Source organism: Sturnira hondurensis, unplaced genomic scaffold (assembly GCF_014824575.4).
Source record: "Sturnira hondurensis isolate 20B ecotype Veracruz unplaced genomic scaffold, ASM1482457v3 Scaffold0015508, whole genome shotgun sequence".
Classification (NCBI taxonomy): domain Eukaryota; kingdom Metazoa; phylum Chordata; class Mammalia; order Chiroptera; family Phyllostomidae; genus Sturnira; species Sturnira hondurensis.
In genome coordinates this window covers 965,860-1,020,963 of record NW_028088139.1, presented here as the reverse complement: position 1 = coordinate 1,020,963, position 55,104 = coordinate 965,860, and the positions used below count along the sequence as shown (strand labels likewise).

Below are 55,104 nucleotides of genomic sequence, written 5' to 3'. Positions count from 1 at the left end.
AAAAGGGAGAGGCCTGAAGAGGAATCAGGGCAGTGTGGTTCATCCTGGCCCCACCTGTCTCATCACCTTGAGCAAGCTCCAGGATCAAGGGCCTAGGACAGCCAACTTTAGCTCCCACAGAGGCTCAGGCTGTGCAGGGCAAGCACAGCCTACAGTGGGGGATGATCAGTAACTGCTCCTTAAAAAATAGAGCCATGCTTTAATTTTAGTTTCCCCACTGCAAGTTCATAGAAGTAGAGTCACCCTGTAGGTGGAAAAGTCAGGACTTAATGGGATCACAGGGCCACTGGATCTTTTCAGGTGTCCCATGGCTGAAGCACTTCTCAAGTAAGAGCTGCCAGGTTAAAAGGGGTATGTGACCTTAGGCCATATAAGTAGGGAATTTCTTCAAAAACAAGACAAGCCATAAAGAAACATTGAGCTATACTCAGCAGACTGATTCTTAGTAAATGTGTTAGTTTGGAATTAGTAAATCTACTGTTTCCCTAATAGAATGAGTAATTATACAACATATATTCTATTTATTACAGACTTACTTATCCTAAAATATGAATAAAACAATTATGTCGATTGTTTTCACCACTAAACACTAAGATTTTCCACTAAAAACTAAGATTTTCAGTATAAAAGACAGAAGTAAAAAAATAAAACTGAACAGGTCCGGGGATACCCTGACCTGTTCAAGCACCCAAGGGATGCTAAAGCTGTTGGTCCAAAGATGTGTGCAAGTGTCAAGACTCATGAGTTTGTAAGAGATAATGGTTTATAGACTTTTTTCATTTGGTGTTTTTGTCTGGTCTTAGTGTCAGAGTAATGCTGCCCTCAGAATGAGTCTGGAAGTGTATCTTCTTCTACTTCTCGGAAAAGTTTGTGAAGAATTAGTATTCTTTGAGTTGTCTTGGGCTACACACTAGATACGATACATTATGACACATAATCACAAAAAAATCTCAATGTTTTAAGTAAATGTATGATTTTGTGTTGAGCTGCAGGTTGGACACTCCTGCTTTGATATAATTTAGTGAAATCATCTGGGCCTGGGATTTTCTGTGGAGTTTTTTTATTAATTCAGTATATTCCTAACACATGAATATTCCTGCTATGATTTCTATTCCATGTAAGAGGGTAAAACCCTCAACAGCAATCTAAGTCAAGTTTCATCATTATAGCAGCGCAGGTGAGTTCAGGTTTTGCCCCCAATGACTCATTAAAAAGCCTACAAGGATTTCTACATTTTGCATCATGGCTAAGAGATCAGAACCCGTGTTTCCTACAGTGATCTTCCTTATCTAACTTGTAGGGCCAGCTTTCCTACTTGGCTGGGCCCTAGGAGAATCTTAAGGTACCGAAGTAGTTTTATGTTTGGATTTGTGGAGTTGTGAACTGGTCAGTCTAAGACCACCACATCACACACCCAACACACTGAGTCTGTTTCCGTTTCTGGAAAACACAGCTGCACTACAGGAAGTGCTTGGAATGGAGACTTCCTCCAGACAGGAGAAACGATAATAGGGCTTGGGGTAAGCCTACAGATGTTTTGACTAGATCTGAAGACTGGAGGGACAGGGCCTTCCTTCCTGACACTCCCTGAGGGTTTGAAAAGGAGTAGTATTAAGTCTACCACCTCGATCGCCCTGTCCACTCTCCTTGGCCACAACCCTAGCTGAGGCTCTGACCTCACTCTCCAGGACCATCATTTCTGCTACCTCCGTGGTCCCCCGGCCTTATTTGACCCCAGAAGGATCTTCCCAAGTCTCACCGGACCCTGTTCCTTGGGGCCAATTCCAGATCTGCCTGATATCTGGAGGCTCTTTGGGATCTGGCCCCTAAATCCTTCTCCATGCTCATCTGTACCACGCCCTTTCTCACTTACTCCATTCCCTGTACTGAATTACTTGTTTCCCTGAAGAGCAGAGGGAAGGCAGCTTTGCAGAGGTTTATGTTATGACCAAAAAAAGGTTGAAGATGCAGAGACAAGTGATCTTATAGGAACAAAGGATGTTTTCCAGGTGGGAAGGAGTGATAAGGCTGGGAATACTTGAATCCTGGTTGCCAAGGTGACTGCATTGTTCCTTTCAGTCCCCAAAACCAAGTATCACTGAGTTCCAATCTGTCTCCTTGGGAATCTTTTTATTGTTTCCCTTTTTACCCACCACCTCCCTCACTCCACGGTACCTGCTCCAGCTCAAAACTCCTCTCACTTAAACCAGAATCCTCCCAGGCCTCATGTCCTCATGTCTCCCCCATCAATTCTAATGTCACTCCTTTGCCAAAACACCCTCTGGCTGCTCTGTCTTCCAGCATGATGTTTAAATCCTCACCTTGCTCCAAAATGCTCTATGTACTCTGAAATCAGCCTCAACAGCTTGTGCTGTTGATCCCTGCCCACATGAGTAGCACAGCTAAGATGGAACTCGAAGTCTGTCACTGCACTACGTGCGGCACACTGTTACACTGGGCAGGCCTGCTGAGCCACGCCTGCAGGTTTGCATGTCTTGGCAGGGACCCTCCACAGCTCAGCTTGACCACGTGGCTGGTTTTGGCTTCTGGTGCAAAAGCACTTTTTAACTGGGATCTGTTCTCTTGGAAACTGCTTTGGAGACATATGCGATCAGGTAAAGAGGTCCAGCTACCCTGGACAGGCTACATGGGACACATGCTGTCCCAGGCCTCAGCTCAGGGGCCAGCCATGGGAGTAAGAAAGTCATCTCAAAACATTGCAGCCCCAGGAGACACCACAAGGAGCACTAGGACCTTCTGACTGAGCAGAGCCCAGACTATAGAATTATGAGGAAGAATATATCTTTATTGTTCGAAGTCACTAAGCTTTGGGGGTGGGTTGTTGTGCAGTAAAATATAACTGAAACACCACGGGTCATTCATTTGAATGTTCCTTCAATAATTATTGGTAGGCTGCCTGCCAAGCTAGAACATTCAACATCATGCTGAGAGTGATTATATTGCCCCTCCAACCCCCACTTCCCACTCTCATGAAGTCCTCACTCACTCAAGTCCTTCAAATATTTATATCCTAGGAAAGGTACGTCTGTGCTGGGCTAGGGGCATGGCCACAATGAGCTTAAACCCCAGGCCTCGCCCTTATGAAACTAACATAAAATAAGCTAATAATGGGAAAAACAGGGTTTCATTCACCCTCATTCTTCCAGGACCCAACTGGGCCTAAACTAGCAAACAGTAGGGACTCACTAACGTAAGGACTGAGCTGGTGAAATCACTTTGCCACCCAATATACCAATTTCCCCTCCGCCCCACTGAGCCAAATTTCACTGAAGTATCACACCCTCATGTCCACTGTGAAACCTTACATGCACCGCCATCCACTAAGTCTCTTGCTCCTCTGTCCAGGACTCACTGGCCCCTGCATCAGTTAGAATTCAGGTGACCTGCAAGTGATGAAACCCCAAACGAACAGTCACTAAACAGTTTAACTCGGCTAGGTAACTGATACTGATATGGGTCGCCACAGTGTCAGGACCAATGCTCTTCTGATCCTGTTCTGTTCACACTGATTGGCCTGAATTTAGTTACCTGCCACACCAAATTTCAAGAGACCTGGGAAACTGCCTTAAATCCAGGCAGTTATCTCTCTTGCTCCGTTACAGCCCTGATTATCCCAAGACCCTCTCAGGGGCAGGGCCCGACCCAAAGGAGGTTCTCTGGCAAGTCAGAGCTACCCTCACTGACTGCTTCTCTGTGCCAGGCACCACAACCCACCTGACAGGCATGAACTCATTTAGTCTTCACAACCAGCCCTACAGTCTAGATGCTACAGTTACTCCCATTTTACAGAGTACAAAATCAAGTTCAGAGAGACTTGGTAACCTGCTCATGGTTACACAGCTCTTAAAGAACTGGGATTTGGACCTAGGCAGTCTGGCTCCAAGGCACCTGCTCTTCACCACCACCAATGTCTGCAAAACTGAACTGAACACAGGACTCTGCTGGCCAGCGCCACCTCAGGGACCCTCGATTCTGTAGGCCAGCTGCACCCCCCACAGGAACCCCATGCCCAGTAATGAGGGCTTTCCCCAAAGACAGGGCAGAGACCATGGCCCTGATATGAAGCCCCCTCCTCCATGCTAGTGACAGACCAGAGGACCAGCTACTTCTAGACCTTTATTTCTCTGTGAAAAGACGGGGAGGGGAATAAAATAAAAACGACACAGTTGACACAAAAAAAAAACCACTGAGGGGGAGGAAGGGAGGTGGAAAAGTAGATTGGGGAGGGGTCCCCATTACAGCAGCAGGAACCAGTGACCTGGGATGTTCACCTCTCTCCCCCCTCAGGTGGGAGTGGCCACCCCTTTCTCCCAGGGTCACTGCCCTATTCCACCTTGTGCTCCCCCAGCCCCTTGGAAGGTAGACAGTGAGAAGTCAGATTCCCAGGCTGGGAAGAAGAGGAACCGTGCTGGGGTGGGGCCTGGGGTCAGACCATGCACAGGGAGTGAAAGCCAAAGGCCCCCCGCTGTCTCCCAAAGGAGGGAACTTGGGGCCTGGGGGTGGACACCAGAGGCCGGCGTTGGCTCCTCTTCCAGCATCAGGCGAGAGACAGAACTGGGGGAACAGGAACAGGCGGGAGTCAGAACCACAGCTAGCCCGCCCACAGCTGCTCCTGTATCTCCCCTGCCAGGAGCTGCTGCTCCCAGGCCTTGGCCCCTCCTTGCACACCACCCTCCCGCTGGGTCTCCAAGTTCTCCAAGCCTTACCAGTCAGGGCCTCCTGGGCAAAGTACTTGACGTCCACATCCTGGTCCTGGGTCAGCTTCTCTAGGATGGGCTTGACTTCACTCTGCAGTGTGCTGGAAGGAGAAGGGGGAAGGCGAAAGAAAGGGTGAGCTGGGCAGGGCTGGGGATACACGGTACAGACACAGGCTCACATGGGAATTAAGAGTCTCTGGGCCCAGAACAGGCACAGGGAGGTCCAACAAGCTGGGCAACGGGGGCAGAGAATCCCAGAACCCACAAGTCTCTGGGGTCAACAGATGGATGTCTTTCATTTGTTTAACCTGCTTACTGAAGCCTACTGGGGATGAGATGTGAACAAAAGTAAATCCAACACTCTTCATTCTCGTCCATGAGGAGCTTGGGCTAGGAGTGAGACAAAGCCAACTGATGGTAAGAAACAGAGGAAAGGCAAGTGCTAAAAGGGAAGTACTTGACCCTCAAGGAGCCCAGGGGAGGCACCTGCATCCTGGAAGGGCGCCAGGGAAATCTGTCTGCAGGGACAGTCCATTGTGTTTGGAAACGAAGGTAACACGTCAGAGAGGCACTAAAAGTGTGGGGTGATGTCCTGGGCCAGACGCAAAGAAAGTCATCAGAGAGGCAGGCATCGCAAGAAGGGGTTCCAGGTGACAGGCAGCTCCTCTCCTTCCCCATATATTCATTTTCACTTCTATCACCTAGATCTGTCCAATTTTTGAACTCGATATAATGGATATGGAGTTCAATAAATATAAATTTTCATTGAACTCGATAATAATGTTTCCTGGGTCTGGCTTCTCACCCAACAAAATGGTGTGAGTCGTGAAAGTTAGCTTCATGGTTGAGCACAGCAGGTTTTCACTGCTGAATAGTAGTCTTCCTTGTATGAATGCCACAGTTTACCCACTGCACTGCTGTTGGATGCTTGGGTTGTTTCCATTTCAGGGACAATGTGAGTAAAGCTACCACATTCTTCTGTTGAAAACAAACACTCATTTCTCTAGGATACATACCCAGGAGTGGATGTGCCAGCTCATGGGACGTACCTTCACTAGACTTCACCAGTTTTCAGAGACACTGTGCCCATTTACAGCCCTGCCTACAGCCTGCCAACACTAAATGACCGAGCTTTTTATAGTTTAGCCATTCTGGGGTGTGTTGTCACTTGCATTTTCCTGATGACTAGTGATGTTGAGCATCTGATCATATGCTCACTGGCTATGTGGGAATCTTTTGTAAGCACTTGATCGAGTCTTTTTTTTCCCCCTGCCCATCTCTTTTTTGGGTTTTCTTTGTGGTGGCAACTTGCAGGACAGTATTCTGAATAAGGTGTCCTGCCGGAAATGTGCACTGCAAATGCCTCCTCCTGGTTAATGGCTTGCTACTGTAGATTCTCACAGTATTCTCTCAATGAAGTTCTTCATTTTACGAAGGGACAACTTATTTTTTTCCTCTAGTGAGCTTTTTAAAATTCTGTGCCTACCGTAGGTCTTGAGGATATTTTCTGATGCTTTCTTCTAAGATCTTTTTTTCTCTTGATACTTCTGATTCTGTTATCTCCAATTTTATGCACTCAGGTGAACGGTTTTCCTCCCACGTGCCCATCAAATGGACCCAGCCATCTATGGAAAATACCACCTTCCTCCCTCAACCACAGGGGCACAAGCTGAATACACACAGGTCTGTCTCTATGCCCCTCCTCCTGTCCCACTGGCCATTCGAAAGCTGTAACAACACCTCACTTTTTAATGACGGCAGCATCACAGTGAGTCCTGGTATCTGGCAGTGCCAGTATCCAGAACCAACCTGTACTGCTGAGATTACACTGAACCTACTGACACTGACTGAGATTATGCTGAACCTTGACGTGAATTTGGGGAACCATCCCATCCAAAAATATTATGTGGGTCTTTTTTAAGTTCTCAGAGCAGTGGTTTTATAGTTTTCACTAGAGGTGTACACATCTTTCATTAACTTTATTCCTGGGCATTTCCTGGTTTTGGTGCCCTTATAAATTGCACACACACACAAATATATGTGTATTTGTTAGTTTCATTTTCTAATAATTTGTTGTTAGTATACAGACCTGCCACCCTCTTACCCCGTCCCACTAGGTGATGTAGGCCATGTGAATTCTCATTCTACACCTGAGGAAATTAACACCTTGGGAAGAAGAGACCCTCCACAATGGCACAGAAAGGGAAGAGCAGTGCAGGGTCTCAAACTCTAGGCCCTGTCTTCAAAGGTCCAAAATTAAGATGACCAAACTTGCCCTGCCAGCATGTTAGGGTCAGTACAGGCCTCACCTGTTGTCCAGGATGGGTCCTATCTTCTGCAGGGACTTGGCCACATTGAAGCGGACGTTGGCGACGGGGTCCCCAGCCATACGCAAGACTGTAGGCAGCATATGCTTTGTGGTGATGTCCTGCCCACAGACCTCAGACAGGACCTGGGATGAGCGGCAGAGGGGTGATTATCCAAAGTTCACGGCTAATTCTCACTTTCTTCTTCCTCTGACCAGGCCACCTCAGTGATTACCGGGCCTGAGGTTAAAGCTGAGCAATATGGGGACTCTGAGCCCAGAGTTACCCTCCCAAGAGACAATTTATCTTCCTGAAGTTCCCATCTCCCCTAACACCCTCCTAACACTACTATCTCCTGGCCCAGGTAACTTTCAGCCTAGGTGGTCCCAGACCCATCCCTAGACTTCCCTTCATCCTCTGGGGATGGGCTTGATTCCTAAACCCCAGACCCCTTCCTTAGTTCAGTGGTGTCCAAGGTGAGGCATGGGCATCAATTATCTGAACACTTAGTTCTAACTGTTTTTAAATGTTATCCTTTTGTCCTGGCTGATGTGACTCAGTAGACTGAGTGCCAGCCTGCGAACCAAGAGGTCATGGGTTTGATTCCCAGTCGGGCACATACCTGAGTTGTGGCCCAGGTCCCCAGTTGGGGGTTTGCAAGAGGCAACCAACTAAAGTTTCCCTCACACTTAGATGTTTCTCTCCCTCTTCTTCTCCCACTCCCTCTCTCTAAAATAAGTAAATAAAATCTATTTTAAAAATGTTACCTTTTATTTCTAGCCACATGTATGATTTATTTGTAAAGACCAGGAAGGAGCACTTGCTCTTATTTTTTAACTGTTCTAAGCCCTTTGCATGTACAACCAGGTTATTGTCACAACCTGATGAATAAAGTGCTGTGACTGCCAGCACAAATCCTTTCCAGATGAGAAAACTAAGCACTTAGAAGTGAGATCTGCTTCCCAAGGTCTGTAGCTAATAAGCTCAAGAGCTAGAATTAAAAACTAGGTCTGTGCCCTGGCTACTGTGGCTCAGTTGGTTGGAGCATCAACACATAAAATGAAAGGCTGCAGGTTTGATCTCCGATTGCGGCATGAACACGAGGCAACCAATCAACGTTTCTCTCCTTCTCTCTCTCTCCCATCCCCTCTCTCTAAAATCAATAAGCATGTCCTCGGGTAAAGATAAAAAAAATAAAAAATAAAAATTAGGTCTAGGTCCTGCTGGGTAGCTCAGTTGGTTAGAGTTTTCTCCCGACACGCCAAGGTTGCAGGTTCAATCCCCGGTCAGGGCACATGCAAGAATCAACCAATGAATGCATGAGTAAGTAGAACAACAAACTGATGTTTCTCCCTCTCACTCACTTCCTCTCTCTCTAAAATCAATTTAAAAAAATAGGTCTGACTCTAGAGCCTGTACACTTTCCCATTCTATCATAAATAAATACGCATGCCAACGTGTGGGAAAGGATAGGGTGCTCAGAAAGGTTTGGGTATCACTGCTTCAACAGGCCAAGTGCCCCTCCCTTGTCCTGGGTTTCCCACCAAGCAGGTACCCACCCCGTAGAGGCCCTGAGACTCTGACTGGGGGAGCCCCAACATCTGGCCTACAGTTTCCTAGGGTTACATCCCTGCCGCCCCAGGTCCTAAGCCACCTCTGTCCCGAGGACCCTCCACCCTCCCTCTCCCAGGCACTAGTTCCTAGGGACAGGCCGGTGGGTAGGTGGGGGTGCTCACATTGATGCAGAAGAGTGTGGTCATGCGGTGCAGGTAGTTGGGATCCCCAGACATGGCCAAGACCTTGGGGATGATAGTGGCATGGGCCCACTCCTTCCCAAACTTCTCCACCAGCTTCTTCAGGTTGCTGGTGGCCGCCTCGCGGATGGCATAGACTGCAGGAGAGCAAGGGGGGCACAGCAGGGATTCAGGAGGTGAAGGACTGATCTGTATGGGATCTAACAGCCACGCTCTCTGCTGGCTCCTTAGCAGCCCGCAGCCCCCAGGTCTCAGGCCGCAGGTGACTCAATAGCCCCTCACAAAGGGGCTCACTACTCAATGAATGTGAGCTTTTCTTCTCATGCAGTGTCCTCTCAACAGTCCCAAGACAAAAGCTCCATTACTGGTCTCATTTTACAGATGGGCCAAAGGACTTTAAGAAGTGTTACGCCCAACAAAGAATTTAGTGCTTAGTACTTGGAATGGTGCCTGATACAGACAAACGTTAACTTCTGTTTTTTCACCGGTCTTAGTGAAAACAGTGAGCGATGCTCACAATGGCCCTAAAATGCTGGGATGAGAAGTCCCAGGTTTCACGAAAGGAGTATGGTAGGTGACTTGCTTAGTAAGCTTCAAAAGCCAGGAGGTGGGATTCAAACCCAGGCCTGTCTGCTGGGTGGCCTTCGGACTCTCCACTACACTAGGCAGCCCCTGAGTGATCTATTATGTCCCCGCCTCTAACCCTACACCTCTCCAGGATTCTAAAAAGCAAGGGAATCGGTCCACATCTGATGAGCATCTGATGAGCAAGGAGAATGACTCCAACCTGCCCACTCCCCGCACTGGCCCCAGTCAACTTGCCACCCACCTTCCTGGAGCCCCATCTCCTCCTCCAGCCCACGGGAGGCACTCACCATGATCCACAAGCCAAGCCATGCACAAGGAGTTGAGTTTCTCATCAAAAAACTCCACCCCCTGCAGGAGAGAATGAGTTAAGGGATGGAGGGAGTCTGGGTGGTTTCTAGCAAATCCCCACAGACAGAGACACCTCTCAACTTCTCCAGAGGAGCTCCTTTCCCTTCTTTTCCTAAATGAATTCTATTCATCTTCCAGGGCCCTATTTCCTATGCCCTTCCTCCCACTTCCCAGACAGTCCTCACAGCCTACAGTGCTGGTCACAGCTCCCTCGTCTCACGGCACCATCGCTAGGCCCTGGTGGTTCCTCCCCTGGCAGTGTGCCTGGCTCCCAGCCTCCTCACTCACCAGCTGTCCAGCTAACAGGGGCATATACTCAATGATGGCCAGCCGCACTCGCCACTTGGCGTCCTCAGCCAGTTCCACGATGGCTGGGAGCAGGGACTGGGAGAGCTGCCGGATGCCAATCACCTCATTTACACAGTCCAGGTTGGAGATGATGTTCAGCCGCACCTCCGGGCACTGAGGAGAGGACAGGAGGGTTCTGAGAGCATGCACTGCACATGGTGACCCAGGACAAGGTGAAAAGAGCTCAACACCATCAACTGTGTGTAACAAACATCTCCTGAGGACCTACTACTGCCCAGCTCCCAGCCCTGGGGGCACATTAAAAGTACATGAGAAGCAAGCAACATGGATAATTAAGGAAAGCAGCTTTTCTAATCTCATAAACAGCACAAGAAATGTTCAGTTATTTTGAAGGACTTGCAGGACTCTTGAGTATAAAAACATGGAACCCTGGAAAATATAAACATGTAATAATCCCACTATGCTGTTTGCTAGCTGGGAACACTTCTGGATATCAAACTGTGACAAGGAAACATCCATCCAACCTCAAAGGGTGGGTAAGCCTATTCAAGTGCGCACCACAGAGTCTGGTCCACAAATCGCTTAACACCGTGGGAGCTTATGATTATCACTTCTATTACTTTATTCTCTCTGCTAGTCCTTGAGCTCAGCACGGAGCACATCTCACTCAGCCTTCTCTCTCTCTAGTACCCAGCATTGTCTATAGTCCACAGCAGGTGCTCAATACATGCTGCTGAAAGAATGAACAATGAAATAAAGAAGTATTTTTAAACTGCCTGTGACTACCAGTATTATAAGCACTGATTTACTATATATATATATATATATATATATATATATATATATATACCCAATCTACCTTCCATAAAGTATGTGAAGCAATTTATAAAACAAGGTACATAAACACAATTAATTCTTGTTCGTTGAAACAAGAGCCTTACCAGGTCCTTGTCCTACATCACATATTCTGGACAGTAGACCCACCGGCTAATCCTCTCTAACGTGCATCAACTAAGAAATGAATCAATGAAGCAAGCAAGCAAGTATGCAAGTATGCAATGCAGTAAAGGGTTACTCAGCAGGCTAGCACATTCCAAGGATGGTCTCTAAGCCCCTGGACTATTCTGCCTGGTTAGTCTTTGTTTACCTGGGTGCCTGGGGCTGAGCCAGATAGACTGTGCTAACAACCCAATTTATGCTGGGAGCCTGGGGCCATGAACTCTGAGGGGTGGGGACACAGTAACTAAGGTCAGCCAGGCTGGTGGCTCCATCCCAGGCTGAGGTGAACTTCCCTAGCAGCAGCACTTCGGACACCACATCATTAGTGGGAGATGTGAGTGCTGTCCGTGTGATTCCCACAGCAGAGGACAACTACAAGCTGGTGGCCCTGTACTTCCCCGGCTGTGGGACTTCGCTCTTTCTTCAACATTTCTTCAATACTCGGGATTCCTTCCTAACACCCGTATCTCTTCCAGCTCCTCCATTCACCAGATTTAAGTCCACACTCCTTCTCTGGCTGGGGTCCATGAGCCCCCAGCCATTGCCCAGCACTCTCTCTCACCTTCTGTACCCCAGGCCAACTAGGCTAGGGATGCTCACATGACAGCCTCTGGTTAATAGGGTACAGAGGTGTAAGTAGGCTGATGGGTGCCCGCTTTGGGGCACTGCTCTTACAGACCTAGGCCTGCTGCTGCCCAGTGCCTTCTCCTTTCATGCTGGCTGGGAGGTGCTAAGAATCAGAGCAGCGGACTCAGACCTGGAGGGCACTGAGGAAGGAGGAGCTAAATGTCCATGTAGGCCCACCCACCTCTGGACTATTGTGAGAGAAACGATTCCCCATCTTATTTAGGCCACTGTATTTTGGGGCCTTAGCTTGTACCATGATAAGCACAAGCCTGTACTGTCATGGAATCACGGGATCACCCACACGTCTCTCTCCACTGCCAATCTCTCTCTGAGGATCAAAACCTTCTTGTCTATTCTGGCACTTCCAATGCCCAGGAAAAGGGCTAGCACAGAGGAAGGGCATGCAAAACAACTGCCCAGTAAGCGAACAAGTGACTGCACAGTCCATCGAGCCCACATTCACTCATCAGAGATCTGGGTGTCTGCTGGGATTCTAGGAGATAACTGGCCAATCTGAGAAAACAGCTGACTCACCATCAGTTGCCTCTGCAAACTGAATTCAGAGCCTGCCCAGTGCCCTTACCTCATCCTTCAGCTGAGCCAGGAAGAGGGGCAGGAGGTGCTCAATGGTGTTGTCTTTACCCAGGATGGGAGAGAGGCCCATGATGACTGAGGCCAAAGCCGATTTGACATGTTGGTTGGCATCGGACACCAGCTCCTGGGAGGGAAAACAAAGGGGCAGCCACAGGGTCAGTGGCCAAGAACACTCCAGTGCCTACAAAGCCTGTGTTGTGGCCTGCTTTTGCTCCTGTCACTCATGGAGCAGGGACTGCTTAGGTTACAAGGGGAACTACAATTTCCTATATGTCCTACCTGCTTTGAGTTCATTGACTCCTGCTCTAGCAGTCCCCATCTGGTCCCAAAGCATTCTGGATGTGGGGACTCAGTGGCCTTTCCCATGAGGGGGAAGCCACTCCTATGTTGAAGCTTAGCACCTAGCCTCAGATTTTGCCTCCCCTCAGGGTCCCCAACTACTTCAAACCCAAGGTGGCCCAGTCCTGGAAAGCTGGGAACTCAAGTTTGTGTCCGGCTGTCCCTAAAGCCCAATCTCCACCCTTCTTTTTGGCAGACTCCAGTCTGCTCTATTTATTCCTCCCGCTAAATCCCCTTCACCTTGATGCAGGGCAAGATCTGGGTCATGATCACATTCTCCCGACAGTCAGCTGAGAGATTTTCACAGAATTCTGTGGACAGAGGAAGGGAGGAAGGTGCAGTGAGACCTGATGTCCTGGTTCTACCCCACCCACTTACACCTCCAACCCCCACCCACTTGCGGTGTTCTGGTCGCCAGCACCAACCTTTGACCTTGTGGGAGGCTGCGGCCCTCACCTCGGCCTCACAGTCTTTCATCAGGTTCTGGAAGGCAGGGACCAGGTCTGTCTTGGTGATCTCAGGCCCCACAGCTTTCTGGAGCTGCAGAAAGGGCAGGAGGTGAGGGAAAGTGAGAACGTTTGGCAAGCTCTCTGGGCAAATGAAACCAAAGTAAAAACTAAAGGTACCAGAATTAAGGGCAAAAGTATGACCCTAAGCATTGCCAAGATCTAATCCTGGCCCAGAGGGTGACCCCAGGCAAGTCTCTGGACGTCTGAACTGAGGTTTCCTCACTGTGTGAGGGAGTTGGGCAGGGCAGGGTAGAGGTTACAAGTATGGCTCTGCAGTCCAATTGCCTGGCTCAAATTTACTTCTCAACTATGTAAAGTTAAATGGGTCAGTTGACATCTCCGATCCTGTTTTCTCCAAAGCAAAATGCAGACCACAAGGGTATACCTACTGCATAGTGGTAGTGTCTACATGAAAAATAGTAAGAGACCTCCATATGGCTCAGGCTATTTGGGTTGGGTTTTCCATTACCTGATCCAAAAACATTCTGATACAGTGGCTCTTGTGGTTTGATTTATGTACTTCTGGGTTTTTTTCTTTTCATTTTTAAAGGTTGGTTACCAGAAGCACTTAGGTAATTAAGGGGCAAGAAGGCATGGTGGGCCCTGCCTGTCCTGACAAAGCTGGGTCTTGAAGACCTGGTAGGCAGCAGGGTAGTTCGAGGCTTAGAAAATAAACAAGTAATGACCCTGGAGGGCCTAATGCTATCCTGGACAAATGTCACCTTGTATTCATACAACAAATGCACTGTTTAACCACCTAAGACCCCTGCTCTCACAGACCTGAGCTCTTATCTAACCCCAGTGCGAACCAGGTCACACTGTCCAGGAGCCAAGGACAGGAAGAAGCCTCTATCATTGTGGTGCTGAAGCTCTGAGAAAAGCCTCGGCAGCACAGCCACGTTATGCTAACATTTTTGCAGAGGAAAACAGAGGGTCGTGGGAAATGTCATCCTGTGGCTCCAAGTCCTTCCAGCAGCCACCAGGAGAAATATTCATAGAGACAGGGAGCCACAGGATGGACTGGCTCCGAGGCCTCTCTGCTTAGGCCCTGCCTATCTGTCCACACCAACTTCCTCTCTGAAGGGCCCCTGGGGGCCAGCCCTGAATGTGCCTGCCTGTGCTTGCTCTCCCCTCTGCGGGTCCTTTGCACGTGCTACCCTTTTTCTACATCAGTTCCTGCTCCAGCTCTCACCCACTCATGTTCTAGACCCAGCTGTCACACCACCTCCTCTCCTTAACGCGCCCATGCCCACATATGTGTCAGCCCCAGCACCCGGGATACTTGACTACGACATTTACTCCCCTGGACATTCCCTTTGAGGCCATCTGTTCCATGACAGATGGGAATGCGCTGAATTCACAGCATTCCAGTGCCCACCAAAGACTGGTGCTCAATACACATGCGAGTGGGATCAAAGCACAGCTGAGTGCCGTGGAAAGAGCACTGTCCCAGGAATCAAGAAATGTGGAATTTGTCCCCATTCTATTTGCCTATGGTTTCACTGACTAGTCAAGCGTTTGGGCTGGCCTGTGATCCCCCCTCACCAAGATTCATTATGTTGACGTCTCAACCCCCCAGCATGTCAGAAGGTGACTATATTTGAAGACAGGGCCTCTAAAGCATTAAAGTGCACTGAGGTCATTAGGGCAGCCCTAAAGCAAAATGACTGCAGTCATTATAGGGGAGATTAGAACAAGCACAGGCACAGAGGGACGACCAGGTGAGGACACAGGGAGAAGACAGCCATCCGCAAGCCAAGGAAATAAATTTCAGCAAAACTACCCAGCTGACACCTCAACTTCAGACTTGTAGCCTCCAGAACTGTGAGGAAATGGAGTACACCAGTGTGTGGTATTTTGCAACAGCAGCCCCAGCAAACTCATACAGGCTACATTGTCCCTTTTGTCCAAGGACAGAAAGTTTGATCGGGTCAGGAAGGCACACGCATTACCCTTCTCTGCTCCTGGGAGCCCTCTCCTATCATAGAACTTGGCCCTCGAGCCGGTCTCAACACGGTGCTTCGAGTTGCCACTATCAAGCAACCAGGTTGGCATGTGAAGTAAGGTCCGACGGGACGATCAGAGATCGCACTGCTCACACAACCGGTGATGTCAGCACGGTGAACTAAAACCCAGGTGCTACTTGTGCCACCCCTTTGCATCTGAGGGCCTCACTTTGCCTATATGTGGGTCACTGTCAATAGTCCCTCACTCACCTCTGTGAACTTGTCGGCCACCATGTATCGGACGCGCCAGGACTTGTCCTCAGCAGCCTGGCGCAGAGTGGGCATCACCAGGGCCTCCAGATCCTCCTGGGGCAGGAGCTGGGCGATGTTCACGCACGCCTCCACCGCCAGCAGCCGCACCGAGTCCTGTGGGGAGAATGTGGGCAGAAAGAGGGCAGCAGAGGCCCCGTTACCACTGGGATTCCCTTTCGGAGGAAGGGCCCGCCAGAGGGAGGGCTGGAGGGCGAACCCACCTGCTCGTCAGAGGCCAGGTTGGAGAACATGGGGATGATCTCACTCTTGACATTGTCCAGCTCTAGCACCTTGGCGAACTCCCCCAGCTTGGAGGCTGCGGCCCGCCGCACCATGGGGGTATCATCTGAGCACAGGTTCCGGAAGAACCTGGGAGTCAGAGTGGGGCTTAGGAGGAGGAATCCTGGGACCTCAAGGCAGCGGGCAATATGGCAAAGAGGAACAAGCAGACTGTAGTCACAAAGGTCTTGACTTTGCTCTGTGCATCTTCCCTGCCCTATATAATGAGCCAACAGGGACAGTACCTATTCCACAGGGTCATCGTGAGGCCTAAGTGAATTCACGTGTGTGAGCACACAGCAGCCTGTCTGCACATGAGTCTGCAGAGAAGCACAGGTGCTGATTACATTGTAATGACCACATAAAATTGTGAGGCTGAGATGCTTGTCTGGGGCAACTCAAAGGTTTACTTTGCAGCAGTGACCTCTCCGTTGGAGAGGTTACAGGAGGCTGAAAGCAGATCTCTAAGCACGTGTGGGCAGCTGTCCACCTGTACTCTGGGTGAGGAAGGGCTCAGGGCCTAGGCTTGCTGCTCAAAAGTCTGTGGGCTTGGTGGGTGCACACAAGTCCAGAGGGAGGAGACAAAACACATTAATGGAAATTTCCATCCAATTAAAACCATTTTCATTCATTCTTCAGGAAGGCAAGTCTTGCATACAAGGAATTCCCTGAGGTATCAGGCCCAGGGGGAGGAGCGTGGAGGAGGCTGAACCAAGAGATGGTGCATCTACCAAGGGTCCTGCACCTGGGGCGAGACTAAGACAGCACCACACATCATCTGTTACATACTTTTGCGTGCCACATTCTGTTCTAAGCACTTCATCTGCAGTAATTCTTTTAAATCCTCACAAGAACCAATGGTTCAGAAGGAACTATCATTTCCATTTCATAAATGAGCAAGAAGCAGTGTGTGGATGGAAGACCAGGCCTTTGGTGACAGCTTCTCTGAAGAGTGGGAAGGGAGCTGGGGACTGAGAGAGCTCAGGAGTGTTTGGGACCCGGGGAAGCCTAAATAGGCTAGGGCTTGAGAGAAAAGGACCAGGCTGAGGGGCAGGATGAGCTTCTCAGGGGCCATGGCCAGGACTCACTGTCGAAGTTCTGCCTTCACGGCACTGGATACTCGGGGGTAGCAGACAGAGAAGAGGCCGCAGGCCGATGTGCGGGAGGTGAACCAGTCGCCGCCCGCCAGCCGCTTCACCAGTGGCACGAAGTGGGCCTCCAGGTCAGAGGGCGAATGCTCATGTGAGATGGCCCGCAAGGACTCCACTGCCTTGTCCCGCACCACTGTCTCCTCCACCGTGGCCAGCGACTCCAGGGGTGGCTATGGCACAGAGCATGAGGTCACAGGATAGCTCCCTCCCCACCACCCCTGGCCCTGGAGCCCTGACCCTCCATGGGTTCATTTTCTCCAGAAGCCTTCTGTGACCACCCCATCCAGCGTGTCTTCTCTGAAGAACCACAAGCCTTGTTTAGAGGTGCTTAAGGGAGCTTCAGTGTGGTGGATCTAGGAACCTCAAAATGGTAATGTCACTTTCTTTTTCTTAAAAGTATCTTTGGAATATCAAGGTAACTCCTCCCTGCTTTTTTAGATTTTGTTTATTCATTTTTAGAGAGAAGGGGGAAAGAGGGTTAAAGAGAGGGACAGAAACATCAATGTGCAAGAGATACAATGACGGGTTGCCTCCCAAAAACCCCCAACAGTGGACCTGGTCCGCAACCCAGCTACATGACCCAATAAGGAATTGAACCAGTGACCTCTTGATTCACAGGTCAGCACTCAATCCACTAAGCCACACCAGCCAGGGCAATTCATGTCACTTTCTGAGGAGAGGAGCACAACTGTCACTAGCTTCACACACCAGGCTCTAAACCAGGCCACCTGACTCCAGGGCCTCCAAGGGCTGAAAAGCACAGCTGTGGTTTCTGACAGGCGACTGCATCAGGAGCTCACATTAGCAGGGGACCCCAGGGCTTGGGACTGCTCAATGGTTTGTTGGTGTGAGGCCTGGAGGGACACTTGATTAGCTCACCTCTGTGTCCCCAGAGCCCAGCAGAGCTCCTACCACAGGGCAGGAACTCAGCACTGACCTAAGGAAGGGGGACTCTATCACTAAAGGTGTGGAGATCTGAAGTCCAGCGTGGCCTGACAGATACAAGTAAGAAGGCAGGAAGAAATCACAAAGGAAAATGCTGCCAGAGCCCAGGTAGGTAACAGAATGAAGCACTGCGCAAAGGTGACAGGTGGGGACAACAGAGAGAGGCAGAGACTGTGGCATGCAGCCTGGGGAGGAAAGCTGTGTCCCAGCTCATCAGCCATCACTGAGGGGACCGGGGGAACGGCACAGCTGGTAAAAGCCAACATGGTTTTCCAAGAATGGCCAAAGGGCCAGGTTTTAAGTATAAAAAACCTCTTTTAACCTGTGATACATCATGAATGGACCTTGAAGTCCTCATGATAAATGCAATCAGCCAGTCAGGATTCCCAGATGCAGAAGGTAGGACGCTGGTTTCAGAGGGTGGGGGCGTTACTGGCGAACCAGCACAGTTTCACTTTGGGAAGGTAAGACGCGGAGACGGATGGTGGGGATGGCTGCCCCGCCATGTGAATGTACATAGCACTGTACACTTAAAAATAAAACAGTAAAAATATATGTATACTTTACCACAACAAAACATTTTAAAACAAAGAAGTTTTTAAAAATCTCATTTACAAAAGGTTGGCAATGATTCAAGAGGAAAATGTAACACTGCACTAGCCCCAGGCCCCCCCAGGGTGAGGCCTTTTGTCATAGGTCCTGCTAACTCTCCCAGGGTTTGGGGTTTAGGAACAGTTCACAGGGGGGTGGGTGGGAGGGTGATGTCCCTGGGCTACTGCAGGGACTGGCAGTCAGCATTTACTGAGTGACTGGAATTGGAACTTACAGTAACTTATTATGGTTAGAGAGGCCTGGGGACCAAAGCTGAGCAGTAGTTAGTTATGAGTCCTTCACCAGAGGTTACCGCAGGGACAGGTTCTTGCAGTGCAGTGCCGGGATGGCCCACACCAGGGTCACCCAGGAGACGCCCTCAGCACACACCTGAAGAATCAGAGTCTAGGGTGCGGCCCAGGAAGGTGCACAGTCAGGAAACGTCAAGTGAAGACCCACTGTGATGGGGGCCCGTGTGTGAGTAACAGAGGGCAGGGTTCCCAAACTGAGACAGAGCCAGGAGGGACAGGGAGAGGTGAAAATCCTACAATCATCTGTTGTCTCAAGAAGAGAGTGTCCAGACTCTGAAAGGGATCCACCATTCCAAAAAGGTTAGGAGCTGTGGATACAGGAACAATCCTGGTGCTGCAACTACACAGGTACCTGGGAAATCAATTCCATTTTACTACCACCAAGACGGGGGGGGGGGGGGGGNTGGGTTGGGTAAGGCGCCTTTCCGGGTTCCCACAGCTCACAGTTCTTGCTCATGTATGTGGGATAAACAAACTGCCCAATAGCTGTTCTCCATTTCTCATAACTTGTCAAAATCCAGGTTAACAGCCTCCTCCTCCAGGAGGCCTTCCATGACGCTGCCCCCATCTCATCTAAACTGGGTTAGGTGCCTGCTCTGGGTTCTAAGTAAAGGCCCCAGTTTCCCTCTTTCCCAGCTCTGAGCAGCCTCTGGAGCATTCAGGAGCCCTCTGAGGATGACACAGAGGAGAGGTAATGATTAAGAGGCAGCAACCTGGTTCAAATCCTGACTGCCTCTTTCCAGCTCAGGTAATTCACTTAAACCAACAGTGCCTCAGCTTCCCATCTATGAACAGGGTCACTGTGGGATGTAATGGGTTACTGTGCCTCGAGCACTTGACACATACGCCACACCGAGCACTGAGTGAGTGTCAGCCACTCTGACCGGATTCCCGTCTAGGTTCCCAGCACTGCCGGGCCCAGAGAGCCTCAGGATGCCTGCACTGGCCCATACCAGAGGTCACGCATGACTACTCCCCAGAAAGAAGTATGGAAAGAATGGGGTTCACCTCGCTGAGAATGCTCCATGGGAAGACTCTGCCCTGACTGGGGAAGGACCCCTGGGTGCCGGTGCTGGCTCCCAGAGAGCCTGAGTCCTGCCCTACCTGTGAGCCCTGGAGTTCTTAGCAGCATTTTCTGCTCAAGTCCTCTGAGAAGCTACTGAAAGCTATGAATTCTCTCAGAAGAGATGACAAAGGCCAGTGGCTGCAGAGAGTTCCACAGAGTTCAAGGGACCCTTTCAGGCCAGTCCCTGGACCTCCTGTTCCTCTTGTTACACAGCCCTGTACTACAAGAAATGTAAACGAACTCATTCACACATAATTTCCTGTGTATGTACAAACATACTATACATGTACACACAGGTGAAAGCTCAGATACCACCAATGAATGGCAATTATCAAATTCTCTTAGACTTAATGCTGTTTGGGACAAAAGAAATCACCATATTTGCTGAAATCCAAGATGTTTTATATACTACTAAAAGGAACAATGACTGCTGACGGTAACTGCAGAACACCATCAAGTGCAGAGGCCAAAGTCTGAAATGTGTCTTTAGAAACCATGAAATACAGCCCTGGCTGGTGTAGCTCAGTGGACTGAGCGCGGGCCTACAAACCAGAGGATCATGGTTTGATTCCCAGCCAGGGCACATGCCTGGGTTGCAGGCCAGTTCCCAGCAGGGGATGCACAAGAGGCAATCACACAATGATATTTCTCTCCCTCTCTCCTTCCCTTCCCCTCTAAAGATAAATAAATAAAATCTTTTAAAAAAAAGAAAGAAAGAAAGAAACCATGAAAACACACTGGGGGGAACGCTCAAGGGTCTGAGAAACAGAAAGACACGGTCTGGGCCAGCTCTAAGGCACTTTCTTCCCAGATCACAGGACTGGAGTCCTCCCTCCTCCTCTCCCAGACAGCAGCTACTGTTAGCATCTGACCCATTTCTGTGTCCCTAGCCATCACAAGTACAGGGCCAGACAGACAGGCAGGCAGTGGGAGGGGGCCTGAAGAAGAGTCCAACGGACACACCCGGAATCCCAGCTCTGCCACTCACCAGCCCTGCAACCTTGGACAAAATGCTCAACCTCTGGTGCCCCGGTAGTTCATCTATAAAAAGGGAACCCTCCCTACCCCAACGGTGGACATGACCCTATAACACATGCATTCATGACCACAGCAGCTAACGCTTGTTAGGAGTTACTCTGTGCCTAAGGGCTTCTTCTTCTTTTTCTTTTTTTTTTAAGATTTTATTTATTAAGGGCTTCTTAAGTCAATTATAAAGACAGGTGTTAATGAGTTCCATTTAGAGATGAGCACAGGACACAACAGAGGGGCTAAGTAATGTTTGCAAGTCAGATAGTAAACCAGTGGGAGAAGCCAGCCTGACTCTCACACGAAGCCCTGACTTGTTGGATTAAGTGAATGTCCCATCTGTTCTGAGGAGATGACCCCCCCCAGGTCCCTCAGACACTGCCCCTCCTTGACTCCCAAGGGGAGGGCAAGGGTACTTCCCCACCTTCCAGACTCACCAGCAGGCAGTGCACGTACTCAGGGCCTCCCACCAGGGTGGTGAAGGTTCCCAGCTGCTCCGCCAGGGCCAAGAGGACCTCATCTTCATCATAAATGGTGTCTGTGGGACCAAGACAGACTCTGTTCCAGTTACACCTGAAGTCTAACCTCAGCCCTTCAGTGACCTAAGCTGCAACAAGCAGCCTCACTCTGCTTCCTCAAACTGTGAGCACTCACAACCCCCACACCGCCAGGACTGCCCAGACATCAAGGCACAGGCCTGGGTCGGTTGACAGAGCACCCAAGTACTGCTTCTGCCCCCGAAGAGGTACAGGACGCAGGGTGAGTAAGACCACCTCCGAGTCTGTTCTACACCTGTAAAATGGTACTCCTCGCCTCCACCTCTCGGCAAGGGTTAGGGAGGAGCAAATGGTCCATGTGAGTGAGAGCAGAGCCAGTGAATGGGAGCTTTTGGCTCAGTCCAGCTTTCATCCTCAGCACAGTCTCTCTGCAGGAACCTCTTTCCCTTTGGTCTCAGAATTTCTTCTCCATTCTTCGAGACTTGGTTCAGCTACAGCTTTTTGCCAAGAGTTCCTGACCAAATCAGACTGGTCCCTTCTCTGGGCTTCCCCCACTCATGCCACCTTCATCAGAGTCCCTTGTCATAGGAGTCCAGGCTGGCTCCTCTCTGTGTCCCAGTTCCTGCCAGAGATCAGCCCTGTGGGAGCCCAATCGGGTTTATTGAAATAACTACATGACTGAGGAAAGAATGCTCTGTCCTGATGCTGCAGACCTTTCCCTCCAGCTCCATCTGGTCTTCCCTGAGGTGGTGGAACTGCTAACCTCCACAGCAGAAGATGCTAACATCCCCTAGCATCAAAACTTCCCGAGTTGAAAGTCAGACCTATGGCAATCCAGCCAGACTACATTTCCCAGGCTCCCCTACAGCTAGCATGGCCACATGACTATGATCTGGCCAATGGGATGGGAGTGGAAGTGGCAGGTTTGAGCTCCAGGCTACCTCCTTACCACAGGCCTCTCATGATGTCATCACCATTGCCCCATCTTGTGGGGCTCCTCCCCTTTTCTGATGTTGAAATGTCAGGGTCTAAAGGCAGATATCAAGCTACTTCCCTCTGTCTCAGGGAACCTACACTCAAAGGTCTTTGCCACAAAACCACAAGGTGTGTTCAGGGCAAACCTGGGATTTCTGAGCATACTTTTCATTAATGTCTTGTACCTGAGTACAAGTCTTTAAACGGCAGGTTACTATGTAGCCTGATGACAGACACACAGGTGACGTGACTCACCTTGGAGCTCACCAATGTTTCACAAATTATGGCCAAAAATTACCACAGCACTGGTCTCCTTAACACAGTGAGGACTTTATGTGGTAATCTCCCCTCATAATGCCGATTCTGAACCTTCTGTAAGGAGGAAGCTCAAAGAAGGCTTTTAGCTTGTTCTGGCTGAAACAATATCGGCTTTTCTGAAAGACAGAATATATCTGCCATTTACTATTTTGAACACTTTGTGATTTCTTAAAGCCCAAAGTAAAGAAAATCTGGTATCACCTGGGATTACAGCAACCCAAAGAAAACTCTCTCCTACATGAGGGGCTCCTCTCCAAGCTTACAATTCCCATACTACTGTCCCCCAGTCCCTTCACTTGCATTATTAATATTGTATGAGACGCTACAATATAATAAAGATAACACATACATCACACTCCCCAAATCTTCACACTGGCCCTAATTTACATTACACGAGTATTTCCTGTTTACAGGTGAGGCAACGAAGCCTGATGAGGCTGACAGAACCTAGCAGTCTAGCCCTGAGGTCTCTGCTCTTAGCTGCTATCTCCCAAGGTGAGGTCTTTTTTTTTAAAGGTTTTATTTATTTATCTTTAGAGGGGAAGGGAAAGGGAGAAGGAGAGAAATATCAATGTATGGTTGACTCTCGTGAGTCCCCTGCTGGGAACTGGCCTGCAACCCAGGCATGTGCCCTGACTGGGAATCGAACCCCAATCGTCTGGTTTGCAGGCCCGCGCTCAATACACTGAGCTACACCAGCCAGGGCCCAAGGTGACGTCTTGAATCTGACCTTCTTCCTCCCATCCCACCCTCAATATAATTCTGCCTTGCCCATAGTTTCATTTTTCTACATCTCATGCTCCCAACCTCTACCATCTATCTACAATGGCTGCCCTGCCTTCATCTACTGAATTAAACCCAAACTGCCACCTGGTAACCCAAGGCCTACAAAATCCAACCCACTGTCAACCCCCTTGCCCCCTATTTTCCTGCCCAGGCTGCCACCCCACCACCTCACTACAGAATTTGCCACCAGCATGGCACTGAGTGTCTTCTCCAGACCAGGCTCTCCGTGAAGCACTTTATCCTTCTATCGACCCTTTAGGTTAGGTCTGACTCTTACAGATGAGGGAACTGAGGCAGACAGGTGGAGTGGCTCACCCAGGTGTGCCAAGCAGGTTGGAGGCACCACTGGGTGTCAATCCCAGGTTCCCCCAACTTTTTCTTTCTCTACAACTTTCTAACTATTTTTTCACACTTTGCGTCACACCCCTTGTCCCTTGCTGCCTCAGAAGTTATCCCTGTCTTAGCATTTGAAAGCTTTCAAGTCTCTGCAACAGTTCAGCAGTGGAAGCCACCTGTTTTGGGGCCATCTGCTCAGTGTTGCATGTGCAGATGCCAACTCCTCACATGGCATTCGGAAGCAGATACACCTCTGCTCCTGACTCATAGCTGTGTCACTGTGGGCAAGTCCCTGTACCTCTTCAGACCTCACTTTCTCATGTGTCAAATGGGGAAGGGGCAACAAGCTCTATCCCCTTCTTCCCCAGGACTGTCACTAGGTCTGAGAGAGGATCAGATGTGAGAAAGCTCATTAGCGACAAGGCTCTGTGTGACTCTGAGGCTTGTGTTGCAATTTTAACTCGTACAAAGTTGTAATGAGAATGGGAAGAGAGAATTTACTAGGAACTGGTGTCAGACATTGCCCTAAGTGCTGCACCTCAATCTTCACAGACAGGAGTGCTTAGAACAGGCTACCTGTTTACAGTTCAGTAGCACTTACCACATGCTGGACACCGTTATAGCACTTCACATGTTACCTTAGTCTTCCTGTCAAGTTATACAATTATGCCCACTTCACACATGAAGAACTGGAAGCAGGCAGATATGAAATACCTCGTCTGAAGTCACACAGCTAGGAAGTAGTAGGGCCTGGATTTGAACCCAGGTAGTAGGGACTTGAAGACATTAACCAAAGGTGTGAGTTTGGAGCCAGCATGACTAGATAATATCCTGAGTCGCTTCCGAACTGTATGACTTGAGGAAATAAATTACTTTGTGTTTTCTTGCCTCAGTTTCCTCATCCAAAAAATGGAGGCAGTCTTACCTACCTTAGGAACTGCTGTAGGATTAACCTGGAAAATGATGGTGACTTATTTACTGAGCACAAGCACCAGGTCTGAGCAACAGGCAATAGACTCGCTCCTCACAAGAAAGGATTTAGCACAGTGCCTGGCACACAGTAAAGTACTGGCGATTATTATTACACATGCTCACCCTCATTTTACACATAGAACTATACAGAGAGTGAAGTAAGTAGTCTAAGCCACCAGCTTCTAATGGCTGGAGTGCAATTCATACTTGCCTCCACCTGCCTCCGGGCTCCTGTCCCCAATCCCTGCTCCTAACTTCCCAGATCATTTCCACACAGGACGACACTTCTCTCCAGAGTCCCTGCCCACACACAATGCCCAGCACAGGACAGACACTTACAAATAATCTGTTAAATCCACAGTGAAGCTTCTTATCTAGCAGACACCACCCTGATAGTCCCCATTCCACCCAGGCCCCAGGACTGCATCTCACTACCTGTAAGGAAGGGCAGAAGCTCACTGCGGGTCCTTTCCACACCAAGGGCCAAGGCGATGGTGGACAGCTTCTTGATGCTGTTGAGGCGAAGCTAATGAGAACAAGAAAAGGAGGGGGAAATGTGAGCAAACCCAGACTCAAGGGAGTCTGACAACACCCAGAACTAAGTACGTGTGAAGATACCAAATACCTTGGTGAACACCAACCATGCCACTGTGACCTTGAGTCATTAAGTTACCATGGGGGCCACAGCTTCAGCAAAGCATCTTTTGGGTCTTACTGGGCCAACATCCATGCAGCGGCGCTCTCCAAGATCACTCTGTGGAAAACCACACCCACCTCTCCTCAACTCCCCACCCACACTCTCGCCCCCTCTTGCACCGTGGAACCCACTACACATCACACTCTAACAGCGGCGGCCACATCACAGAGTACTTCCTCTGTGCCAGGCCTGGCACTAGTGCTCCAATGTTCTGTGTGTTTGAAATCTTCTATAATAAAACTTCAGGGGAAGCAGTGACTTAGTTGCCTATCTCATTCCTCTTTGTCACCTTCAAGCCGGGTCTCTGGCTTCTTCTGACAGGTGTGCTATGGGGAAATGTACATCTGGGCCCGAGCCATAACAGGCAAGCGGCAGCCCCGAGGACAGTGAGAGAACATCATCTCAATGGTGGCAGGGACAATAGAAGCTAATGTTTAGTGGATGCTTACCATGTACTTGGCAACATTCAGGGCTCAACATGGATAATGAACATATTTAATACTTAAACTCTGCTCTGAGGTAGATATTGTCACTGGAATCCTCCCTTTATGGGTAAGGATACTGAGGCACATACAAGCTGTCACTTGCTAGAAAGCAGCCAAGCCAGGACCAGAAGCCAGGTGCCCTGACCCTTAACCTGAACACCATGCTGTCACTTAGGGAAGACGCCCAAGAGATGGACCCATGAGAATCAGGTCATCTTTGCCTTGGTGGTGAGCCTCTATCCTTCCACTGCATCCTTGGAGATTCTGGGTTGGGTATTGTTAAGAGTATTTGCTGGGCCCTGGCTAGTGTGGCTCAGTAGACTGAGCATGGGCCTGCAAACCAAAGGGTCACCAGTTCGATTCCCAGTCAGGGCACACGCCTGGGTTGCAGGCCAGGTCCCCAGTAGGGGGTATGCGAAATATTGATGTTTTTCTCCCTCTCTTTCTCCTTTCCCTCTCCTCTGCCTAAAAATAAATAAAATCTTTTTTAAAAAATGTATCTGCTGGTTTCTTTAATACACAGCACTATAAAGGCTTACGAAAAGCAGCACCGCCTGTGTTCAAGGCTAAGAAGCTGCTTTACATATTAGCTGTGGGATCTGAGGCCACATTTTACACCTTTCTGAGCCTCAGTTTTCTTATCTGTGAAATGGGATTATAATATCTACCCTCAGAAGGTTACTGGGAGAACCAAGTGACATAATACTGGCAATACCCTAGCATCAGAGAGGTAGATCAACAATGGCAGTACGACCACCTCACCCTGTTGACAGGGTACCTGTTGTTTGGGTACCAAAAAGGGCACGAGTTCCAGTTGGTTAGCTGTCCACCAAGGTCTCTTTCCCCCTCCCACAGTGAAAGAATAAAGAGAGCAAATATATCCATGGTACTTACTATGTGCCAGGCACTGTTCTTGGTATGTTCATGTTTTAACTTATTTGATCCCTACACCAATCTCCTAAGGTAAATACAGGATCACCTCACGCAGAGAAAGGAAAGGCCAAGGGAGGTGAAGAAACCTCATGCACATGTAGGTGGCAGAAGTGGGATCTGAACCCCAGCCAGCTGGCTCTTAATCGGTAACCACCACCAACCTGCATTTGTTTTATCGGGGGGCAGGGGGAAGGGGGGCCATGCACCTCTTTATCAGACCTAATAGTGACCACAATTTTGAAACAGAAATAAGCATACACAACACTAGAAGTATCTACAATGGCCAAAATGAGACAGGAACAGTCATGATTTCCATTGGTGACAGAGTCACAGGTTTTACTAAGGCTACTTACAATACGCTCTTGTGATACTAGAGTTCATAATAGAAGGGGAAGTTTAATTTGATTTAAAGGTTCGAGAAAATAAAGATGTTATTCTTCTCATCCAAATTCATGGACCTGCCCTAAAAACATAGATTGGACCTCAGATTAAGAGCTGCATTGGCTATACTATTGCTCCTTAACCCTTGGTTTTCAGCTGTGCACATGACCCCCACCCCACCAAGACAAGACATTTCCTAATGAGTTTTGCATCTGGATTTTACCACGAGTCTAATGTGTGGTCAATGAAATCCAAGTGGGAATGCTGTGTGTGACTTCTAGGGAGTATCCTTATGGGAAGAGCTGGTCAGGTCAGGTCAGAGCTTTTTCCTCTCCTGTCTGGAATGGGGCTAAGATGGCTGGGCTTTAGCGGCCATCATGGGACCCGGAGGTAACCTGGGAGATAAGGAGGGCGGATGGATGACAGGCAAGCCTGGGACCCTAACACCACACAGTGCCACATCAGCTTGTACTGCCACCAGATTTTCTGATCATGAGTCAGAAATAAACGTCAAGCACATTTATTTAGTTTTCCAATTACTTACAGCTAAACCTAATCCCAACTAACAGCACATGACCTAGTTCTGGACAGAGACACGAGAGCAAGTCAGCTGAAGAGCTCCCAGGGAAAATTTTCCTCCTTGGCAAAAGGACCAAACCTCTGTCCTAGAACAGCCCCTGCTTTTAGCAGACTTAATGAGAGCTGATGCGACAGCAAGCTTGTGACCGTAGGAAGCAGGTGAAAAGGGCACACTCTGACCCAAATTCTATAATACTCTAGTTAGTAATAAAGGGAAAACGAACCCTTTACTTGTTTAAACAACTACTCATTGAGTTCTCTATAGCATTTCTGATAGAACAGCTATTAATATCAGTAAGAAATCATCCCATTTAAAGAATGCTTACTATGCATAAAGCTCAGGACTTTACATACGTTCTCTCGTGATTCTTTTCTGAAAAAATACTTTATTTATTTATTTTTAGAGAGGGGGAAGGGAAAGAGAAAGAGGGAGAGATTCATTGATATGTGAAAGATACATCGATTGGTTGCCTCATACACACCCCCAACTGGGGATCCAGCCTGCAACCCAGGCATGTGACTTGACTGGGAATCGAACTGGTGACCCTTGGGTTCGCAGGCCAGCACTCAATCCACAGAGCCACAGCAGCCAGGGCTCTTGTAATTCTTGCAACAAACCCATGAGGCAGATACCACATCTGTGTTTATTTTACAGACAAGGAAACTAAGTCACTGAGAGGAAAATAGCAGGTCATCCAGTGAATTCATAACAGGGTCCGGAACTTGAACCCATGTTCCTCACCACCATCTGACCAACTTCTTTTTTGGTTTATACTCTCAAATGGCAACCTTATTTCTAAGTTCTGCTTCACCCAATCCCCAGGCACTGTATAAAAAGGGGTCAGAGCCTGTCATGTCCTATTTCTAAGATGTGGACACAGGCATGCTGCCATTAGGTCTTAGACAGTAAGACTAGGACAGTAAGACTAAGTCTTACTAAGACTTAGACAGTAAGACACTGGCTGAGTGTGCCTTCTACCTTTTCTTCCACTTCACAAGAAAATCAAGGCCCAGAAGGGTTCAGTAACTCGTAGCATGGCCAGACCCTGGTCTACCTTCTCCCATGGCACTGCCTCCTGTACACCACCTCCAGTCCTAGAATTGTCTTTGGGAATGAAGCAGGGGGGCCAAAAGCCAAGAAATACAGGCAGCCTCTGGAAGCTGGAAAAGGCAAGAAGACAGTTTCTCCCCTGGAGACTCCACGAGGGAAGCAGTCCTGCCAACACCTTGATTTTAGCCTGGTGAGATCCCTGGCAGATTTGTGACTCCCAATCTCATCACTGTGGATATTTCAGGCAGATAATTCATTGCTGTGGGCCTGTCCTGTGAATTGCAGGAAATTCTCCAGCTCTCCTGACCTTTATGCACTAGATACCAGTTAACACCTCAGTTGTGACAACCTACAATGTCACCAGACATTATCAAATAAAAATGTCCCCTTGTGGGCAAAACCGCCATTACCTGCCTGCTCTTTCTTCCTGGAAGGTGCTTCCACAGCTTCTTCCAGGGGCTAGGTCCTTCTGATCCCACTTTAAACCCTGCATCCTCAGAGGTCCCTTCCCTGACTGGCCCACCTCGTGCCTGTTGTGTGCTCTGCCCAAACAGCCTCCTGGCTCCTTTCCTTGCTGCCTCCTTTGTCCAACATCACTTTCTCAACAAGGCCTTCCTTGAACACTCTCGAAAACTGCACTCCCCACCCCCTGCATTTTTTTCTTAGCACTATCCTCATCTAACAGACAGCACATTTTATTGACTGTCTTGCTTATCGTGTTTTCCCTCACTACAAGTTAAGCTCATCGGGGGTTTCTGTCTGGTTCTCTGCTGTGTATCTGTGCCCCCCACAGAGTGCAGGCCCCCACAAATACTTACTGGGTTACCATTACAACATCCTGCTGTTCCCTTCCCACAACTCACAAGTTACTCAGGTATTCAGCTCTGTTTCACATTTGTCTCTTATATAACAACCTATGTCACCACTGTATCAACACCATACCTGACAAGTGGCAGGTATTCAGTGAACAAATGAGTTCATACATCAGCCCTATGAACTAGATAATTACCTCCACTGGAGAGAAGAGGAAAGCTCCCTGAGCCACTCAAGGCTCAGGGAGCTGAACTAACCTGCCCGTGTAAATCAGCAAGTTGAAGAGCCGGCCATACAGCCACAGCCTGTGTCACTCAGAACCAGCAATGTACCCAGCAGGAACCTCAGTGGCTGGGCTCAGGGCGACCGGCTGTCTTTTATAAACAGGGAAATGGAGGCCCAAAGGGCGGATGGGACCTCTTCAGCTACCACTCCCGATAATTAGAGCTAACATTCATTGGGCTCTTACAAAAGGCCACACACCGTTCTATGGACACTTGCATTATTAACTCGTTCAGTCCCTCACCACTCCCCAAAGAGGCCGCGACTATTACTATTAGCCTACATTTAGTGGAAAGCAGGGGTCCAGAGCATTTAAGTCCAAGATACGCAGCGGGTGGCAGGTGAACCTAGCTGGACAAACCGTAGAGTGCTAACTCTTCTCAATCCCACGCCAGCCAGGCTCTGGGACCTGATCCTTGCCTATCCCACTCACCAGAAAGTGTCAGCCCGTTTAGTCAAGCGCCCGCAACCGGGACAATGGGAGGGTCCCAGAAGCTGGGCGGGGCTCCACCTCCCAACCCTTTCCTAAATTTAGCAAGATCTCCCTACAAGGTGGAGCGTCTTTGACCCCCAACCCCAAACCGAAACGGAAGGGAGGGTAGGTATTGGGAAGGCAGCTTTCACCTCTCAGTCCCCATTTGGGGGATTGACCCCGCGGCACTGAGGCCCAGTATCCGAAACCCAGAAAAAGAGAAAAACCCGGGTTCGACCAATCAGGCGGCCCCTCCCCCACTCGGATCCAACCCAAGGGCCCATTCAGAGGCCGCTGCCAATCGCCGAGCCCTCCCCTCTTTCGAACCCGGGCGGCCGACTCTCCATCCCGCCGAGGCCTTCCAGGCCCCGAACCTCCGCGCGCACTTAGTAGGCCGGGGACCCTCAAAGTTCGCCCTCGCTCCCGCCCTCCGCTGGGCCGACACCCAATCCTGGGCGCCGTCTCCTCGAGTCCAGGTAGCCGGAGAGAAGAGAGCTGGACGCTGATTGGCCGCCACCCCCTTCCGCCACTCCCAGCGAACACCGAGCCTTTGCCGCGAGGGCCGTCAGCGCTCCTTGGTCCCCTTTCCCTCCTTCCCAAAGACCCCCGTGGCCTCCGGACCTGAACATCCTCGTTGCGGAGCTCGTCTATGAGCACCGCGATGGGGTAGAGGGAGTCGTCGCCGTCGGCCGCTGCCATCTTGGCTCCGTCCCCGTTCCTGTCAGACTGAAGCCCGCGCCGTACTGACTTCGGGCTGGGGAGGGGCACGGCCCGGAGGAGGAGGAAAGGCGATCGTGGGGGCACCCGAGCCACTTTACAGGGGCTGCCCCTCGGTTATTGGCCGCTCTAAGTGGGACGAGCCCGCATTTCTTTGGTCCGGACTAATGAAGTCCCGCCCACTAGCCCATTTACTATTGGTAGGAGAAAAGCAGTAAGGCCTGCCGCGGCCAAGAGGGGGTGGGTAGGAAATGGAAGTACGTTGTATCTCAGCGACCAACATTGTACCCGCCTACGTCGCTACTAGCAACGGCCGAGATGAGCAGTTGTTTCCAGCCAATGAAAGCAGGGTTGGTAGGAGTCGAAGCCTACCCTTCTGCGGCTCCTGTAAAAAGCTTCTGCGCATGCGCCTTAGGAATGCTTGACAGCGTCGGGGGCAGCCCAAACCTGCCAGTTCTGGATTGTGAGACCACGGCTCGATTGGTTGGGGGGCGGATTCCCCGCGCCTTTGTGCCAAAGAAGAAGAATGAGTTTTTAATCTAGTACGCCGTATTACGTTGAGGCCCAGAGGAGGGTGCTGATTTGCTTTAATTTTGTATTAAAAATCAAATCAAGCCCCTTGTGGGCCTCGGCTGGTGTGGCCCAGTTGCTGGACCGTTTTCTGGTAACGTAAACGTTGCGTATTCGATCCCCGACCCAGCGTGATTCTCTCTCCCTTCCTTTGCCTCTCTCTAAAAAACAATGAAAAAATGTCCTTGGGTGAGAATTAATTAAAAGAAAAGGACAAGCCCCCTCGGGCTGGTCTAAAACATCCTTGTGCCTCTGATTTCTGAATCCTCTCTAGGCATACTCCTTACCTCCCACTTGAGCGCTCCGGAAAATTACGGCCCTCTGAGCAGCAAGCGAATCGCTTTTTCATGCCCAAACCCGTACCTCCTACTTGGAGAGCTTTTCCAATTAAATTTTCAGATCTTTACATTCGGTAAGTGTCTACCCTCTCCCTCCCTCACTTCAGGCTTGGCCCTCAAGCCCCCAGAGCCAAATAATCCCTCTTCCTTCTCTCTGTCTTTGTCTCAAAATTCCCATCCCTGGGGCTGCGGCTACGATTGTGCCTTGGAGTCAGGAGCGGGGTCGGACAGACTCTACTCTGTTCTTACCTCACCCAACGCAGCCCCCCCGCCCCGCACCTGCAATTTTAAGAACACTCTAACTGAGGGAGTTGAGGGGTGGGGAGACCTGAAATGTTCCTTCCCCCCTTTATTCTGTCACTTGAAGGGTAACCTGAATAGGTTTCCTGGATAGGTCTGGATAGTCCAAGCCATCTTTTCCGAAGAACCCCTACCCAATCTATTTAGGAAACCCAGTAATGGGGTGGGGGTGGGGCACTTGCATAATTCACACCTTGACCTCCATATTCTTAGGATTTCCCCCCCACCCCACGAGCTCAATGAGACTGGTTCTTAGCTGAGGGTGCAGTTTATATCTTAAAATTACACTTGTCAACTATATCACAATAAAACAAACAAAAAAGGTACAGAGGTAGCCTGAGCATCAGAAACAGGTATAATCAGCAGCTTGATTCTGGTCACTCCAAGAACAGACCTTACCACCCACATCTAAATGAGTAACCCAGACAAGTATTTTAGCATTGCAATTAGTGTCCACAGTTCACAACCCAAAAGTAGGGTGTCCTTAATCTGTAGTTTTCCAAGTGGCACACTAAACGTCTGGACCACTGGCAGCAGTCCAGGTACCTGAGAGCAGTCCAGGTACCTTTCCCACTGAAGGAAACCACCAGTGAACCAGGGCCCTGCAATTAAGGGGAATCGTAGAGGATGGGGGCTCCTAGTGCCAGTGGCTTAGCCTGCAGTGTGACACTTAAAATTTCCTCTGTAAAGGACAGGTACCACTTGTTCCTGTAAGTGGAGGTGTTGCTGGGGCCAGACTAGCTTCCTTCTTGAATGTGCCCTTGGCAGGAAATGCAGGAATTTTTGGACCCCTCCTACTCTGTGAGTAGTGGAGTCCAAGTCGAATCATTCCAAACTTACAATATCAAGCCTGTTAAAAAGGAGACTGCAGGTCCAAAGTGGAGTCACTTGCAGGAAACCCTACATTGGCAAAACAAGAGATAATACCTAATCTAATGGCAGTTTCAAGAGCTCTTGGAATTTGACCTTTGACCACTCCATCTGGAATTACCTGAGCAGCACCAGTGAGGTAAAATTTGTCACCTTCCATTCCCCTTATAAGGCAGTCCCTCACTCTTGCTGAAAACTGTGTTTTTTCCAGAAATTTCCTTTTTCTGATTCCTCTGTTTCCACCTTTAAAAATCTTTCCTTGTCTGTAGCCCTTTGGAGCTCCTTTCTATTTGCTAGATGGAATGTTGCTAGATTAAGGAATCATTAAATAAAACTACTGTGATCTTTAGATATACTTGTTTAAATTTTTGTCATTTATCAAGCCAGAGTTTCACATGTTCCTGAAAGTCACACTTCAGTTTTGAAAAGGCCCGATTAGTAAACTAATTACTGCCTTCAAAAGTGTACCTATTAAGGCCTGGCTGGCGTAGCTCAGTGGATTGAGCGCGGACCTGCGAACCAGACGATCGCGGTTCGATTCCCAGTCAGGGCACATGTCTGGGTTGCAAACCAGTTCCTTGCAGGCTAACTACCAGCAGGGGATGCACAAAAGGCAACCATACATTGATGTTTCTCTCCCTCTCTCCTTCCCCTCTAAAAATAAATAAATAAAATCTTGAATAAATAAATAAAATCTTCAAAAAAAAAAAAAAAGTGTACCTATTAGCCCTGTCAGGTATGGCTCAGTGCTCTGAGAGTGGGCCAGTGAACCAAAGGATCACTGGTTCAATTCCCAGTCAGGGTACATGCCTGAGTTTGCAGGTCAGGTCCCCAGGAGGGGCCATGTGAGAGGCAACCACACATTGATGTTTCTCTTCTTTTTCTCCCTCTTCCCCTCTGTCTAAAAAATAAATAAAATAAAATGTACCTATGAGCTGTGTCAGGGTGGCCCTGAGTTCATACACTAAATGGGCCCTCTTCCCTAAGGGGAATCTGCTGCCTTTGCTAGAGGTTCCAAATGACAAAATCATCACTCACAGACATGAGCCACCTTCCATCTACCAGAAAAGCAAGGACTTGGCCTCCTGTAGATGGTGGGGAGCCAGAGTGACAACAGACATGTCTTCCCTGCTGGGAGGACTGAGCTCAGTACATCTGCTCATAGGGTCCCAATCAATTAAATGTCACTGGGACTCTGCATATGGTCAGGGTACATCAGCCTCACTCACTGGCAGAGAGGCGATAGCCCATTAGGGCTGTGAAGACAGGCCTCCAACCTGCCAACAAAGAGAATATCATTCATACAATTAAACACTGTATATCAGAAGTGGCACTTGATCTAAAAAACTCAAGCCGCACTCTGGTGACAGTTGATGGTAGTTTGTCTGCACTACCTGACCTCACTGACTAGGATAATCTCTGGCACGAAGGGGGCTGGAGAAGCACAGGCATGTCACACATAATCCCCATTCTGATGCAGAAACAAAAGAATGTTACCTTTTCCCAAGCGGTCCTGCTATGATCTGTGTGGGTCCCACAAAATTCACATATTGTAATCTGACCACCAAGGTCATGGTATTAGGAGGTGGAGACTTTGGGAGGTGATTAGGTCATGAGCGCAGTTATCATGGATGAGATTGACGTCATTGAGTAACAGGCCTGACTGAGAGCCCTGGCCTGTGTGGCTCAGTTGGAGTGTCATCCTGTAGCTGAAAGGTTTCATGTTCAATCCCCAATCCAGACCCATAGGATCCCTGGTCTGAGTGCATATGAGAGGCAACCAGTCAATGCTTCTGTCTTGCATCAATGTTTCTCTCCCTTATTCTCTTTCTAAAAGCAATGAAAGATGTCTTTGGGTGAGGATAAAAAAAAATTTAGGTGGTTTTCAAAAGAAAAAAAAAGGTTGTATCTTCTCCTTTGCGAAGGTACAAGGACAAGTTTTTCACCCTGGGGAGATTCCTCACCCAACTGTGCTATACCCTGACCTCAGACTTAAAGCCTCCAGAATTGCAAGACAAATTGCTTATCAGGTACTCTTTTTTAAAAAAATTATTTTATTGTTCAAGTACAGTTGTCTACATTTACCCTTCCCACTGCCCCCCAAGCCCAGCCATCCCTACCTCCCTCCCGATTCCACCCCCACCTTGGTTTTGTCTGTGTGTCCTTTATAGTTGTTTCTGAAAAATTTTCTCACCTTTCCCCCCATTTTCCTCTCTTACCTCCCCACTGATTACTGTCAGATTGTTCTTTTTTTTAAAGATTTTATTTATTTACTTTTAGACAGAGAGGAAGAGAGGGAGAGAAACATCAATGTGTGTTTGCCTCTTGCATATGCTCCCCACAACTGGCCTGCAACCCAGGCCAGTGCCCTGACTGGGAATCGAACCAACGACCCATTGGTTCACAGGCTGGAGCTCAATCCACTGAGCCACACGGGCTAGGGCAGATTGTCCTTAATTTCAATGTCTCTGGTTATATTTTGCTTGTTTGGTTGACTAGGTTCCACTTAAAGATGCAATCATATAGTATCGTCTTTCACTACCCAGCTTATTTCACTTAGCATAATGCTCTCCAGTTACATCCATGCTGTCAGGCCCTCTTGTCTGTGGAATTGTGTTACAGCAGCCTGAACAGACTGACAGGGGCCCCATCTGTCTCATCGAATCCAATTCCCTCGGCTATGAGAAGACACACAAAGGCTATTCATACAGGGCTCAGTCCCCGTCCATCCTCAGTGCCGAGACTGTCCGAAAAGAGGTTAATATTTTACCTCATTTGCAAACCAACAAGGTAGCCTGCCTGTTTCAGGGATGCTGAGTAAGACATGAAACTCCTGGGGCTTAGACAAAGACATTATTATTATTCATGGCACAACAAGAACTCTGTGTTCACATCTGTTCCCATGGCTCCCTCAGCCCCAGGGGTACATGTAAAGAGGTCCAGGTGGATGCTGCACACACAGTAGGCTTGTGTCACAGCTGGAGAACATAAAGCCTAGGAAACCCCAATTCTTTCAGGTGGGTTCCAAGTACAACTGCCCAACCTTAGTTTCACAGGTACTCATTATCTTTATTATAGTGATCAGGAAATTCATCTGCTCTTGTCCAAAACAGACACTATTACATATTCCAAGGCCATTCATACAAAAACCCTTGTCTGATTGTCTACAACAGAAGGTGATACAAGAGGTAAAACAAAAAAAATTGAGAGACTCATGAAGAAATGTGTTTCAATGGGGTGCACCTTTCCCTTTACTATTTGAGATAATTGAGTACAAAGATTCATTGAAGATTTTTAAAAAGATTTTATTTATCTTTAGAGGGGAAGGGAAGGAGAGAGGGAGAGAAACATCAATGTACGGTTGCCTCTCGTGCATCTCCTGCTGGGAACTGGCCTGCAACCCAGGTGTGTGCCCTGACTGGAAATCCAACCGTGGTTGTTTGGTTCACAGGCCCACGCTCAATCCACTGAGCCACACCAGCCAGGGCCCGTTGAAAATTTTTGATGCCAACACTGACGTTGGTTGTGTGGTGCTGGGGATTGTTAAAGACCGAAGGAAGCAGGAAGGGTGCAGATTGACTAGGATACTTCACAGGAAAGACAGATCCAAGGGGAGGGAATACTAACCTAAACAAGCAATGAGACTGAGAACACAAGAAATGAGAGAACATTCCAGTTGAAGAAGAGGCTGATGAAGTTATCAGGGAAGCAGATATTGATGGTGATGGTCAAGTAAACTGAAGAGGTTGTAGAAATGATGACAACAAAGTGAAGACACTGTATGGAATGTGTTAAGTATTTTTGCACAAAATTGTTTATTTACCTTTGTAAGTTATCTGTAAAAGGTTTCCCCCTTTGTCAAAAAATATGCACATATAATAATTAGGACTTCATTCTTCAATGTTTTCTTCTTTATCTTACTGTCATTGTCCTGAAATCTTAATTCACAAAATTGATCAGGTAACATGTTGCATGTGACTTACTTTGGGCATATCTAAGCCCTTTTATACACATCTAAACTGAGATGGAGTTGGTCAAACTGAGGGAACATTCAGTTATGCCTTTTATTTTTTAAAGTTTTTTTCTAAGATTTTATTTATTAATTTTTAGAGAGGGGAAGGGAGAGAAAAAAGAGGGGAGAAACACCAATCAGCTGTTTCTCACATACCCCCAACCGGAGACCTGGCCTCAACTCAGGCATGTGCCCTGACTAGGAATCAAACCAGTTGTCTTTTGGTTTGCAGGCCAACACTCAATCTACTAATCCACACAAGCCAGGGCCAGTTATGCATTTTTTTCTTATTTTATTGTCATTCTATTATAGTTGTCCCAATTTTTGCCTCTTTTCCCTCCTCTGCTCAGCCAACCCCCACTCTCACAGTTGGTCCCCACACTGTTGTCCATGTCCATGGGTCATTCATACTTGTTCTTTCATTATTCCCTTCTCCTTCTTTCCACCATTCCCCCTTTCTCCTTCCCCTCTGGCCACTGTCAGTCTGTTCCATATTTCTATGTCTGTGGTCCTATTTTGCTCATTAGTTTATTTTGTTAGTTAGATTCCTCTTATAAGTAAGATCATATGGTATTTGTCTTTCACTTAGCCGGTGAAAGACAAAAAAGAGAAAGACTTAGCATAATATTCTCCAGTTCCATCCATGCTGTCACAAAATAAATGTAGGAGCTCCTTCTTTCTGCTGCATAGTATTCCATTGTGTAAATGTACCACCATTTTTTGATCCACTCATCTACTGATGGACACCTAGGCTGTTTGCAGCACTTGACTATTGTAAATAACTGCTTTGAACATGGGGTGCACATGTTCTTTTGAACTGGTGTTTCAGGATTCTTAGGGTTTAGACCCAGCAGTGGAATCACTGGGTCAAAAGGCAATTCCATTTCTAACTTTTCTGAAGGCATTCCATACTGTTTTCCACAGTGGCTGCACCAGTCCGCATTCCCACCAACAATGCTCTAGGGTTCCCATTTGGTTATACATTTTCTTAAGTAGTTTTTTCTTTTCTTTTAAGATTTTATTTATTTATCTTTAGAGGGAATGGGAAAGAGAAGGAGAGAAATATCAATGTATGGTTGCCTCTCATGTGTCCCCTGCCGGGAACTGGCCTGCAACCCAGGCATGTGCCCTGACTGGGAATCGAACCACAATTGCCTGGTTCTCAGGCCCACGCTCAATCCACTGAGCTACACCAGCCAGGGCCATTTTCTTAAGTAGTTTTCTTTAGGGAAGTGTCAGCATGTTGTTGTTGAAGTGCTAAGTTGTGACTCTGTGTGGACTATGGATAGTCAACAATACGTACTTAATATTTGCACTGTTGCAAAATGAGCAAACTGCTCAGATATTTGTACACTATTTTTTGTACTGCTGGTCCTGTACCAGAAATATGTTCTTACATTGTTACTTCCTTTTTAAACTTTGTTGAGCCACTAAAAGAAAATCTGCTTATGGCACAATTTGCCTCAAATCCATTCCAAGTTGTATATTTGTTTTCTGCAAAAAAAAAAAAAAAACTTTCCCCCCCCCAAAAAAGGGAGAGAATATATTACATATTGTTCAGGCATTGAAATTTGATAGCTTATCAGAAAAAACAGAATTCTCTATCCACAGGTACAACAAATCAGTTCTGGATGGATTGCTGATCTCAGTTTTAAGGCTACACAATTTTTTTTCAAAAGGGAAATATTTCTTACAGTAAGAAAATCATTCTTTTTCAAAATAGATTTTATTTCTTAAGCCAGGCAGTGAAAGACAAATACCATATGATCTCACCTTTAACAGGAACCTAAACAACAAAACAAACAAGAAAGCAAAATATAACCAAAGACACTGAAATAGAGAACAGGCTGACAGGGACCAGAGGGGAGAGGGGAGGGAATTTCAGGGGAAAAGGGGAAGGATTTACAGGAACAAGTATAAAGGACACATGGACAAAAACTAAGGGGAGGTGGAAATGAGAGGGGGGTTGGGAGCACTGGGTGGGGGGCGGGGGGTGGGCTGGGCTGGGAGTAAAAGAGAAAACTGTACTTGATCAATAATTAAATTAAAATACATTTTAAAAAGATTTTATTTCTTTATTTTTAGAGAGAGGGAAAGGAAGGGAGGAAGAGAGGGAAAAAAACATCGATGTATGAGAGAAACATCTGTCAGTTGCCTCTCCCGTGCCACCATCCAGGGACCTGGCCAGTAACCAGTTTGTGGGAGGATGCCTAACTCACTGAACCATACCGGTCACAGCAAAAAATAATTCTTAAACAGAATAATTATTATTTTGAAAGGGATATATCAAGTTATGTTAAAATTAAAACTTTTTTCATCAATAAACAAAGAGACACAAACACAGATGTGTCTAGAGAAAGAAAAAACATGAGAGTACCAAGAAAAAAATCATGTCAGCAGATATATAAAACTATAAATCAAAAAGAGAAAGACAAAACAATTAAAATGGACAAGATAAACTAACAAGTACTTCAAAATGATGTTACCAAGTGTCTAATAAGTATATGAAGCAAGTTCAAATTTTATAATAATCAAAAAGCGCAATTAAAAGCACTACTTGGTATCTTCGCAAACAAAACAGAAGTCTAAAATGAAAATCTAAAAAAACCTAAATAAGAAAACAGTATGGAATTTTCTCAGAAAACTAAAAAGAAATCTGCCTTTTGACCCAGCAATTCCACTGCTAGGATTATCTCCTAAGAACCCTGAAACACCAATCCAAAAGAACCTATGCACACCAATGCTCATAGCAGCACAATTTACAATAGCCAAGAGTTGGAAGCAACCTTGGTGCCCATCAATAAATGGATGGATCCAAAAACTATGGTACATTCACACAATGGAATCCTATGCAGCAGAAAGAAAGAAGGAGCTCCTACCCTTTGCAACAGCCTGGATGAAACTGGAAAGCATTATCCTAAGTGAAATAAACCAGGTGGTGAAAGACAAAAACCATATGATCTCACTTTTAACAGGAACCTAAACAACAAAACAAACAAGCAAGCAAAATATGACCAAAGACACTGAAATTCAGAACAGACTGACAGGGACCAGAGGGGGGAGGAGAGGGAATTTCAGGGGAAAGGGGGAAGAATTCACAGAAACTAGTATAAAGGACACATGGAGAACAACTAAAGGGGGTGGAAATGGGAGGGAAGTGGGGAGCACGGGGCGGGGGGGGGCTGGAATGGGAGTGGGGAATGGAAAACTGTATTTGAACAATAAATAAAAAATATTTTTTTAAAAAGTAAAAAAAATGAGGTAAAATTAGAAGTATTGACAAGGATGTGAATAACCAAAAATATCTCACACTGCTATTTGATGTAGAAACTGATACAAACACTTTCCAAACCTCTCTGGCATTACCTCATAGAACTGATAGATAGAACTGTCACCCAACAATTATTTATCAAATAAATTGCCTACAGAAATGTGTTACTGTGTTACGAAACATGTCCCTAACTTATATACCAGCATTATTTTGAATAGTCCCAAACTGAAAACCACCCATAAGCCAATGAATACCAAAATGATAGTTTTATATTTACAAAATACAATCCTACAGAACAATGCAACGGAATGGTCAATACCAACATGCAGCAATCAATACAGCAACAATATAAGATATGACAGACACTAAACATAATAACAGTCAGTGCTCTATAATTGCCTTTGTATGAAGTGCAAAACAGGAAGTGACAGATGCTTTGACATTGCTAATCCTGAGGAGGAGGGACAGGGTGCACAGAGGATGCTTGAGGGCCTGACAATATCCTATATATTTTTTAGATTTTATTTATTTATTTTTAGAGAGAGGAGAAGGGAGGGAAAAACAGTGGGGGAGAAACATCAATTTGAGAGAGAGAGACATCATTCAATCCCTCACCTCTCTCCTTTCATATGTGTCCCCAAATGGGGACCAGATTTGCAACCAGGGCATTACCTTTCCCTCTGTGAAGGATGCCCAGGGACACAGTACAGTTTGTTCTATAAACTGTTGTTCAGCTCTGCACTTATTAATTGTGTGTGATTTTTTAAACTTTTAAAGTATGTATCACAAATATTAGGAATGGGATTTGGTGAATATTTTAGGGTTGTAATGTCCTCATATTGTAAAACTGGCATTTAATAGGACTAAAGGAAATTACACTGAGTAATTAGCTTTTTACTTTTTTAGTTCAATCTTTATTGTATTTTTCCATTACCCTTTGACCCCCCCCATCCCTGAAGCAATCACCACACTGTTGTCCATGTCGCTGAATTCTTTCTCCTTTAGTCTCAATCCCTCCATTGGTTAGAAACTAACAAATAATGAGTATGCAATTTTCCAAGAAAAGGTGTTCATTACCATTTAGAATTATAATGTAGAATTAAAATATGTAACTATTTTAAAATTAATTTTAAAAGAAATTAACATAGATAATATAAGAAAATAATCTCTATTAATATCAGAATGTATAAAATATATTAAATTTAAATAGGAAGTCCTGGCTAGTGCAGCTCAGTGGATTGAGTGTGGGCCTGCGAACCACATGATCGTGGTTCGATCCCCAATCAGGGCACATGCCTGGGTTGCAGGCCAGTTCCCAGCAGGGGACTCAAATGAGGCAACCATACATTGATATTTCTCTCCTTCTCTCCTTTCCTTCCCTTCCCCTCTAAAGATAAATAAATTTTTTAAAAAATAAATAGGAAAATTATTCTTTAAAAAAACATTTTTTATGATGGTCATAGATACATTTCAAGGGATACGTGTGACTAACAGAATGAAATGTTTATGTAATTTCAAAAATTAAACAACTAGAATGGCAATAAAACACATTGAGTTACAAATGCTTTATGAATTGTGAGTTTGCTGTCGTTTCACTGTTCATATTTTTCATCTTCTTTTTCTTAGATAAGTCCTTTTATTTCATATAAGAAGGGCTTGGTAATGATGAACTCCTTGAACTTGACCATATATGAGAAGCGCTTTATCTACCCTTCCATTCTAAATGTAAGCTTTGCTGGATAGAGCAATCTTGGATGTAGGTCTTTGGATTTCATGACTTGGAATACTTCTTTCCAGCCCCTTCTTGCCTGCAAGGTCTCTTTTGAGAAATCCGCTGACAGTCTGATGGGTACTCCTTTGTAGGTGACTGTCCCCTTATCCCTTGATGCTTCTAGGATTCTCTCCTTCATTTTGGTCTTAGCTAATGTAATTATGATGTGCCTTGGTGTGTTCCTCCTTGGGTCCACCTTCTGTAGGACTCTCTGAGCTTCCTGGATTTCCTGGAAGTCCATTTCCTTTGCCAGACTTTATTATTTGTTCAAATAAGTTTTCCACTTGTTGCTCTTCCTCTTCCCCTTCTGGTACCCCTGTGATTTGGATGTTGGAAGGTTTAAAGATGTCCTGGAGGTTCCTAAACCTCTCCTCAATTTTTTTGAATTCTTGTGTCTTCATTCTTTTCTGTTTGGTTGTTTCTTTCTTCCTTCTGGTCCACTCCATTGATTTGATTTCCAGTTTTCTTTCCATCACTATTGGTTCCCTGTGCATTTTCCTTCATTTCATTTAGGGTAGCCTTCATTTTTTCATCTAATTTTCGACCAAAATCAACCAGTTCGGTGAGCATCCTCATCACCAGTATTTTGAACTGTGCATCTAATAGGTTGGCTATCTCTTGGTCGCTTAAAACTATTGGCTTTGGGGCTTTGATTTGTTCTTGTGTTTGAGCCATAATTTTTTCATCAAGTCATGCCTGTTATGTATGAGGGGCAGAGCCTTAGGTGTTCACCAGGGCTGGTTAACCCAGTTGCTGAGTTGTGATGCTGTATGTGGGGGCAGGGTCACAGAGGGAACAATGCTTGCTCTGCTGTCTCTCTGATTTCAGTCCCCTCAGCTGCTTCCCAGAAGTAAATTGGGCCCTTCTGATGCTGGTTCCCGGGTGGATGGGCTTGTGTACATTCTAGGACCCTGTGGGTCTCTCCAGCGAATTCTCCTGTGAGGCTGGGAGTCTCTCCTGGTACCTCAACACCCACAAGTGTTTTCAGTTGGTGCTTTTAGGCTTTCTTTCCCAGTGCTGGGGCCCTGGGTTGCGCAGTCTGTCTCCCTGCCCCCTTTTGCCTGGTTTATCTGCACACAAATGTGTGACCGCCGTCAGCCAGCCAGCCAGCCACCTTGTGCACCTCACTGGGTCTGCCCGTTGCCCCCCACACCTGGTGACTGCCAGCTATTGCCTGTGCACCCAGGTCTCCCAGCCACCGCCTTTTCCTGCCACAACCCCTCTCTGCCAGCCACCGACTCTGCCCCTCTTACCGGTCTGGATGAATGGTTGTTGGACTTCTGCACAGTTCAATTTTCTGTCTGTTGTGCTTTTGTTTCTAAATCTCTGTTGTCCCTAATTTTCGTTGTGTGAGGAGGCACAGTGTTTCTACCTATACGTCCATCTTGGCTGGAAGTCCAAATTCCAAAATTTTCTATCAGCTTCAAAATGCACACACAGAGAATACTATCTGAAAACGTCTTCTAAGATTGAGGAAATATCCACTTTGTTTCTTAAAAATCAAAGACCCTCAAACTCCACATACACAGAATGCATTCTTGCCTTTCCTTACTAGTGGCTTTGCATACACTCCTCCCAAGTTAATAGAAGTTCCCACCATGAACTAGTGCCATCACTTTAGAGACAGGAGTGTGCAGCTCCAGATCAACCTTTTGACCAAATGCTCAGATTCTCTCCACACACATAAAACATCTGCCTTCTGCAGGTCCTACTCCATGCAATACACCTCTTTTGAAATTGTCCTACTCATCTAATATAGTTTCAACATCAGCTAAAATATAATCTTTTGCCCTTCTTTGACCCCCCAGTTAAATATGGCCATACCTACCTGAATATGTGTGAGCAAGCCATTCCTTCATAGCATCATATTTCAAATAAATATCCACCGCCTCTCCGGCGCTGTCAGGTACAAGAGCATAGCTGGCTCCCACAAGCTTTCCTTGGGTACTGAATTTCACTCCAGTACCAATGGCTTCAGCTTCAGCAGACACCTGCGACCTGCTCTTCTATCTTTGTGTACAATTCCCTGCCTTATTCCTTCTTGAAAATGTAGTTTGATAGACTCACATTACATGCTGGAAGACTTCTCCATAACATCCAGAGTGTTTCAGGGCCTACTATTTATATTGCATCCATTCTGAGCAAATAGGAGGAAACTTCAATCAAAGAAGTATTTACAAGGCAGTTATATGTCATTACATTTACTATTATAACATTATTGACTTTGAAGATGCTCACCATGTCCTGTGCACCAGTCCCTTGTACGGCACTTAGGATGCTGAGGAGGGTGAGTGAATTACCAAATGACCACTGAGCACATACACACAATTTACATATTTCTCCTAAGATGAGAGAACTCTGCATTCCTTATCCAAGCAAAGCTGAGTCTGGAGACATTGGAATCATGACTCATGACCAGGAAGGGACTGACAGTTGGGAAACTCAGAGAGATTAATAAATTGGTGTTCAAGATGACCCAGTTTGGATTATTAAAAATGCTTATAATAATATGAAAGATGGAGGAAAGGATGTTTAAAAAGACAAAAGCGCTCACCAGGAGAAGGATGGTTTTGGTAGCTCTGGACTCAGGGGAGGATTGGGAGGTGATGTGGGGCCTACAAATATGTTGGACCCTCTGCTTGTGTCTGTGCAGGAGGAAGACCATGAAGCCACTGGCCCAGAGTGTGAGCAGGAAACATACAACATCAGGGGATGCTATCAAGGCTGCATATACTAAGTCTCTGGTATCTTCATGACGAACAGAGGAACAGTGTCCCAGATGTTTTTTATTTGTGATGTTTTTGTTGCTCCAACTGCTAAACATAAACATAGGGAAAACAGCATTTACCAACATTTGCAGGATCCAGTACAAAAAAATTGTAGGGACAATGTGCTTTGAAACTTTAACTTTAAGCCTTGCCCACCTGGAGTTCATGGGGCTGATGGTGATGGCTTGGGTGATGCTCAGGAGGCAGGTGGTACCAATGGACACACCTCTGCTCACTGCATATGAATAGGGAAAAATTTACATACAAAATCACTGACATGGCGATTCCACACAAAACATGACATTGTAAAGTGGATTCCCCTAGAGAGCAGAACCAAGGTGTTGGCCACCATCAGGTTGTTGACAATCAAATCTGTCGGCCTCAGTCTGCACCCAGTGAAATAAAGGAAGAGATAATGGTAAAGCAGAGATAAATTCCCCAGGACGCCAACTGTAGTCTGTAGTAAAAGCATCATTCCAGCTGCCAAGACCCTGGTGGCCATCTCATCACTTCTCAGTGACCAATATTTTCTTTTGATCCAATAAGAACCCTGCATGAGAATACGAAGCATAAGTCACATGTATCATGTCAGCTGAACTCCAATATTCTCCACTTATCAACAGTTTTTTAAAAGATTTTATTTATTTGCTTTTAAGAGGGAAAGGGGGGAAGGAAGAGCAGAAGAGAAACATCAACGTGTGCTTGCCTCTCATGTGGTCCCCACTAGGGACCTGGCCCACAACCCAGGCATGTGCCCTGACTGGGAATCTAACCGGTAATGCTTTGGTTCACTGCCTGCACCCAATCCACTGAGCTACCCCAGCCAGGGCTCACTTATCAACAGTTTTTAATGAAATGCTGATGAAGTTTCTTTGCCATTTAGTGACTTTTTTTGTACTTTGTTTTACTGGCTTCTAAGAGTTGAATGTGTAACCATTCAAGAACACTTTCAAAATATGAGTCATTGCTATCAAGACCACACATGAAATAACTTCTTTATCCCTCACAAGTTCACAAGGCCAGTTAAATATTCGATGGCCACAGAAAACTCATTAGATTATATTCTAGGAACAAAAGTACAATTATATGAGTCACAAAAACTATGGGACAGAAAACTTTGATATTTGGTAAACAGTGTGTGATACAATCAAAATATTAGTATTTTCAGATCATATACCTATTTATTAAGATCTAAGTTAACTAAAATGACAGTAATGCTACATTTGCATTAAAAATACAAAAGTACAAGACACATGAAAAATGAATTGTAAAACATTCATTTTTAATGATGTACTTTCTCTGGATTGGTATTATATTTAAAGAAGCAGAAATATATATCACAAGATACAGCTGAGCCTGAAGGTAATGACTGAAATTTATAAACCTTTAAAAAATACTGCCTCTTTAACTTTAAGTCACAATAGTCTCTTCATAATCAACAGAGACACAGTGATGAACTCTATTAAGCCCAATATACACCCAGAATTAGAGAAAAGTTTCTACTGCAGGAAATGCTCTGAGACACACTTTCTGCACAGGGTCGGATGATCCCTATAGATTGAAAAGCATGATGGTATTAGAGTGCCCCTTTACAAATCTGATAATTATGTCTGTATTTTCTGGAAATTTCTCTGAGTAGAGATTGACTTTGAACTCCAGCTCTTAAGTACATTAAAAATCAGGGATCATGATTGTTATATAGAACACAACCATGACTGTGAGAACTGCACTACATCACATCAGAAGCCATCAGGGATTAAAGCAGTCTAGGACCCATCTCTTTTTAACTGCTCGACTAAAACCTGAGGTATTTTCCCCTTGTCTTTATGGCTTTGGTGCTGGACCAAGTTCACTCACATAAGATCCCTTTGCCCAGTATGTTTACTTACCCAAACTCCTCATGCAATACCTTCCCTTACAGTCTCTATATCTCAGGTTGATAAGGAGAAAACCCATGGACTTCTTCTTCCTGCTGCCTGGACACTGGCTCATTGTGAAGTCAGCGCTGCCAGTAGGTGTAACAGGGAGGCAGCCAGACCCTGAGATATGGGTTGTGAATCGGTAACCTCACCTCCCCTCTGAACTGCAATTATCACTTCATCTGTAGCAGCGCTGACACTGACAGGCTTGGGAGCTGAGAATATTTATGAAAAGTTTCTTCCCAGTTGCTAATTACCAAGAACAACCCCAAGTTTTCACCAGCATCTCTTAGGAGACTGTTCAAGTGTTTGTGAACGGCTCTTTCTTTCCACAACCCCGGGAGCAGACAGGGTCTCTATGGGGGACAGAGAGCAGGAAGTGTTGTCTGACCCCTGAGGGACAAGGGCAGGTATGCATGTCTCACTGGTCATTCTTCTCCATTGGGGAGTTCTACCCAAAGTGAGCTCTTTCCTAATCTTCTTACAAACAAACAGCAGCATTGTTGACACTAGGAGCAAAGAAATGAACTGAATCAAACTATCTGAGAAAGATTTAACGAAAGAAACAAGTAACAAGGAAAACACAGTGTCACTAAAGTACATTGGATATCATTGTCCTCACTTGCTCAAATCAATGTCACTTATATAGAAATTTTATGGGAAAATAAGCACTATCCATATTGACCCTCAATAGTGATCTGAAGCAGAGGCAGAACAACATCCACAGAAAAAACGCAGAAGCTTCTAAAAAAATCCCTTTCAGATAGAGCGTTAGGGTCACACAATTTCATAGCTAGATTCTTTCATTTTTGTAAATATCTGAAAAGCCAGTGCCACTTACTACATTCAAAACCATCTAATGGTCAACACAGTCCTTCGCACTTACTTTTTTACAAAATTCTCAGGAAAAATCATGATTGTTTTTTCAGTTAAATATATTTCTCATGAGCCAAAATAATAAATATAAATTATAAGTTGAATTTGATTTGTTAGGTTTTCTACATACAAATCAACTCTTTGATCCAAGTTCCTTATGCAATTGCCCTCATTATTGAGTCAGCTGTTAGAGCCATTATGGTGGACAATGCATCCTACACACACACACACACACACACAAATCATTTACACACAGATACAAACACATGAATGCACATTCATTCAAATATAGTCGCACAAATACCTATACATATACACAATCATGAACCCACACCATTTCAAATATATATACACAATTATTAATGCACACACCAAACATGAAAATTTATACCCATATCTATAAATATTCAAAAATACACACACTTGCTCACACTCATAATTACTCTCTTGCATAAAATCACAGTCACCATGCATGTGTATATCTCAATAACATAATCTCATACAGAAGAATTGTTATAGCTCAAGACTTCTAGCTGCCTAAGTAGGGGTGGGATTCTTCCTATTCTTTATAGGTTTTTAACCCTGCAACAATCACAAGGGCAGTATTTATTATAATGCGCAGCACTTAAAATGTGCTGTGAGCATTGCAAACATATCAAGATAAATGCTCTGAAACTGGGACTTTGGAAGAGTTTCAGTGTGTGGATATATGACAGGTCAGAGTAAGAATAGGCCATAAAGAAAAGGGAAAGCAGGGATAAAATTGCTGTTACAGAGAGCAAGGGGGGAGGGATAGGGTTACAGAGAGTGCAGGCAAAGAAGAAAGATAGAAAACAAATGTGTTTAATGTTGGTTCATTGTTAAAGTTCAATGACGGGGGAAATTGCAAGTGGACAGAGTGTGGAGGGAGTTAAGGTAGGAAAGATACTGGGATCAGAGGAGATCATTGGGCAGAGAGTCGTGGAAACAAAAGTTCTAATGGCAAATGGAAGTTAATGGGCTACAGTGAGGAGAGGTCAATTGTGCAATGACCATGCCATGGCCCTCACTGTTGTGTCTCAATGGGTTGAGTGGCATCCTGCAAACCAAAAGGTCATTGGTTTGATTCCCAGTCAGGACACATGTTGTCCCAATGGGGGGAGTTTGAGAAGCAATGGATTAATATTTCTTTCCCTCTCTTTCTCCCTCCCTCCCCCTCTCTCTGAAAGAAAAGAAAACCTTAAAAAAATAAAAATGTGTAAATTTTAAAAAAACATACTGTGGAAAGAGGGCATTAGGATAGGGTAGGCCATTCTTGACAGAAGATAACAGTCCAAGTAAGATAGAGTGTTGCAAAAGGAGGTAGAACTGGGAATGATAACAGGCATGGCCAGGAAGGCAAGTCGGCACAACACAATGAGGGAGCAAAGGGCACAGTGGGCATGAGTGAGCCCAGGAGTGGGAATGTAAGACTATAGAACTGGATGTAATGGGTGCAGGGTGTGGTTTGTGTTCCTGGGGGCCTGAATGATGTCTGAAAGCTGAGGGATAGGGCACAGAACACACAGGCCACGGGACGAGAAATTGGAATGGGGCATAGGTAGAAGGCAAGAGGAAGAAAGCCATGGACAGTGGGCTTTGCAGAGGTGACAAAAGTTGAGAAGGATTAGACTGAGGTCCTTACAATAGTGGTCATGGAGAGTTGGATGTGAAAAAGGTCACAAGGCAAAGGTGGAGTTTGCAATACTGAAATTTAAAAAGGTTGGCTGAACATCAGAGAGCAGGTAGAATTTTAGTAGATGTCTGAAGGTCAGAGTGTTAACAGATGAGGATGCATCAGTGAAAATTGAGGTGGACGGGACTAGGGTGATGGAGGTGGCAGAGAGCACACTGGAGGCCACTAACAGAATCCCCCATTAATCTATTCTCTCATTTATGAAGAAATCACAACAGTCATGCACGGTCAATTTTTAATTGAAATATATTTGACTTGTTGCATAAATTTAAGGTGTACAAAATGTTGATTTGACACATATAAAAATTGTAACATGATTGACCCTGGCTGGTGTAGCTCAGTGGATTGAGCACCAGCCTGCGAACCAGAGGATGGAGGTTCGATTGCCAGTCAGGGCACGTCCCTGGGTTGCAGGCCGGTTCCCTGCAGTCCAACTCCCAGCAGGGGATGCACGAAAGGCAACCATACATTGATGTTTCTCTCCCTCTCTCCTTCCCCTCTAAAGATAAATAAATAATTTAAAAATTGTAATATGATTACCACTGCAGTGATAACCCCTCTATCAAACCACATAGAGGTTTGGACTCTTCCAAAGTCCCAGTTTTGTGGTTGGAATTAGAATGTAGACCCTTAGCAAGTTCGATGATGATAATACAATATTGGTGTCAATCTTCAGTGTAGTGTGCATTAAAACTCCAGAACCTATTTGTCTAGAAGTTTCAAGTTAAACCACATGTTTTATTCTGCAAACTCCATTTCTCTGGCAACAAGCATTTTACTTGATATTTTTATGATCTGGCTATTTCAGATTCCACATATAAGTGACATCACATAGGATCTGTCCTTCTCTATCTGAATTATCTCAATTAGCACAATGACCTCAAGGTCCACCCATGATCTTACAAATGGCAAAATTTCCTTCTTTTTCATGAGTGAAAAATAATCCATGATGTATCTCACATTTTCTCTACCAATTAATGTTTTGAGACAATTAGATTGTTACCATATTTGGCTATTGCAAATAATGCCTCAGTGAATATAGATGTACACGCACCTGTTTAATAATGTGTTTCATTTCCTATGGTTTTAAAAATCATGCTCAGATAACATGCCAGTACATACCTTTTAAAGTGAATAGACAGAATGCACTGTCTGGGTACTTCAGTTGGTTAGAGTTCCATCTTGATATACCAAGGTTGCGGGTTTGATCCTGGTCGACCGATGAATGCATAAATGAGGAAATCAAAACATCATTCTCTCTCTTTCTTTCTCTCTATCTCTGTCCTTCACTCTCTCCCTCCCCCTTTCTTCTTTTTCTATAAAAATCAATAAATTGTGAAAAAAATTGAATCAACAGTAAAGAACAGCAGATACAACTTGGGTTGAACAACACTCAGCAGTATTTTCCTTTTTTTTTTCAGGGTACTGTGCACAGGATCAAACACAGAGGGAGAGACTGTTGACTACCATCCAGTGTTCAGAGTTGGAAAGTGGTATCTGTCCATCCCTTTGAAAGGCTTGATTATGTACTGAAACACTTTAGTGCCACAAGGATTTTTATGTTCCAAGGGTGACGTGATGAAAACAGCTTTTTTTATTGTGGAATTTCTAAAATATAACACTTAATTTTTACCTTGGTGTGCTCTTCTGTTCTTAGATTGGTAAACTTTAGCATAAAAAACATAATAAAACAACTAAAAATTTTAAGGACATAGTGCCCCTTGGTCTTTATATAAAAATCATCACAAGAATTAAACGTTCAGTTTTATAGAATAAAAATAATATTTTTTTAAATATATTTATTCATCTTTAGAGGGGAAGGGAAGGAGAGCGGGAGAGAAATATCAGTGTATGGTTGCTGCTGCCGGGGACACACAATGTATCGTGTGTCCCCTGCCAGGAACTGGCCTGCAACCCAGGCATGTGCCCTGACTGGGAATCGAACTGCAATCCTCTGGTTCGCAGGCCTGAGCTAAAAATAATATTTTTATTGCAACAGATTTACTGTCCTCATAATACAATAGGACAATTTCCAACCACGAGTGTGACTTAAGTTGGGTGGTCATGTTATGTTACATGGTATAGGACTTTGGCAGTTGAAATTAATGTTACTAATCAGCTGCACTTCAAATGAGCAGTGTGTCTTCAATGATCTGGTGGACCCCACATATTATAAAAGCAGGGAGAAAATGACAATTAGATACTATAGAAGAGGACAGATCTTAATCATGACAGGAATTTCACATTATTTATCTTTGAAGATGGGATATGGGTGGACAGGCAAAGAAATTATAAGAAGGAAATAAATTCTGCCTGAATTTTTAAAATCCTGGGTATGGATTCTTCCTCAGAGTTTTTAGACTAGAGCCCAGACTGTCAGATGCAGGGCTGTGACACCCTAATGAAACGACTTTGTGGTGTGAAAAAGTGGCAAAAGATGTTCCTTCACTGAGTTCAGCCTATCTGCCCTAGATTTCCAGTCAACTGTCATTGATAAAGATGTCTCCAAATATGGTCAGGTTGTATCAGCCACCTTCAATGGCAGAGAGGCAATGACACCTTGCACAGGGCTGTGGAGACTGGGGCCTTTAACAAACAGCATGTCATCGATTTTTGATTTTTATTTTTATTTAATTCTTGTTCAAGTACAGTTTTCTGTCTTATATTCCCAGCCCTGCCCCCCCACAGTGCTCTCTCCCTCCCTCCCATTTCTGCCCCCCACCCTTAGTTATTGTCCATGTGTCCTTTATACTTGTTCGTGTGAGTCCCTCCCCTTTTCCCCTATCATTCTCTCCCCTCTCCTCTCTGGACCCTGTCAGCCTGATCCGTATTTGAGTGTCATTGGTCATATTTTGCTTGCTTGTTTGTTTTGTTGCTTAGATTCCTGTTAACGGTGAAATCATATGGTATTTTTCTTTCACAGCCTGGCTTATTTCGCTCAGCATAATGCTTTCCAGTTATGGCCATGCTGTTGAAAAAGGTAGGAGATCCTTCTTCCTTTCTGTGGCATAGAATTCCATTGAGTACATGTACTATAGTTTTTTGATCCATTCATTTACTGACGGGCACCTAGGTTGCTTCCAACTCTTGGCTATTGTAAATTGTGCTGCTATGAACATCGGGGTGCACAGGTTCTTTTGAATTGGTGCTTCAGGGTTCTTAGGATATACTCCTAATAGTGGAATTGCTGGGTCAAAAGGCACGTTCATTTTTAGTTTTCTTAGAAAATTCCATAATGTTTTCCATAGTGGTTGTACCAGTCTGCAATCCCACCAACAATGAACTAGGGGCCCCTTTTCCCCACAACCTCTCCAGCACTTGTTGTTTGCTTCTTTGTTTATGATAGCCATTCTGACTGGTGTAAAGTGGTATCTCATTATGGTTTTAATTTGCATCTCTCTGATAGCTAGCGATATTGAGCATCTTTTCATGTGTCTCTGGATCCTCTGTATGTCCTCCTTGGAGAAAAGTCTGTTCAAGTCCTCTGCCCATTTTTTAATGGGGTTGCTTGTCTTCTTTGAGTGGAGTCGTGTGAGTTCTTCGTATATTTTGGAGATTAAACCTTTGTCTGAGGTGTCATTGGCAAATATGTTTTCCCAAACTGTTGCTTATCTTTTTATATTGATACTGATTTCTTTAGCCATGCAGAAGCTTTTAATTTTGATGAGATCCCATTTGTTTATTCTTTCCTTTATGTCCCTTGCTCTGGGGGACATATCAGTAAAAATCTTGCTGCGTGGAATATCTGAGACTTTCCTGCCAATGCTCTCCTCTAGGGCTTTAATGGTTTCCCGGCTTATATTTAAGTCTTTTATCCACTTTCAATTTATTTTGGCGTATGGTGTAAGTTGGTGCTCGAGTTTCATTTTTTTGCAGGTAGCTGTCCAGTTCTCTCAACACCATTTGTTGAAGAGGCTATCTTTACTCCATTTTATGTTATTGCCCCCTTTGTTGAGTATTCATTGACTGTAGAGAGTTGGGTTTATTTCTGGGCTCTCTGTTCTATTCCATTGGTCTTATGTGCCTGTTTTTATGCCAGTGCCAGGCTGTTTTGATTACAGTGGCCCTGTAACACAGTTTGATATCAGGTATTGTGATCCCTCCTACTTTGTTCTTCTTTCTCAAAATTGCAGCTGCTATTTGGGGTCTTTTATGGTTCCATATAAATTTTTGAAGTGTTTGTTCTATGTCTGTGAAATGTGCCATTGACACTTTAGTAGGTATTGCATTGAATCTGTAAATTGCTTTGGGTAGTATGGACATTTTGATGATGTTAATTCTTCCAATCCATGAACACGGTATATGTTTCCATTTGTTTTGTGTCTTCCTTGATTTCTTTCTTCAGTGTTGCATTGTTTTCTACATACAGGTCTTTAACCTCCTTGCTTAGGTTTATTCCCAGATATTTTATTTTTGTTTTTGCTATATCGAATGGGATTTTTTTCTTGATTTCTGCTTCTGCTGCTTCATTGTTGGTATATAAAAATGCCTTTGATTTCTGGATATTGACTTTGTAACCTGCTGTTTTCCCAAATTCATTTATTAGTTTGAGCAGTTTTTTGGTAGAGGCTATAGGATTTTCCATGTACACTATCATGTCATTTGTAAACAATGACAGTTTTGTTTCCTCCTTTCCGATTTGGATGCCTTTTATTTTATTTTCTTGTCTGGTCACTGTGGCTAGAACTTCTAATACTATATTGAATAGAAGTGGTGAAAGTGGACAACCTTGTCCTTTTCCTGATCTTCGTGGAAAAGATTTACTTTTTGCCCACTGAGTATGATGTTGGCCGTAGGTCTTTCATATATGGCCTTTATTATATTGAGGAATGCTCCCTCTATTTCCATTTCTCTGAGTAGTTTTATCATAAATGGGTGTTGTATCTTATCAAAAGCTTTTTCTGCATTTCTTGATATGATCATGTGGTTTTTGTCTTTGCTTTTGTTGATGTGATGTATTACATTTACTGATTTATGAATATTGAACCATCCTTGCATCCCTGGGATGAATCCCACTTGGTCGTGGTGTATGAGCTTTTTGATGTATTTTCGGATGCGATTTGCCAATATTTTATTGAGGATTTTAGCGTCTATGTTCATCAGCGATATTAGTCTGTAGTTTTCTTTCTTTGTTGTGTATCTGTCTGGCTTTGGAATTAGGATGATGCTGGCTTCATAAAAAGAGTTGGGGAGTTTCCCTCCTTTTGGATTTTTTGGAATACTCTGTGAAGTATAGGTGTTAGGTGTTAGAGTATAGGTGCTCTTCCTTAAAAGCTTTGTAGAATTCTCCTGTGAAACCATCTCCTGTGAAACCACCATAGGTTTTTTTTATTATTTCTTCAATTTCATCTGTTGTTATTAGCCTGTTCAGCTTTTCTGCTTCTTTTTCATTGAGTTTTGGAAGATTATATTTTTCTAGAAATTTGTCCATTTCACCTAGGTTTTCAAATTTCTTGGCATACAGTTCTTCATAGTAATTTCTTACAATCCCTTCTATTTCTGTGGTATCAGTTGTAATCTCTCCTCTTTCATTTCTTTTTTTTTAGTTTTTTTTAATGTATTTAACTATTTTTCAAGTACAATTTTCTGTCTATTACTCCCATCCCATCCCACCCCCTCTCCTCTTTCATTTCTGATTGTGTTTATTTGGATCTTCTCTCTTCTTTTCTTGATGAGTCTACTT

At 45.8% G+C, this 55,104-nt stretch overlaps 1 protein-coding gene, 1 long non-coding RNA gene and 1 pseudogene across 3 annotated transcripts; all 3 read right to left on the bottom strand.

The window, feature by feature from the left end:
• Nucleotides 1-2,785: 2,785 nt before the first annotated feature.
• PPP2R1A (protein phosphatase 2 scaffold subunit Aalpha) lies at nucleotides 2,786-31,090 on the bottom strand. 2 transcript variants are annotated; one of them, XM_037064568.1, is made up of 15 exons: nucleotides 30,917-31,090; nucleotides 25,038-25,128; nucleotides 21,156-21,256; nucleotides 16,717-16,949; nucleotides 15,571-15,718; nucleotides 15,308-15,463; nucleotides 13,008-13,122; nucleotides 12,823-12,893; nucleotides 12,233-12,367; nucleotides 10,003-10,176; nucleotides 9,654-9,714; nucleotides 8,761-8,915; nucleotides 7,028-7,170; nucleotides 4,728-4,819; nucleotides 2,786-3,404 (listed from the first exon to the last, which is right to left on the bottom strand). In XM_037064568.1, the coding sequence occupies exons 1-15, from the start codon at nucleotides 30,992-30,994 to the stop codon at nucleotides 3,385-3,387; spliced, it is 1,773 nt and encodes a 590-aa protein (XP_036920463.1). In that variant the 5' UTR covers nucleotides 30,995-31,090; the 3' UTR covers nucleotides 2,786-3,384. The 2 variants fall into 2 exon arrangements, with proteins under 2 accessions (XP_036920463.1, XP_036920464.1); XM_037064569.1 differs by lacking the exon at nucleotides 2,786-3,404 and adding an exon at nucleotides 4,139-4,575.
• LOC118999860 (uncharacterized) lies at nucleotides 5,989-7,016 on the bottom strand. Its single transcript, XR_005069192.1, has 2 exons — nucleotides 6,583-7,016; nucleotides 5,989-6,552 (listed from the first exon to the last, which is right to left on the bottom strand). It is a non-coding gene; the product is annotated as an uncharacterized LOC118999860 (long non-coding RNA).
• A 13,383-nt stretch (nucleotides 31,091-44,473) lies between the features above and the next one.
• Nucleotides 44,474-45,499, bottom strand: LOC118999845 (vomeronasal type-1 receptor 4-like; annotated as a pseudogene).
• Between the last annotated feature and the right edge of the window lie 9,605 nt (nucleotides 45,500-55,104).

Bases quoted from the DNA above. Each gene is read 5' to 3' on its own strand.
- PPP2R1A (XM_037064568.1), bottom strand. From the start codon at position 30,994: ATGGCAGCGGCCGACGGCGACGACTCCCTCTACCCCATCGCGGTGCTC. The intron at 16,950-21,155 runs GTGAGTCTGGAA...TCTGTGCCATAG, and splicing joins AGTACGTGCACTGCCTGCTG to CCACCCCTGGAGTCGCTGGC. The intron at 9,715-10,002 runs GTGAGTGAGGAG...TCTCTCCTGCAG, and splicing joins CCCTGTTAGCTGGACAGCTG to GGGGTGGAGTTTTTTGATGA.